Source organism: Elaeis guineensis, chromosome 15 (assembly GCF_000442705.2).
Source record: "Elaeis guineensis isolate ETL-2024a chromosome 15, EG11, whole genome shotgun sequence".
In the NCBI taxonomy this organism is placed as follows: domain Eukaryota; kingdom Viridiplantae; phylum Streptophyta; class Magnoliopsida; order Arecales; family Arecaceae; genus Elaeis; species Elaeis guineensis.
Window position 1 is genome coordinate 59,612,435 of NC_026007.2, and position 60,948 is coordinate 59,673,382.

The 60,948-nt window shown below is 42.9% G+C and overlaps 3 protein-coding genes and 1 non-coding gene across 9 annotated transcripts in view; all 4 read right to left on the reverse strand.

Moving 5' to 3' along the window:
* The window catches only part of LOC105058081 (protein root UVB sensitive 3), an 8,078-nt gene extending 4,504 nt beyond the window's left edge, over positions 1-3,574 (reverse strand). Inside the window, exons 1-7 of one of the 3 annotated variants that reach the window (XM_010940866.4) lie at positions 3,342-3,574; positions 3,180-3,237; positions 2,591-2,650; positions 2,469-2,507; positions 2,306-2,368; positions 1,003-1,059; positions 761-824 (exon numbers count right to left, since the gene is read on the reverse strand). In XM_010940866.4, the coding sequence (XP_010939168.1) occupies positions 761-824; positions 1,003-1,059; positions 2,306-2,368; positions 2,469-2,507; positions 2,591-2,650; positions 3,180-3,237; positions 3,342-3,499 (499 nt within the window). In that variant the 5' untranslated portion in view covers positions 3,500-3,574. Of the gene's footprint in view, positions 1-760; positions 825-1,002; positions 1,060-2,305; positions 2,369-2,468; positions 2,508-2,590; positions 2,651-3,175; positions 3,238-3,341 lie in introns of all 3 variants that reach the window. The other 2 variants (XM_073249433.1, XM_073249432.1) reach the window with 2 other exon arrangements.
* A 32,423-nt stretch (positions 3,575-35,997) lies between these two features.
* TRNAN-GUU (transfer RNA asparagine (anticodon GUU)) lies at positions 35,998-36,071 on the reverse strand. Its single transcript has one exon. It is a non-coding gene; the product is annotated as a tRNA-Asn (tRNA).
* Positions 36,072-39,542: 3,471 nt separating this feature from the next.
* LOC105058082 (respiratory burst oxidase homolog protein F) lies at positions 39,543-46,166 on the reverse strand. Of its 4 annotated transcripts, XM_010940871.4 has the most exons (15): positions 46,012-46,166; positions 44,935-45,087; positions 44,458-44,584; positions 44,264-44,312; positions 44,038-44,148; positions 43,563-43,934; positions 42,609-42,995; positions 41,944-42,039; positions 41,726-41,841; positions 41,456-41,558; positions 41,026-41,208; positions 40,806-40,937; positions 40,545-40,673; positions 40,185-40,263; positions 39,543-39,864 (listed from the first exon to the last, which is right to left on the reverse strand). In XM_010940871.4, the coding sequence occupies exons 2-15, from the start codon at positions 45,068-45,070 to the stop codon at positions 39,755-39,757; spliced, it is 2,130 nt and encodes a 709-aa protein (XP_010939173.1). In that variant the 5' UTR covers positions 45,071-45,087; positions 46,012-46,166; the 3' UTR covers positions 39,543-39,754. The 4 variants fall into 4 exon arrangements, with proteins under 4 accessions (XP_010939173.1, XP_073105743.1, XP_010939170.1 ...); XM_073249642.1 differs by lacking the exon at positions 46,012-46,166 and having other exon boundaries at positions 43,563-43,928; positions 44,935-45,969; XM_010940868.4 differs by lacking the exon at positions 46,012-46,166 and having other exon boundaries at positions 44,935-45,969.
* Positions 46,167-49,602: 3,436 nt separating this feature from the next.
* On the reverse strand, positions 49,603-53,054 carry LOC105058084 (probable small nuclear ribonucleoprotein G). The gene is made up of 4 exons (XM_010940873.4): positions 52,931-53,054; positions 52,774-52,796; positions 50,062-50,183; positions 49,603-49,809 (listed from the first exon to the last, which is right to left on the reverse strand). The coding sequence occupies exons 1-4, from the start codon at positions 52,963-52,965 to the stop codon at positions 49,750-49,752; spliced, it is 240 nt and encodes a 79-aa protein (XP_010939175.1). The 5' UTR covers positions 52,966-53,054; the 3' UTR covers positions 49,603-49,749.
* Positions 53,055-60,948: the final 7,894 nt, after the last annotated feature.

Here is a 60,948-nt window from a genome sequence, read left to right on the forward strand (position 1 = left end):
AAAGTATAATATGAAGTTTTAGTATGTGAACACATTGAAATGCATAGATATCCAGACATCCCTTCCCAGGAAAACACCCAGCACCAACCCCACCCCCACCCCCATAAAAATGATGATTAAGAGGGCCACTGCCCGGCAAGTTTACCCATCAACAGGGATGTTGGAAGGGATATTCTGGAACAAATGAAATGGCTGCTTTCAAGACTTGAACTTATGCACTTGCACTTGAAAGCTGGAGCCTTTTTTCCTCACTATATATCATGGCTAATTCATAACTATTATTGTTCACAGAAACTGTTTCATTTTAAAGTTTTCAGGGAAATCTAAGCAAATCCAGATTAAACCAATGTCTATTGCACAAAACCAAACCAAACCAAAACCATCCATGAAAAACCAAAAATATTTTGATGCTCTATTCTGTTTCAGTAGGCCAAGAATCTAAAACACTTTGGGCTAAACGTCCATTTAAGGCTGTGATTCTAAGCATCCAGTGCATCTTCTAAAAATTGATGGTCAACAAATTACAAGACAAAGCCCATTAGAAGATCCATGGAACCCTAAAGGAACATATCATGGCCCACTCATGTACCCCATATAAAATTGCCACTTGGTGCCATATGCTTGTAGGCATTAAGTAAACCCAAACTGAAGTTTAAATTTGTCCACTACAGAATGTAAATTATTAAATGCACTTTACTAAAGACAAATAGTTTATCTTCAAAGTAGTATACTAAACCAAGACAGGAAGTAGGAACATTACCAAGATCGTTCATAAAATCTGCAACTAAACGCCACATCTTGGCATTGCTGTCCAGATTAGAACCCTGGGGGGAAGTCATACAAACAAATAAGTTGCATTAAATGCAAGGAAGTGATGGAAAAGCCAGTACTGTCTGAGGAGTTACATCAAGCACAGTTACTGTAACAGAAAAGATCAAAGGAGAACTACTAAAAAACTACCAAGTTTGATTCAAGATCTGAAGGTGAATAGAACTTGAATACCTGGTAAAAAGTAAATAAGATACCTCCAAGCATTCCAGTCAAATCCCTCAAAAACCACTGTCAAATTCTTGCAGTTAATGATTAATTGTTAGCAAAAATAAATAGAGAAGCATATACAGTTGTGTTAGTATGTTAGTATCTTTCTCAAACTCAATATTTGACATATTTTGCAAAACAAGTGAGCAGAGCAACCAGAAAACTGATATATGTGTATCTATATGCATACAGGTAAACAGAACTCTGCTGTTTGAATCCAGAATAGGTCTGTTAATTTCATGTATAAGCTAAAGGTGGCAAAAGCTGAAACCCACACATCATGGACATGGTCTAAAAAGGCCTCCTAGAGATCGATAAAAACTCCTAATTTTAGTTGAAGACTATTTAAGGTTGTTCCTAAGATAGCCTGAACTTCCAAACTTATCTTCTGTTCAGACTTTGCATCACTAACAAATTTGAAGCATCATGGCCACTGACCACATAAAGCCATTCACCATCACCCCCTTCCAAAAGAAAGAGGTTTCAGGGATTCAAGTCAACCAATTACACACCTGTAGCAGATGTCTTAATAAGAAGGCTGACTTATTAACTGGTAATCTCCATAAACTACTTCTAAAGACTTCTAAGCAGAAATTACACAAAAACAAATGTAAAAATGACACCAAAAAAGATGAAATCCTCAAATACCTTGACTTAAATCATCGCTAAATTATGCTCCCCTCTACCAGCACTACTTACCAAGACATTGGGCACAAGAAGGACAGGCCTTTCATTCCCCAACTTAAATTTAGGTCTGCTAGCACTTGCTCTTTGATCAGAAGGTTCTTCCCCAGCTTTTATAACCATAGTCCAAAATTCTTCCTTTTCTTTTTTTTTGACTTTCTTTTAGCTTGGAGCCATATTCTTAAATTTGCAGATGTTATCGACAGGCCAACAGCTACAAGACTGGTCTACTACTTTGGTGCAAGATAGAACCAAGAGTATTTAAGTTCCATTGATTAAACCTTTTACAAGTCCCCGTGAAGTTTTTGACTAAATAATCACATGATCTAACTTTGTTCTCATTTTCCCCATGAAGCTAACCTTGCAGGTGCAAACTTATGGCATAGCACAAGGAATATGCAGTAGTATTGTCAAGTACTTGGAGTGACATATAACTTCAGCACTTCACCATCTACAAGTTCATATTGAAAAATATTGTTCGAGATAGAAGCTTCAGAACTGAAAGTCGAATTCCAGAACCAAAAGTTGAATTCCAAGAATGTCACAAAATAAAGCCATTATCACCTGAATGAAGTCAGTATACCTGAAAAGTTGCACCAATGACAGTAGCAGATTTTTCACCAACTCCTATAGCCCCCAAGAGAGCCTAATGCCAGTTCAGAAAACCAAAATCAAAACATACAAGAAGCTAGAACTACATGCTTTTGCAAGTGATCAAGGAGCAAAAAAATGGAGTGTAATCTTACTTGAGTAGAGAGCATGGAACGTATGTACGTTGAGAGCCCCTGAAGCAAAAAGAAAAATATAATGGCTTATTGCAAAATGCATAGTTATCATGCTGAATAATTAACCAAGCATCCGAAACTACCTGCAAAGTATCCCACATTTGGAAGGGAACATAATCCGGAGTCACACTGCCTGGGAAACCCTGTCATAATAAAAGTTACAACCTTGCTCCACAAAGTGAATCACAAAATTCTACCCGCCAGTGCCACTCTAACCTAATCATCTGAAGTTCTTTTCTCCCCCTTAATTGACATCATTTGTATCAAGGGGAGTATTTTACTGATAAGTTTCCTTACTTTCCAAACTCCAGCAAATTTCTTTTTTTCTTTTTATTCATCTTTATTTCTAATTCTTCATGAAATCAAATCAAATCCCACTATCGTAAAAATACAGTAGTTAACCACCAATGACATGAAACTCCATATGGCGTCATATACTTAAAGATCAGCGATCACAGGCAACGTAAATACCAACATGAACTGAAAAAGTTATCAACTTTAAAGGCGACTCTGCACTAGGCGTCGATATAAGCACCATTTGGAAAAACATAGGAGAGAAGGATCAATCCGGACCCAAATTTCTTCAATTTCAAAAGAAAAGCAGTCACAAAGAGAAACAAAAAAATAATAATGGAGAAAACTTTGAGAGGCAACAGGGGATCTAGTACTTGCCTCCGGAACAAAGGCCTCAAGAATCTTCCTCCAGAGTTGGTGCCATCGACTTCCGTATCTGAAACAAAGGCTCTCTCTCGGATTAGAGAAAAAGGAAGAGCGGATGCTATCAGCAGGAGATGATCGAGTAGAAGGAGGGATTGGAGACTTTAAAGTTGAAACCTTTCGAGGGCGTGAGAGGAGCGGTCAACGGTGATGACTGCGGTTCGATAGAGCTTTGCGGAGGACGAGCCCCGCCATTCCTCCAGCGTGATCGATGGAGTAGGAGGAGAGGAGGAAGAGATCGCTTCGTCTTTGCCTTCGATCCCCCTGCTCTCCATGGAAGCGGGAACGATGCCGCTGGAATTCTCTGAGACCGGAGTCGAGGCAAGGCGACGGAAACCAAGTGGACAGAACCAGGGAGGCAAGAGAGGTAACTCGCAACGAGATGATCATGGGCCTGACGGCCCGCCAGACCTATCCAGCCCAGACCAAAAAGATGTCTGTAGGATGGATCTAGGCCGAAAAGAGAAATTCTTTGTGCACCACGAACAGTGTAAAAAATCCGACGTGGAACATACTATCTTATCTGATTGATCATATAATTATTATTTTTTAATACATATTTAGTATCTGTAGATCGATTTTTTTATTTAAAAATTTTGTATGATGAAAATACTCCTGTCCTTTGGAAAAAATTATGACATCCTGTAACGTATTATGATCCAGAATATCATAATATGGCCCAGGATATCATAATATGAAAAAAGTATTTTTGTCCAATCACTTTTCAATACACATTTAATGCATGCAGATTTATCTTTTCGTTTGAAAATTTTGAATAATGAAAATATCTCTGTTCTTTAGAAAAAATTATGACATCCCGTGCATATTATGACATCTTGCATTATATTATAACATCCTGTGGATAAAAATTATAACTTTTTGGATACAAGATATCATAATTTTACCAAAGAATAGGGGTATTTTCATCAAACAAAATTTTTAAACAAAAAAATAGATCTGCAGGCATTAAATGGCGTAAGAAAGTGGTGGCTATATGGACCAATCAGATAAGATGGTGCGCTCCATATCAGATTTTCTACATTGCCCATGGTGCACAAAGAATTTGTTAGGCTAAAAAAAGTTCAATCTAAAAATTAGATAGGGCCTGAAATTAAAAATTAACTCGGCCAATCAAGAGATGTTCATGGGTATCCTACCTAATGGGTGCCTGCCCCTACCCACCGGGTAGGGCCGGTTTTTTTTTTGAAAAATCTACCACGGATCGAGTTAGGGTCTTAATTTTGAAAACCTGTAGTGGATAGAGTCAGATTGTAGATTTATCGCTAAATCCTACTCTATCCGACCCATTATATATATATATATATATATATATATATATATATATATATATATATATATATATATATATATTACTAAAATATTCCTTATAAATATACGTGTGTATCAAATCTGTTAGGGGCCTAGGATTTCTTTTTCTATAGTATATATCTGTTTGTATTGTACAAATTAGTAGTTGAAACAAATTTTAGAACTTGCTTGATTTAAAATAAGTATGAAACTTGATAAATTTAAAACAGATTTGACTTGGTGGTATTTGCATCGTGCACTTACTTTGATGAGTTGTGGATAGGGTATGGTACTACCCACCATGCCCTACCCACCATCAGTATAGATAAAGTAAGGATTTAAAATCCTTACTCGTCATGGTGGGTAGAATCAGATGGTAGATGATAGATAAGAAGATAAATAGGATATAGATTTAGCAAAACTTATATTCTACCCTATCCATTGACATCTCTAGATCGATCCCCACTTGAGAGAATTATATAAAAGAGTATATTACAAAATTTTTTCTGAGTTTAGCATAAATTATACGCACATCCCACAATTTGAAAAACCCTCACTAACCCCTTGGGTTTATTTTTATATAACACTTCAAACCATAACTTAATAGGATATTAGTCAAACTGTTTATCTTAAATTAGGCATAAATGCCACATAAAAAAATTAAAAAATTACCAAAACAATTTTAGGTGATATAACAATCATCTAAGGACATATAAAAATTGTGCATCCTCACATCACTTAAGAACAACTTCAACTTTTCACATAAGATAAATAGTATCACTAACACCGTTAATTTGACTGAATATAAGTATAATAAATATTATTGCAGCCAATATTCTATCGCCTATCACCGATGAAAAGCATCTGCAAAATAAAGTCTTCACATACTGGAATTATATTCGACGGAGACCCTCCGATGCTTAAGTTAGCGGGGAGTTGGTAAACAGCAAATAATGAGTAATTGAAATGGCAGGGTATTAGTCCAAAATTTTTTTTTATCTGTGCTGTTCATTTACCTCCCTTTTATAGATGATTCTGATGTAACTGTTGAGCATGTGATCTCACTTTTTATAGTGCTAAATTATCTAGCCATAATCATGGAGTTAATGGGTTGTTTATGTCCACTAATGACTGTGACACGTAATCGATAATCGTTTATAATAGTTAGGTGTGTTAAAAAGATAGACCGACTATATGTCGGTAATAGTGGTAAGTCAGTAGTCCTGGAGATCCGAATGAGTATCGATCGATAATTCTGATATGTCGATGGTCTTCGATTGGATGTTAATCAAGTTGTCTATTGTTGGTTGATAAAAGCCTACTGTCGGTCGATCAACTAATTGTGAGTTAGCGTAATGTGTTCACTCGACTGTTGTAGAGTCAGAATCGAGGGCCGGTTGAATTGTCCCAACAGTTGCCTCCCACTCTCAAGTCCAAGATGGTCCGATGCGTATATTATAACGTGGTCTGTCATGTTGGATGAAGGAAGTCATCACGTATTGCATCGAGCCCTGATTCAGCCTTTATAATTTTTGGAATATGAGAGATCTCCGATCGTTTTATTATTTCGATAGCTGCGAAATCATTATTGAGCTATCATTTCGATAAGATAATTCGACGCCCAAGACATTCGGACGATTTGATTCTGACTAGTAGATCTTGGCTATGTGTCCAAACACCATTAGGTCGGAACTGCTCATGCGGATAACTGTGAGATGGTGCGATCAGGAGTAGGTACGTCGAACCGTCCGATCAATGATCGATCTGAATATTGCCATGTGTCATCATCTGATGAGATTCAGATTTGATCGATTTCATCTGGACCGTTGAAGGATCCTATATATATGGGGTCATTTTCAGTCGGACTTTTACTTTGCATTTGTCACCATCCTCTGCTGTAGAAGGTTCTGTCGAAAAGCTGCCCTAGTGCTAGGAGCTCCAGGGTACCCCTTTTCTGCTTCAGGTCAAATTTTCTTATCTCCATCTTTGGGTTCTTCTTCTCCCTTTAGGTTTTTGCTTTAGGATTTTCTTCTCTAGTTTTCCATCTTTTTGGCTAGGGCTTCTTCTTTCCGAGATAGTCGGTCAGAGAATCCGACCGACAACTCTCCTTTAAATCCGAAAATGGAGGCTTCTTTCTTATCCGGGCTCAATGTTGAATGGCTTCAGGAGCAGTATCGTATCCCGAAGCAGTATCAGCTCTTTGCTCCTGGTGCGGACGGTCGGGTTAACTCTCCTCCTTTGGGCTAGATCGCATTTTATGTTGAAGACCTTCAGGCCGGTCTTCGATTCTCGATTCTGGAGTTCATCCGAAATCTTCTTGACTATTACGGTCTCTATCCTGCTCAGCTGGCTCCGAACTCAATTCAGCTGATCATCAGTTTTGCTTTACTATATCGGCTCATACCGACTGAGCCTCGTCCTTCTCTCTTTCAAACTTTCTTTGTCCTTCGTCTTCATCTTAAGGTCAAGGGTTGGTGGTTCTTCAATCCGAAAAAAGATCTTTCTTTCACACCGATCTTCTATCATTCATTCATGGATGGAAGAACCAATTCTTTTTTATTTCTTCTTCTTCTCCCTGGGGTTTTCTTTCATGCTGGGGTGATCTAAGGACTGGCCCCAATGAGAATAGTTGGGTGGAGGTTGATGATCGGAAAGATTTTCACCAACTGAAGGACATGGCAGTTCCAATGCAGCGAGAGCTGATGACCGAACAAGCTCTCTACGATACCGGACTTAATTCAGTCACTTCTTTAGGTATAACATAGTCGACTGTTTACTTTTTGCTTTTATTTATTTCTGAACTGTACTGACTTCTTGTTCTGATTACAGCCATGCAACTATCGTCTACCGACATTCATCAGCACACTGCCAAGAAAAAGATAGTATCCGAAGCTGGCCCTTCTCGACCGCCAAAGAAGAGTTGGGTCGCCACTCCATCTACACCGACGAGGGAATCCGACATTCCATCGGAATCAATTTTCAAATCTATTTTGGCGTTATCAGCCCCAACAACGCTTCCTGAAGTGCTGTCTGCTGAAGATAGAATGGCGGGAGAGGACAGAGCTGCAGCAGCACCATCGGCAACTCTATCAGCAGAGGTTCAGACTAGGACGAAGGTCACGGTTGAACTAGAATAGTCTACGACTGCACCAACCATTCCGACATTGGAACATTCTCGGGTGCAATCGAGCCCCGACTTTCCTGCATTTTCAAGCGTGGGGTTGTCAATAAAAGAGCAGGGGAAGGCGCCGGTGACTTTGGCAGATGATAGATCGTCGGCAAGCCATCTCATTCTTTTTGACATCAGAATTCTCGAGGGTGAATCGGCCTTGGCCAATCCAGCATTGGCCAAGCGGCTCATCCAAGCTGCTCTTCTCCCGACTGATCGGGAGAACAAAAAGAATCGGACAGTAGCCGAGATATTTTCTTCCTTTTACCCGATGATACTTGGGGTAAGTTTTTCGACACCTCTTTTCTTTTTTTTTTATCTGACTTGATTTATCTTCTACTTTCAGTGGGTGCATGATATGCATGATCTGGAGGTCGGCTATCAGAAGATTGCCGACTTCTGTTGGTCATGGATAGATAAGGTGGCGGCCGTCACTGCTAAAAAGAATACTGTCGTTGAGCAACTTCAGATGGCGACTGAATGGGAGAAGAATCTTCAGGAGGTGATCTCCTGAATGACGGCAGAACTTCAATCCTCCAAGTTTGAACTTGAGTCAGCTTATCAGAGCGTCTCGTCCCTCGAGTCGTGAATAAAGAGCAAGAAGTACTCCATCCATCGGATACGAAAAGAGAGGGATAGGTGCATTGATGAACTTGAAGTCGAACGTGAAAGGCATCAGGCCATCCTGAAAAGGTTGGCACTGATCGATACTAAGTCGGCCTCCACGAGAGCTGATGCAGAGTTGGCAAAAGCGGAAGTAGAGTCGGCAAGGGAAGCTTTGAACCAAGCCATCGAGAACTTTAAGAACTCAGAAGAGTTCCAAGAAGAAATCCTCGAAGATGGATTCGTCTCTTACTGCATCGAGTATGAGGATGGTCGAGATGCGATCGAAAAGTTGTACTCGAATCTGGACTTGAGCAGCATCATTCCTCCTGCCCCAGAAGATGAAGCTGCTCAAGAAGGGGCTGCACTGATTGAAGATGAAGCACCGACTGCATCAAAAGCTGTTTCAGTTGTCGAAGCTGCGCCGAAGCAAGGAGACGAAGATAACAACCGATGATTGGTATAATATTTTCACTTTCTTTTTATAATCAGAGACTTTTATAATTGAACTTCGATCCAATTTTGTAATTTTTTTTTCATGAATGAAATTTTTTTTTTTTTTAAATACAGATTCTTTCTTTCCTTGTATATACTTTTATTGTCATAGAATTATAGTCGGACAGCTGAATATCGATCGGTAAGTCGAACATTCGGTAGTAATTATAGAATCGTCCGTTAGTCGAATATTAATTGACATACTTATCTTTTAAGTATTAGGATAAATGGTAATAAGCTGAATATCTTTTGACCGACTGCGATCGAGTCAGTATGTCTAGTTATTTGATAAATGGTGGCAAATCGAATATCCTTCGACTGATCGTAGTCAAGTCGGTATAGTTTCAATTCGACCTAGATTGTATTGGCATAGCATTCCGCTTAGTTAACACTAAGTCGACATAAATAGTCATTTGACTAGAGTCGGTTTTTATAGTGAAAAGCTGAAATATAGTAGGTACCAAGATACAGTCATTTTATGTCAGTTTTTACAGTAAAAATTGATATATAGTCGATGTGTCAATTTTTATAGTGAAAAATCAAAATATAGTCGATAGGAATTGATCGTCCATCTATCAATTTATTATCACTTTGTAGTTGATCGAAATTTTTATGATTCTAAAATTCAATGTTTCATTTTGAGAACTATACACATGAACAACTTTATTGATAATACATCTTTAAATTGTTAGCATTCCACGTTCGCGGAATAGTTGTTCCCTCAAGGGTTTCTAGCCGATATGCATCCAGTCTAAGTGTCTCGATTATTCTGTAAGATCTTTTTCAATTTTGAGATAATTTTATCTAATCCAGAGGTTTTGAAACTTCTATTTTGCTTAGGACCAGATCTTCTGGATAGAAGACCTTCGGCTTAACTTTTGAATTATAATATCGGACTATTCTTTATCGATATGCTGTCATCCGAACTTGAGCTTACTGTCGAACTTCTGAAAGTAAGTCTAGATCGACTCTCTGACATTCTGAATTGCTCGGCTCACTGTATTGCTCCACTCTTGCTGATGATAATTCGATCTCAAGTGAGATCATCGCTTCAGTTCCACAAGCCAGATTGAATGGCGATTCTTCCGTTGGTATGTGAGGAGTCGTTCGATATACCTATAAAATCGGATATAGCTCTTCCACCCAGAGGCCTTTAGCTTCATTCAGTCTGATTTTGAGTCCATGTAAGATATTCGGTTTGTCACTTTCACTTCATCGTTGGATTGTGAATGGTCGACTGACATAAGTTTGTACGTAATGTAAAATTTCGCACAAAACTCTTTGAAGTTTTAGTTATCGAATTGTCGACCATTGTCGGTGATGATAGGATGTGTAGATCGAATCTGCATATGATTGATTTCTGAATGAAGTCTTCCATCTTACTTTCAGTGATTTGTGTCGGAGGTTTAACTTCCACTCATTTGATGAAGTAATCGATGGCGACCACTATAAACTTTCTCTGACCCAATGATGGAGGAAAAAGACCAAGTATGTCAATTTTTTATTGTGCGAAGGGCTATGGTGCAACAATTGATGTCAACTGACTAGCCGGCTGATGTTATATATTTACATATTTCACACCTTCGGATAAGTTCAGCTGTATCTTTCTTCATAGTGGGCCAATAATATCTTTGTCATAAGACTTTGTAAGTTAAAGATTTGCCCTCCGAGTGATTTTCATAAATTTCTTCGTGAACCTCTCTGAGTGTATAGTTGGCATCTGTCGATCCGAAATATTTTAGTAAGGAAAGAGAGAATGACCTCTTATATAGTTGACCATTCATCAAAATCTATTACGAGACCATCCATCTGAGTCATTTGGCTTCTGAGAGATCCACAGGTAAAGTTCCATCAGTCAAGTACTAAATAATCGGATCCATCCAACTTGGTTTGTTATTGATCTATAGCACTTTTTCGATTTTATCAATACTTGGCTGTTTAAGACATTCGACAAATATTTGACCCAGCAAGTTAAAAAAAATGATTGCGAGTTGCAAAAGTGAGTCGGCTCGAGCATTTTCTGCTCTTGAGATGTAAAAGATCTCTAAATACTTTAAGGTGGACGTAAGATCTTTCACCTTCTGAAGATACTTCATCATAACAGGGTCTCGAGCTTTAAATTCATCCTTGACTTGTCGGATAATCAATTGTGAGTCGATGAAGACCTTCAGGTTGTCGATGTCAAGCTCTTTGGCAATCTTCAAACTAGCTAAGAATACTTCATATTCGGCTTGGTTATTCGAAGCTTTAAAATTAAATTGAAGGGCATATTCAGTTATAATCCCATCAAAATTGATGAGGATGAGACCAGCTCCACTGCCTTATGTATTAGATACTCCATAAATATGTAGCACCTATACCGATGTTAAGTCGGGCCCGAAAGTTGTAGCTTCTTTTATTTTGTCATTAGCTTCCTCCTCAGGATTATTATCAAATATAGTACATTCGACGACGAAGTCAGTCAAAACTTGCACCTTCATTGATAGACATGTGCAATATTGGATATCAAACTCGTTGAGTTTTATTATCCACTTTGTCATTCGAGATTCCCCATTGTGACATGAAAAATTCGTTAAACTTTTCAGTAGTTACTCCGAATATGCACTTAGTCGAATTCAACTTCATCTGATGTCGTCGAAGCATACTGAAAGCTTCTTTCAGATCCCGAACATAATCAGTAGTTTGAGAACTTTTCACCAGCATGTCATCCACATAAATTTTTATATTTTGCCTAATCTGTGTCTTGAAGATTTTGTTGACTAACCATTGGTAAGTTGCATTAGTATTTTTTAAACCAAAAGGCATTACTTTATAACAGTAGATGCCTTTGTCGGTTATGAAGGCTATGTGCTCCTCGTCTTCAAATATCACCCGAATCTGATTGTAGCCTGCAAAGGCATCCATGAAACTTAAGAGTCAGTGCTTCGAAGTCGCATCAACTAGTTGATTAATTTTTGACAAGAAAAAATTATCTTTCAGACAAGCTTCATTTAGATTTGTATAGTCGATGCAGATTCTTCATTTTTCATTGGCTTTTCTCACCATCACTACATTGACGAGCCCATCGGGATAAGTAGCTTGTCTAATGAAGCCAGCTATGAAGAGCTTGTCGACTTAATGGTCGATGACCTTCTATTTTTCATGAGCAAAAGATCTTTTCTTTTATCTCACTGGTATAATCTTTGGATCAATATTTTATCGGTGGGTTATTATCTCTAGAGAAATGCCTGGTATATCAGTAGCCGATCAAACAAAAAATATCGACGTTTGCTCTGAGTAGATTTATTAGTTGCTGCCACTTCGAATCAGACAGCTACGATCCAATTTGGACTATCTTCTCAGGATCTTCTTCTTTTAGTGGAACGAAAATTAGTTGTTCGGCTGGTTCACCCCTCTCTTTATTTTCTCTTTGGTCTAATTTAGCGACGGACAAAGAGTCTTCAGGTTGATTATTTTGTGTGAAAACTAGGAAGCAGTATCGAACAAGTTGTTGATCTCCACGTATTTCTCCGACTCTATTTTTTGTCAGAAATCAGACTAATAGATGATAAGTTAAGACTACAGCTCTCAAAGTATTAAGTCCAGATCATTCGAGTATGGCATTATAAGTCGAGAAAACTCGAACAACCGTGAATGCCATGAGAACAGTACTCTATTATGGTTCAGTTCGTATGGTTAATGAGAGAATGATTTCTCCTTCCACAGTAATCGTATCTCTAGTGAAGCCAACTAATGACATCGAGACTCTCCTGAATCGATCAGTCAGTAGTCGCATTCGAAAAAAAATCAAGTAAAACAAAATATCCATCGAGCTTTGATTATCCACTAAAATTTTTTTATATCATAATTTGCTATCATTGTCGAGACAACGACAACATCATCATGGAGAATTTGTATTCTCCGAACATCATCTTTCGAAAAGGTAATTACATTGTCGAGTCATCATTTCTTCACCGACTCTTCTTCAGAAGTTGCCCCCCAGTTCTTCTGTTGCTCGGAGATCATGTTGATTACTCCCATCGTTGGTCAATTATTGAGTGTCTCCTCAGTTTGTGGCTGAGGTTGTTGGTCGATGGGAGGTTGAGTCGGACGATCTTGTCGGAACTTTCCAAGATAGCCTCATCGAATCAGGACTTCTATTTCATCTCTGAGTTGATACACTATTCGGTATCGTGACCGTAATCACGATGGAACCGATAGTATTTCTTCCTATCTCGGCTCCTCGATGGTGCTTTCATTAGTGGGGGGTGTCGTAAGTACTCCTCTCCTTCAATCTCCATCAGGATCTGTGCATGGGGAGCAGAAAGAGGAGTATAGAAGTCATACCTGCTATAGTTATTCGACTTCAGACTTCGTCGTTGAGGTTGGAGCTTCACTTTTTTTTTGTTTCTTCTTCTGACCTTTTCCATCTATGTGGTGTCGGTCAGAAACAGCTTCATCCACATGAATGTACTTGTACGCACGCTCTAAAAGTTTAGCATAGGTCCGAGAGAGAGTCTTGTCCAGAGAGTAGGTAAATCTCGATCCTCTCAGACCCCTCTTCATGATCGATATGGCCATATCTTCATTGAGATCCCTGACCTCAAGTGTGGCTGCATTGAAATGAGCCATAAAGTCCCTCAACGTCTCTGTCTCATCTTGCTTGATGGAGAGAGACTGTCTGATGTTCGTGATGGCTTTCGACTAGTACTGAAGTGGGCCACGAAAGAATGCTCAAACTGCTCGAAAGAGTTAATGCTTTCTAACTGAAGTCTGAAATATCAGGCTCGAGCAGCCTTCTGAAGAGTTACCAAGAAATCAATACATAAGAGGATGTCGGTTGCCCCATGGATCATCATGAGAGCCTTATAGCTCTCCAGATGGTCGATCGGATAGGTGGAGCCATCGTATGGCTCCATCTGTGGCATCTTGAATCGAGAAGGAATCAGTTCATTCAGAATGCGTTGAGAGAGAGACTGGGCAATGTGAAAGTCGTAGTCGCTGGAGGACTTCCGATCTTCCACCTGAAGTCGAACGAATCAGCGATCGATCTCTTTGAACTTGCATTCATAGTCATCAAGCTGTCGTTGCTAGAAAACTCCAGGGGTAGAACCCCCTGAAGAGCTTGAAGAGGGAGAAGCAGAAGGAGTCCGTAATCGTTTTTCCTTCCTGATACTGTGTTCACGAGAAGGAGAGGGAGAACGCCACGAATGATGGATGGCATGGTGGGAGTGCCAAGAATGTGGCTGTCCATCGCAATGAGAATGCCAAGACGATCACCGCTCTGGAGATGAGGAGGGCGAGGCCGTGGTGGATGGCGACTGTGCCTAGAAGGCACTGACTGAGCCACCGATTGCTCTACCGACGGTGCTGCTGCTACTGGGTTTGCTGCTGCTAGAGACTTTGGACTGCCTCCATCAAAATTTTTATTTGCTGTATGAGTGCAGCAATCTGTGCATTTGTGGTGACCATAGGACGTGAAGAATTGGGCTCTGCCACACTGGAGGTGGGAGAAGAATATCTTCCCGATGGGAAGACTACCTCATCGATCCAGTCGAGTGTTGAGCTCTGATTTTCGACATGGTTGATCATAGTTGCCCCCTATCTAGCGCGTCAATCTATTGCGATCAATCTTCTATCACCTGTCGTCGGTAAAGAGCACCTGCAAAACAAAATCCTCATAGACCAAAATTGTGTCCAGCGGAGACCCTCCGATGCTTAAGTCAGCGGAGAGTTAGTGAACAACAGATAATGAGTAATTGAAATGGTAGGGTATTAGTCCAAAAAATTATCTTACCCGTACTGTTCATTTACCTTCCTTTTATAGATGATTTTAATGTAACTGTTGAGCACGTGGTCCCGCTTTTTATGACACTAAATTATTGAGCCATAATCATGGAGTTAATGGGTTGTTTATGCCCACTAATAACTATGACACGTAATTGATAACCGTTTATAATGGTCAGATGTGTTGAGAAGATAGGCCTACTATATGTCGGTAATAGTAGTAAATCGGTAGTCCTGGAGATCCGAATGAACATCGGTCAGTAATTCTGATATACCGATGGTCTTCGATCGGAGGTTAACTAAGTTGTCCATTGTTGGTTGATAATAGCCGACTGTCGGTCGGTCAATCGATTGTAAGTCGGCATAATGTGTTCACTCGGCCGATGTAGAGTCAGAATCAGGGGTCGGTTGAATTGTTTCAACAAATATAAATTTTAAAAAAATATATAATTTATTTTATATTTTATATATAAATTATTTTAGCTCATTATATATTATACTAATAAAATTTTATATTAGTAATATATTAATATCAGGACTAATATTGATCTTTTAGAATTGGGTCGAGCCTGCATAAAAAAATAGAGAACCAAAGTCCGGCCCAAACTAGGCTTAAGTATTTCTCCTAGGGTTAAATATGCGTACTTCTATTGTAGAGGCCCGCCTGGCTCGGCATTTGATCTGCTCTACCTGCAACTTGATGATGTGGGTCACATATCATGCACATAAAAGAAATCCAGCTCTCGAAAACTCGGAGTGAAAGTTGCCGACTTCTGGGTGAGTCATGACCGCCTTTATGTTTTTTTTTTTGGCTTATTTATGCAAGTTGACGAAAATACTCCTTTAATGCTAGCGCATGTATATATTGTTGTTTGACATAAAAGATTTAATATTAGTGTTGGGATATACCGACAGACGACCCCGACTGACGACCGACGGATGACTCCGACTCCGACGGACGACTCCGACGGACGACCCCGACCGACGATCGACGGACGACTCCGACGGACGACCCCGACGGACGACTCCGACGGATGACCCCGACGGACGACTCCGACGGACGACCTCGACCGACGGCTGCTGACAATATCCGACCGAAGGTGTGTCGGTCGAACCGAAAGTGTGTCGGCCGAATCGACCCATGCTGTTCCCGACCGACCGAGCGGTCGAACCTATATTACCGACTCACTGTCGGGGGTGGCAGCCGACGTCCGACTTAAGCAAGACACCAGACCAGCCGACGGTGCCACCGGATCATCACCCGACGTCCCGGCAGCCGAATACCGATGTATGATCGGCCAGCCCTCCCAAATATCGTACGATCGCTATGGGCTGCTGTCCTGTCAAGGACGTGCTGTGTGACCACCCTGAAATATTGTCCTGCCAAGGACATGGGTTAATTCTGACAACCCGCAGCGATTTGACAGCTCACGGTGACTCTGACAGCATCCGACGATTTGACAACTCCTCCCATTGTCTGTGCCATTAATGACGGCGCCATGCCGCGCTTTACTATAAAATGGAGAAGACAACAGTGCTGGAAGAGGTCCCTTCGAAAAACTCTTGGGCTTGCCCCCTCTCTCGTTGAGCTCCTTATTTTCTTTTCACTGTTGCCTAGTTTCCTCTCTGACTTGACCGTCGGAGGGTCCCCGCCGGAGCCGCCTCCGGTCAGTGCGGATTTTCTTTTGCAGGCGCTCATTCCCGACGACCAGGCGACGAGGGGATTGGCCGCAACAGATTGGTGCGCCAGGTAGGGGGCACCAACGCTCATAGTGACGAGTTAGTGCTTCATTGACAGCACCAGGGATTGTAACCCCCACAGAATTCAAGATGACAAAGACAAGAGCTCAGTGATCGAGGGTCACCGGATCGGCAAGGCACTCTTCCCGCCAGGAAGAGGCCTCTCCTCCACCCTCCACGGTGGAACCTAGCTCTCCGCACCCTGCGGTGACTGCGGAGGCGCAGATCGTGGCGATCGTGCGGCAGATGACCGTGCTGACGGACGCGGTCAAAAGCCTTCAGCAACAACCGGTCCGACTGCCGCCATCACCGATCGGACAACCGACGGTGCGTCCGATGCCCTCCAGGAGCAGCCGCCGACAACCGCATCAGTCTCCATCACCTCCGCAGGAGCACTTGCCCCAGCGCTCCTATCGAGAGGAGGAGGGGCGACCGCGGTGCGACACCCATCGGTCCCGACGACATTCTCCCTCCCAGCTAGAACGAGCAAGGAAGGAGAAGCGACCACGAACGCCGTCCGCCTCTCTCTCAGACTCTTCCGGAGATTCCACTCCTAGGGTCTCCTAGCACCGACGGACCGACGACTACGAATGCAGGTTCGAAGAAATCGACCGTCGGCTCGCACAGCTGCAGGTGGACGGACAGAAGTCTTCAAACGACGTCAATTTTCAGACCGTCCAACCTCTTTCCCGACTCATCCTCGACGAACCGATCTTCAGTCGGTTCAAGATGCCGCATGTGGAGCCTTACGACGGCTCCACCGATCCAATCGACCACCTGGAGAGCTACAAGGCTCTCATGACGATTCAAGGGGCAACCGACGCTCTCCTTTGCATCGGCTTTCCCGCCGCGCTCCGCAAAGCTGTCAGGGCCTGGTACTCCGACCTCCGTTCGGGAAGTATCCACTCCTTCGGACAGCTCGAACATTCCTTCGTGGTCCATTTCAGCACCAGTCGGAAGCCGTCACGAACCTCGGACAGTCTTTTTTCCCTCAAGCAGAGAAAAAATGAGACTATACGATACTTTGTGATGCGATTCAATGCGGCCACGCTTGAGGTTCGGGACCTCAACGAAGACATGGCTATCTCGGCCATGAAGAGGGGGCTAAGGGGGTCCCGTTTCACATACTCTTTGGACAAGACCCTCCCCCAAACATACGCCGAACTGCTGGAGCGCGCGTACAAGTACATGCGCGCGGACGAAGGAGCTTCCGACCGGTGCCTGACTTAAGGCACGGGCCGAAAGGAAAAATGGAAGAAAGGTCGGGCCCATGCTGAACCCAGCAGGCCCTCCACCGATAGACGGGTCTTGCCCCGACGATGGAGTCCGAGACCGATGCATCGCAGGTATGACTCCTACACCCCTCTCCCCACTCCTCGTGCGCAGATCCTGATAGAGATCGAAGGAGCGAAGAATCTACGACGACCTCGGCCTCTGAAGGCAAAAGGCTCCGACCAACACGGCCGATCGTCGATCGTCGAATCAATGGCTCGATCGTCGATCACCGAACCAACACGATCGATCGTCGATCATCGAATCAATGGCTCGATCATCGATCGCCGAACCGATGGCCTCGGCCTCTGAAGGCAAAAGGCTCCGACCAACACGACCGATCATCGATCGTCGAATCAATGGCTCGATCATCGATCGCCGAACCGATGGCCTCGGCCTCTGAAGGCAAAAGGCCCTGACCAACATGGCTCGATCATCGATCGCTGAATCAACGACTCGATCACCGATCGCCGAACCGACGGCCTCAGCCTCTGAAGGCAAAAGGCCCCGACCAACATGGCTCGATCATCGATCGCCGAATCAATGGCTCGATCATCGATCGTCGAATCAACGGCTCGATCATCGATCATCGAACCGATGGCCTCGGCCTCTGAAGGCAAAAGGCCCCGACCAATATGGCTCGACCATCGATCGTCGAATCAACGGCTCGATCATCGATCGTCGAACCGACGGTCTCGGCCTCTGAAGGCAAAAAGCCCCGACCAATATGGCTCGATTGTCGATCGCCAAATCTACGACTCCGTCGTCGGCCTGATCGTCGAATCACCGAACCAACGGCTCAATCTATGTCTCGATCGTCGAGGACACATCGGATTCTACGACGGAGATCGAAGGGGCGGAATATCTACAACGGCCCCCACCTCTGAAGGCAAAGGGTTTCGACTAATGCGGCTGGCTAACTTGCCGACTTAGCTTCGACTAAGAAGGGCAAAACACCAAGACGACCGCAGTCGCATTCGCGACATACCGATCTGGTCACGATCGATCGAAGGATATTCGGCTTGCCACCGTTTATCATACATCCCGACGCATACGTCCGACCAAGGATCGGACAATGGATATTCGACTTGCCATCGTTATCCTATCCAAATACATCGGACGCTACTCGACTATCAGATTCTGTGGAATGATCGTGTCGACGAGCAACGTTCGGAGGTTGGCCGACCTCCGACCCTACGTGCATGCTCGACCTACAGTCAGGACGATCGATATTGGATCGTTCGTTGATGTGATCGCCAGAGTCGGGGCAAGACGAGATGGAAAACCACTCCTTTCGTTCGAAGCCGTCGCCCACATGTTCACGCGAGCCAACACGACATCGGACTCAGGAGTGGGGGGGGCAACTGTTGGGATATACCGACGGATGACCCCGACGGACGACCCTGACTGACGACCGACGGATGACTCCGACTCCGACGGACAACTCCGACGGACGACCCCGATCGACGACCGATGGATGACTTCGACGGACGACTCCGAAGGACGACCCCGACGGACGACTCCGACAGACGACCCCGACCGACGGCTGCCGACAATATCCGACCGAAGGTGTGTCGGCCGAACCGAAGGTGTGTCGGCCGAACCGACCCATGCTGTTCCCGACCGATCGAGCGGCGGAACCCATATTACCGACTCACTGTCGGGGATGGCAGCCGACGTCTGACTTAAGAAAGACACCAGACCCACCGACGGTGCCACCGGATCATCACCCGACGTCCCGACAGTCGAATACCGATGTATGATCGGTCAGCCCTCCCAAATATCATACGACCGCTATGGGCTGCTGTCATGTCAAAGACATGCTGTGTGACCACCCTGAAACATTGTCCTGCCAAGGACATGGGTTGATTCTGACAATCCGCGGTGATTTGACAGCTTACGGCGACTCTGACAGCATCCGGCGATTTGATAACTCCTCCCATTGTCTGTGCCATTAATGACGGCGCCATGCCGCGCTCTACTATAAAACGGGGAAGGCAACAGTGCTAGAAGAGGTCCCTTCGAAAAACTCTTGGGCTTGCTCCCTCTCTCCCTATCCCTCTCTCGTTGAGCTCCTTGTTTTCTTTTCACTGTTGCCTAGTTTCCTCTCTGACTTGACCGTCGGAGGGTCCCCGCCGGAGCCGCCTCTGGTCAGTGCGGACTTTTTTTTACAGGCGCTCGTTTCCGGCGACCAGGCGACGAGGGGATTGGCCGTAATAATTAGCTTTTATTTTAAGGATCATATTCACACCCTCAGGCATTCAAATTTCAAAGTCCTTATACTTCAGTTCAAAATGGAGATCAACGAGGAGGATCTGTATGCATTTGAGGATTCAAAGATCTTTTCAATATTTGTTAATACTAAGTTTTCTCAGCTCACAGAATTATCGTATGAAATCACTCATTATGATTGCTTCATTCAGTAGAATGATATCAAAGTCTAATGACTTACATTTACATTGACCTTATTTTCATCATTTTATTAAAAAGGAATTATCATTGACTTCCTCGCGATGAAATGGATCTCAAAATATTTCCAATAAATAAATGAGCCGGGTTTATCCAAAAAAAACCATGAGTCAAGACATCTTATAATTCACCAGCAATTGTAAGTTTTCTTCAAGAACTACTCACAATTATTTAAACAGATATTCATGAGTTAAAAATTAATGATGCTGTAATATTTATGGAGAGTTTTTTCTTTATTTTTAATTTAGTTTTCTTTTATTTTCTAATTATCTGGATCTTTACAAACTTTTGATGACCTTTTTGATTTTTTCAAACTCTTAATCTTTTATTACTAATAGAGAGGAGTAATTACCTAGAAGTGGACAGAATCCCTAGGTGCTGTTTAGTAAGAGATGATATTTTACATCACAGCAGTGTGTGAGTTAGGTGATGTGATTATCTTATTTAATATTGAAAAATCCCATTCAGTGATGAAGGATCTAGTGATAAATTTGATAATAACATCACTATATTGTAAAGTGATGCTATCACCACACATATCCCAGATGATATCACATCACCGGATATTAATGATATGCTGAAGTCATTTTAGGACAAAAATATCCCTAATCAATATATTGGGAAGAAAAGAAAAATCCTTCTGTCTCTTTCTTTTCTTTGATCTTTTATCATCAATCACACCCCATATTAAAGATGTCTATGTTATCTTGATTGATAGATATGGTAAATTGGTATAGATGTCTTTTATTTATCTACTAGATTCTTATTTTATTTTTATTAATAGATTTAGTTAAATGATTTGGATGTTTTTTATTTATTTATTGGATGCCTATTTTTTTTCTATAGGTAGGTATGGTTAATTGGCATGGATGGATTATGCTAAACCCTTCATTTTTTTTTCCTCATTTTGTTTTGATGGGCTAAATTATTCCTCATTTTCTTTTCCTAATTTTAGTTTTGATGCCTATTTTATCTTGATCAAAATTGACTAAGCCTAGCTAAGCCCGATTGTATATAATGTTATTGTAATATCATTTTAATAACCTAATCAAAATAAATACCTATAATAATTATAATATTATTATTATTACTACTACTATATATTTTTATAAGGAGTTGTGAATACAGAATGTTTAATCAAGTTATAAAATAATTATCACATACTAATATGTAAGGATATTTATGATATTTTATATATTATTACTATCACTACTTGCTGATATATCAAACACATTGAAGCTCTATTCTTAGTAATATTTCAATGATATACCAAACATAATGATTATATATCATCCTAATATTTGCATATTACCCCAATGCTCATACCACTCCAATGATCACATCACTTCAGTGATCACATCATTCGTGATATACCAAATAGCATCTTAGGATATTCAATGAAGAGCTTTTTGGGCAATGATAATTGTAGCTCTAGGAAGGGAGGGAAGGTGATTCTTTCTCTCCCCAAGCTGCACCAACTCTTCCAACACCACCAATCCGCAATGTTTTCTGAATAAGAAAATATTGATCAAATTATTTTTAAATTTCTCATTGCTTTATTTTGATTTGATTTGAATCAATGGTTCATAAATCTTGATCGCTGCATTTTTTTGATTGATCTATGAAATTCTGAGTTGGTTGAAAAATAGAAATGGATGGCTAGCTTGGATCTATCCATAACCTCAAAATGGACGGAGCAAGTTGACCTTTTCCCCTCAGAATCCATACATATTCAGATTTAAAGGGAATGAGGAACCAATAGACGTTTCATCTTTTAGTTATTTTATTCTTTTGAATCGGCTGAAATTAGTCATTCCATTTCCAAATATAGTGATCGATTTGTTGGGATATACCGACCGACCCCTTTCACGCCGACTCATCCTCCGGCCTGCCTGACCGATGCTCGATTTTACTGACCGCACCAACTGACGACTGTCGACACTGTCCGACTGAAGGTATGTCGGTCGGGTGGATCCATTTTATTCCCGACTAGCCGAATGGCGAAGCCCGACTCTACCGACTCACTGTCAGGTGGGAGTGGTGGCCGATGTCCGATTCTCACAATGCGCCAGACCAGCCGACGGTGTCCCTGGATCTTCACCCGACATCCCGCAATCAAATGCCGATGTATGGTTGGTCAGCTCCCCCAAACACCGTATGACTGTTATGGGCTGCTGTCCTGACAAGGATGTGCGGCGTGGCCACCTTGGAGACATTGTCCCACCCTGGACATGGGTCAACCCCAGTGATTTGATAGCCCCACAGCGATTTGACAGCCCCATGATGATTCTGACAGCCTCCGACGATTTGACAACTCTCCAATTGTCTGCACCATTAATGACAGGACCACGCTGCGCCTTACTATAAAACGGAGAAGGCAACAGTGCTGGAGAGGTTCTTTCGAAACCCCTGGACTCACTCTCTCTCTCTCTCACTGAGTTTTCCTGATTCTTTCCTACTGTTGCCTAGTCTCCTCTCTAACTTGACCGTCGGAGGGTCCCCGTCAGAGGCATCTCCGGTCAGTGTGGACTTCTCTTGCAGGTGCTCGTTCCCGATGACCAGGCGACGAGGGGATTGGCCGCAACAGGTTTGGCGTGCCAGGTAAGGGGGATCACGACCTCCACAGAGTTTGAAAATCCTTTCGAAATGACAAGAACCAGGGCTCAGCGATCGAGGGCCATCGGATCGGCGAGGCACTCTTCCCGTCGGAAAGAGGCCTCTCTTCCACCCTCCGTGGTGGAGCACAGCTCTCCGCATCCTGTGGTGACCACGGAGGTGCAAATCACGATGATTGTGCGGCAGATGACTGTGCTGACGGATGCAGTCAAGAGCCTTCAACAACAACCAACCCGATTGCCGCACTCACCGGTGGGGCAACCGACGACACACCCGATGCCCTTCAGGAGCAGCCACCGATGCCCGCATCGGTCTCCATCTCCTCCTCAGGAGCAGCCGTCATAGCACTCCCACCGAGAGGAGGAGAGGTGGCCACAACATGATACCCATCGGTCCCGATGACCCTCTCCTTCCCAGCTGGAGCGAGCGAGGAAGAAGAAGCGACCGCAGACACCGTCCACCTCTCTCTTGGATTCATCGGGAGACTCGACCCCTGGGGTCTCCCAACACTGACGGATCAACGATTACGAACGCAGGTTCGAAAAAATTGATCGTCGGCTTGCCCAGCTTCAGGTGGACGGACAGAAGTCCTCGAATGACGTCGACTTCCAGATCGTCCAATCTCTCTCCCGACTCATCCTCGACGAGCCGATTCCTAGTCGGTTCAAGATGCCCCATGTGGAGCCCTACGATGGCTCCACCGATCCAGTTGACCATCTGGAGAGCTACAAGACTCTCATGACGATCCAAAGGGCAACCGATGCCCTCCTCTGCATCGACTTTCCTGCCACACTTCGCAAAGCTGCCAGGGCCTGGTACTCCGACCTTCGCTCAGGGAGTATTCACTCCTTCGGACAGCTCGAGCACTCTTTCATGGCCCATTTCAGCACTAGCCAGAAGCCCCTGCGAACTTCGGACAGCCTCTTCTCGCTCAAGCAGGGAGAAAATGAGACGCTCCGATACTTCGTGACGTGATTCAATACGGCCACGCTTAAAGTTTGGGACCTCAACGAAGATATGGCTATCTCAGCCATGAAGAGGGAGCTGAGGGGGTTCCGATTTATGTATTCTTTGGACAAGACTCTCCCCCGGATGTACGCCGAACTGCTGGAGCGCGCGTATAAATACATGCACGTAGACGAAGGAGCCTCCGACCGGCGCCTGACCGAGACCAGGGGCCCGAAGGAGAAGCGAAGGAAAGGTCAGGCTCTTGCCGAGCTTAGCGGGCCCCCAACTGACAAACAAGCCTCGCCCCGGTGACAGAGCCCGAGATCACCCCAGTGACAGAGCTCGAGATTGCCCCGACAACGGAGTCTGAGGCCGATGTGTCGCAGGTATGACTCCTATACTCCTCTCACTGCTCCTCGTGTGCAGATTTTGATGGAGATCGAAGGAGAAGAATATCTGCGATGGCCCCCACCTTTGAAGGCAAAGGACCTCGATCGACGAAAATACTGTTGATTTCATCGGGGCCACAACCACAACACCGAACAATGCATTCAACTCAAGGATAAAATCGAGGTCCTCATACGCCGAGGGTACCTCAAAAAATTTTGAAGGAGCCCACCGACACAATCCATCCCCGACCAACGACCCCAGCCGACTGAAGAAGCAGCGAACAACCAGCCCACAATCGGGGTCATCAACATGATCTCCAAACGACTGGATCGGGGGATGACTGCTGAAGAGGAGTCGGCGAAGAAGCCGCGTCAAGATGATGTAATTACTTTTACAAATAAAGATGCTCGGAGAATCCAAACTCCCCATGAAGATGCTGTTGTTGTCTCGACAACAATAGCAAACTATGATGTAAGAAGGATCCTTATTGATAACGAAAGTTCGACTAATGTTTTGTTTTACTCGACCTTCTCCCGAATGCGACTGTCGGCCGATCGGCTCGAGAAAGTCTCCACGCTCCTGGTGGGTTTCGTCGGGGAAGCCATCACGGTGGAAGAAAAAGTTACTCTTTCCGTGACAGCTAGAACCGAACCACGATAAAGCACCGTCCACCTAACCTTTGCAGTCATCCAAGTACCTTTAGCCTACAACACCATACTTGGAAGATCCGGACTAAACACCCTCAGAGCAATAGTCTCGACCTACCACTTGCTGGTTTGGTTCCCGACCAAGAACGAAGTTGGGGAGATGCACGGGGATCAACAGCTCACCCGCCAATACTTCCAAATCTCTGCCCGAAGTAACGAAGCAAAGGACTCTCTGACAGCCGATAAGTTGGACCAGCGAGAAGAGGAAGAATGGGACGAACCGATCGAGCAGCTGGTTTCCGTCCCAATAGCGGAGAATCCCAAATGAGTGGTCTGAGTCGGATCCCAATTATCCGACCCTGAGCAACGGCAGCTAGTAGAGCTGCTGAAGGCCAATGCTGACGTATTTGCTTGGTCGGTAGCGGATATGTCTGGCATCCCTCCGGAGACGATGACTCACCGACTCAACATCGACCCTAAAATGAGGCCGGTGAGGCAAAAGAAGCGATCTTTTGCTCTTGAAAGGCAGAAGGCCATCGACGAAGAAGTGGACAAGCTACTCGAAGCGGGCTTCATCAGAGAAACCACGTTCCCCGATTAGCTCATCAATGTTGTCATGATGAAAAAAGCCAACGGAAGGTGGAGGATCTGCATCGACTATACTGACCTAAATCATGCCTGCCCGAAGGACAGCTTCCCACTTTCGAAAATCGACCAGCTGGTAGATGCGATGTCCGGCCATCGACTGCTCAGCTTCATGGATGCCTTCGTCGGATACAATCAGATCTGGATGGTGCCCGAAGACGAAGAGCACACAGCCTTCGTGACCGCCAAGGACTTTTACTGCTACAGAGTAATGCCCTTCAGACTGAAAAATATCAGAGCCACCTACCAATGACTCATCAATAAGGTCTTCAAAGACCAAATCGGATGCAACATGGAGGTGTACGTGGACGACATGCTGGTGAAGAGCGCGCAGGCTTCGGATCATGTTCAAGATCTTGAAAAAAATTTTTGCACCCTTCGACGACATCGGATGAGGTTGAATCCGACTAAGTGCGCCTTTGGGGTGACTTCGGGGAAGTTTCTCGGGTTTCTCGTTTCTCAACGAGGAATTGAGGCTAACCCTGAGAAGATAAAGGCAATCATCGACATGCGGCACCCGGACACCAAAAAGGAGGTACAGCAGCTAACGGAAGGATCATCGCGCTCAGTCGATTCATCTCTCGGTCGGCAGAGAGATGCCTCCCGTTCTTCAAGACCCTGAGGCAGGCGAAGGACTTCTCTTGGTCGGACGAGTGCCGGCAGGCCTTCGAGGATCTAAAAGGGTACCTGGCCTCCCCGCCGTTGCTTGTAAAGCCAGAAGTCGGAGAAACCCTGTACCTCTACTTGGCAACCTCCCCAGAGGCGGTTAGCTCAGTACTCGTCCGGGAGAACGAGAGCCAAATTCACCAACCCATATACTACACCAGCAAAGTGCTCCATGGAGCTGAAGCTCGGTACTCAAAGACGGAGAAAATGATATTCGCCTTGATCGTGTCTGCACAACGACTCCGTCCGTATTTTCAAGCGCACGCTATTGTGGTCCTCACCGACCAGCCCCTGAGGATGATTTTGCATCACCCTGACACATCGGGACGACTGGCGAAATGGGCGATGAGGCTGAGTGAGTTCAACATTCAGTACCGACCGCGACCTGCCCTGAAAGCCCAGGTCTTGGTCGACATTATTGCGGAGTGCCCGACAGCCGACCAAGGATCGGAAGGCAGGAGCTCCGGAGAAGTTGCAATCTCTGAACCTGACCCCGGGTCTACCTGGGTGTTGCACATCGACGGAGCTTCCAACACTCGAGGGAGCAGGGCCGGGTTCCTGCTCACCAACTCAGAGGGAGTGGTCACCAAGTACGCCCTCCGGTTCGACTTCAAAGCCTCCAATAATCAAGCTGAGTATGAAGCACTCCTCACTGGCTTGAGAGTAGTGAAGGAGCTCGGGATCGACAGCCTCAGAGTCTTCTCCGACTCCCAGCTGATCGTGGGACAAGTCAAAGGCAAATTCGAGGCGCGAGACCCGACCATGGCAAAATATTTTCGAAAGGTGAGAGACCTCGTGGCATACCTGAAGTATTTCGAGATCTCTCACATCCCCAGGTCGGAGAACGCTTGGGCTGATGCACTCTTCAGGCTTGCAACATCGGCCTACGATGCCTTGGGTCGGACATTTGTGGAAAGCCTCGAGCAGCCGAGCATCGATAGTACCGAGGAGGTGCTGCAACTGGTGATCGAGCCAAGCTGGATGGATCTGATCGTTCGATATCTGACCGATGGAACCAGCCCTGAAGACCCCGCAGAAGCCAAGCGACTCCGGTGGGCGGCCTCCCAGTATGTAATGATGGACGGCTGACTTTACAAAAGGTCATTCTCCCTTCCCCTGCTGAGGTGCCTGAGACCGACTGACGCAGACTACGCGCTCAGAGAGGTGCACGAAGAGATCTGCGAAAATTACTTGGGGGGCAAATCCTTGACCTACAAAGTCCTACGGCAGGGTTACTACTAGCCCACCATGAGAAAGGATGCGGTCGAGTTGGTTCGGAGGTGTGAACCATGCCAGAGGTATGCCAATATACAACACCGACCCGCCAACCAGATCACTCCCATTGTCTCCCCGTGGCCTTTCGCCCAGTGGGAAATCGACATACTCGGTCTTTTTCCTTCGGTGTCTGGCCAAAGGAAGTTCATAGTCGTCGCAATCGACTACTTCACTAAGTGGGTGGAAGCCGAACCTCTGGCACAAATCACTGAGTGGAAGATGGAAGACTTCATCCAGAAGTCCAACATCTTTAGGTTTGGGCTACCACACACTATTATCACCGACAATGGACGATAATTCGATAATCGAGACTTCCGAAAGTTCTATGCGAGATTTCATATCACGCACAGACTGACCTTGATCGAGCACCCACAATCCAACGGTGAGGTCGAAGTGACCAACCGAACCATTCTGCAAGGACTAAAGACCCGACTGAACGAAGCCAAAGACCTCTGGGTCGAGGAGTTGAATTCTGTCCTGTGGGCGTATCGAACGACACCCCGTGTTCCGATCGGAGAATCTTCTTTCAGCTTGGCCTATGGGATGGAGGCGATGATCCCGCTTGAGATCGGACTACCATCGACTAGAGTCGAGCAGTACCGCGAGCCGGGTAACTCCGAGTGTCGGAGAGCCGACTTGGACCTCCTACCCAAACTCCGATGTAAGGCTCAACTCCATATGGCTTCCTACCGATAGAGAGTGGCCCGATACTATAACGCCAAGGTTAAACCGAAACTCTTCAGGCCTGGGGACCTGGTCTTAAGAAAGGCAGAAGTTTCAAAGCCCCTGGACCAAGGGAAATTGGCTCCAAACTGGGAAGGGCCCTATAAGATAGTGGACATCTACGGGCCGGGAGCCTACCGACTGGAGACTCTAGAAGGAATGGCCATTCTCCAAACTTGAAATGCTGACAATCTGAGATTGTACTACCAGTAAACTCTGTGTGTCCTTGTTCGGAATACAAACTCAGCTTCAAAACTTCGAAGTCTAGAATCTCAGCTCTCCAACTGTGTGTTGGCGCTCGCTAGTAGTACGAGCCCCGACGCCATGACTTGGGCCCAACATTCCATTGAAAATTTGTGGCTCAATCACCGACGACACGTCGGACTCTTACGACGACCGATATATCTATGTTGGTGGAAAGCCGACGATGGCGATGAAAGAACCCCCCTAAGTTGAAGCCATGCCCCTCCCGCAGCCAGCTCCCGAGCAAGGTGACTGGCTAACTTGCCGACTTGGCTCCAGCCAGGAAAGGCCAAATGCCAACGCGACCAACATCGCGTTCGCGACATACCGATCAGGTCACGACCGATCGAAGGGTATTCGACTTACCACCGTTTATCGTACGTCATGACGCACACGCCCGACAAAGGATCGGGCAATGGATGACCGATTTGTCATCAACCAAATGCGCCGGACACCATTTAACTGTCAGACTCTACAAGATGATCGGGTCGAAGAGCCACGTCTGAAGGACGGACGACACCCGACGAACATGCCCAACTCAGGTTTGGGCAACGGGTGCTCGACTTAAACTCTCGACTGTCGGGTCATACGACAGTCGGGAGACCGACCTAAAATCGGAGCTCGCTCTGCCTTTACCATGGCGCGTGCTACCGACTATCTGGGCTAGTTGCCCGGGATCTAACCGAATGTCCTAGCTAGGTACGTCAGATCTATGACCTATACACTCGAGAGCATTTCGGCGAAACATATAAGACACATCTCAGGATATGTAAAGAAAAAGAGAAAGTGGAAAAGTTTTCAATTTTATTCAAACATAAACTGAATTTACAAAATTGGACCGAAGCCCAATTACAAGTACATTAAATAAAAGCAAAACAAAGATGCTCCGACTACTCGTCGGAGTCGGCTTCCTCTATCGGGAGAAGTCCGGGGGTGGTCGGCGTGTCCACTTGAGCCAAAGTAGCATCGGGGGTCGGAGCAGCCTCGCCTTCGGCAACCCGATCCGGGACAGCTTCCTCCACAGCAGTCTGATCTCCCGACAATGGATCGACCACTTCTTCCGTGACTTGGTCCTCCAATCCTGGGGGAACGATGCTACTGAGATCGAGCTCTGGGTACAGGCCCTGGATCGCTTTCCGGGCATCCTCGTACCCCACTCGGTACGAGAGGAAAACGCTCTCCAAGAGTTCCTCCCGATATTCGTCGGAGCCGTGGAAGTCTTCCACGGCCCGACCTATAGCCTCCTTCGCCGACTCTGCCTTCGCCCTCACTATGTCCGTGTCGGCTTGAGCGGAGGACAAATTTTCCTCGACCTTGGTGATGTTGCCCAAACTTACCCGGAGCTGCTCGCGTTCAGCTTTGAGTTCGCCGACGTAGTCATCCCGCTCGCGGTGCAGCTGGCGAACAGTGCGGGACTTTCGTTTGGCTTCCGCGCGAGCCGACTGCAGCTCGGCCCCCGAGGCAGCCAGGGCACCGATAAGGCGAGAGACCTCCTCGGTAAGGTGGGAGATCTCCTCTTCGAGTCGGGCCTCACGATCGACCGACTGCTTCAGCTGATCGACCATCATTGCCTTCTCGGCCTCTGCAGTCACGGCCTTATTTTTTCAGGCCGCCTGAAGATCACCGAACCTCCGATATCCGGCCTCCAGCTCGGATATGTTGTAAATCAGTTGCAAACAATAGACCGACCGTCAGAAGACCGAACTGATAGAAAGTGACGACGAAAATAAAAAGTAAAGGGGAGAGGCTTACTCGGATCATGGTCGGGTAGAATGAAGAAAGCATGTCGGATACCCGCTGATTCTTCATGACCTCATGATCGATCGGAAGGATGACCGCCTGGCATAACCTCTTGGCCAAGTCATGGTTGGCCAGGGCCGACGCTCCTTCGGGAAGCGGGGCATCGGACGACGCACCGCGACCGGCCGACCTCCTGTCGTCACCTGGCGCCATCGGGGCCTTCCCTTGTTTAGACACCCAGGCCCTGATGTCAGAAAGAGAAGGGAGGCTCGAGCCCGACTGGGTCCCTCCCGAGGCCGCAGCGGCCGTCGACGCAAGTTGTTCGAGCTCGCGCATCTCTGCCCGAACCTCGCCAGCCGGCTGTGCGGCCGGCACATCTTCGAACGCTTCCTCAACCGCCCGTCCCTCGGATGGGGCTGCTCCCTCAGTCGCTTGTTCCTCGGATGGGGCTTCAGTGGACATCGTCGGCATCGACAGTGCGATGATTGGCTCTCGGTCCGATGCTCATTCAGGGCCGAGCTGTGCCCCCATCGCCGCAGGCTCGCTCGATGAAGTTACCTGAGGCCTCTTGGGAGGCCGCGATGGTTCGGCTCCGTGCGTTGGCCTTTTCAGTGCCGCGTGTTGCCGAACGTCGGCTTCCGTCAGCCTCACCCTCGGCGGCATGCCTGCAATTTCAACAGAGGATCAGCACCAGCAAAAAAAAAAAGAGAAAGAAAAACAGACCTAGACGAGGAACCGAGCTTAGTCCGACATCATACAGAGCTTGCTCGGTAACAAGCTCCTTCTGCTTCGGCATCGAGATATCCTTCAAACGGTGGAAATCCTCTCGGTCCCCATCCTCCACCCGACTATTCTCATTCGACTGAGTTCGGGGGTCCCCCCAACGGGAAGGAAACTCCCAAGGGAGTGGAGAAGAAACAAAGAAGAACTGGTTCTTCCATCTATGGATCGATGATGGAAGACCAGTGATGAAGGAAAGACCCTTCTGAGGGTTGAAAAACTACCACCCTCGGGTTTTAGGGTGGGGTCGGAGAACAAAAAATGCTCGAAAGAGCGAAATATTGGGATTGGTCGGCAAAAGCCGACACAACAAAATAAAACTGACTATCAGCCGGACTGAGTTCAGCGCCAGCTACGCCGGACAAAGTTCGTAGTAGTCCAGCACATTCCGGACAAACTTCAGAACCGAAAAGCGAAGACCAACCCGAAGATCCTCAATGTAGAAAGCCACCTGGGCCGGGGGTGGGTTGTTAACTCGACCATCGGCCCCAGGGGCGAACAGCCAAAACTGCTCTGGGATGCTGTACTGCTCCCAGAGCCGATCGACGTTCGGCTCTGAAAGTGAAGAGACCTCCACCTCCGGGGTCGATCGAGAATCGTTCCCCGACCGACTTCCTCGTGGGGAGGTTCTAGTCATGATGCTAGAATCGAGGTCGAAGGATGAAGAAGATAAAGGAGGAAGAAAATTCCAAGGAAGCAAAGAGAAAATGGGAAGACAAATATGAAGGCTCTTGGAAAACTTTCTAAGGAAGGAGACAGGGATAGCTACCTGAGACAAGGGACCACTCGGCCAGAGTCTCGGCAACAAGGCTATGAAAAGTAGAGTTTTGGATGCAGGTGACCCTGTATATATAGTGCCCCTCGACGGTCAGGATGAGGGCATGTCCAACGAGGGTCTCCCAGATCGTGACACGTGACGACATCTGGACCTTCCCTCGGTCTGACGATTCGATGCACCTGCCCCAGATTAAGCCACGTCGCCTCCATCCGCCTGAACGGGTTTGGCCCAATGGCCCCCTGCCACGTGGCGGAAGAACCGTGACGGTTTGCATTTTCGAGGAGACGGCGGAAATGGTGGTTTCTGTTCCCGATGGGACGCCCGACATCGATAGGACGCCTGACACCCCATGAGACGTCTGGCGTCGGACCGATCATTGGCACGTTCGTCAGGATCGGAGCATAATACGATGGATATCCACTCCTTTCGCCCGAAGCCGTCGCCCACGTGAAGACGCTGGCCAGCACGACATCCGACTCAGGAGTGGGGGGGGCAACTGTTGGGATATACCGACCGACCCCTTTTACGTCGACTCACCTTCGGGCCTGCCTGACCAACGTCCGACTTTACCGACCGTACCAACCGACGACTGTTGACACTGTCCGACCGAAGATATGTCGGTCAGGCGGATCCATTCTGTTCCCGACTAGCCGAATGGCGGAGCCCGAATCTACCGACTCACTGTCAGGCGGGGGTAGTGGCCGATGTTCGATCCCCGCAATGCGCCAGACCAGCCGACAGTGTCCCTGGGTCTTCACCCGACGTCCCGCAACCAAGTGCCGACGTATGGTCGGTCGGCTCCCCCAAACGCCGTACGACTGTTATGGGCTGTTGTCCTGACAAGGACGTGCGGCGTGGCCGTCCTGAGGACATCGTCCCACCCTGGACATGGGTCAACCCTAGTGATTTGACAGCCCCACGGTGATTTGACAGTCCCATGACGATTCTGACAGTCTCCGACGATTTGACAACTCTCCAATTGTCTGCGCCATTAATGACAGGACCACATCGTGCCCTACTATAAAACGGAGAAGGCAACAGTGCTGGAGAGGTTCTTTCGAAACCCCTGGACTCACTCTCTCTCTCTCGCTGAGTTCTCCTGATTCTTTCCTACTGTTGCCTAGTCTCCTCTCTGACTTGACCGTCGGAGGGTCTCCGCCGGAGGCATCTCCGATCAGTGTAGACTTTTCTTGCAGGTGCTCGTTCCCGGCGACCAGGTGACGAGGGGATTGGCCGCAACACGGTTTAAGAGGCATGAACAAGCATATAGCATTAATCCATTTCAATATTTATCGAGAAATTTGAACTTTTATCATGAAAACTGAATCTCAGGATGATTGCATTCCAAGATTTTTTGTCAACATAATTTGAGATTCACATATCGAGAAGAGGGGGATGATTTTTTTTTTTTCAGTTAGATTAAATTGGCAATCATTGTAAGTCTAGCAAAGAGAGAATTTAGGTTTTTTTTTCTTAAGATTGCTGTAACCTTTCCATCATTTGTAACAATTGAATTTCACCAAAAAGGATACCTTGAAGGTATCATAAGATATATTGGTCCATCATAAGTATCTAATATTTATTCAGCAAGTTACAAATGTAGAATTAAATATACTGCCATGTGGACCCTCACACACTCTTCCTATTTTAACCCTAATATTTTTGCCATGATGGTTAGCCTATGGTTACACACTCTTCTCGTTTAAATCTTAGATTTATTTTGATACCACGTGGGATAAACTATGACCTTATCTAAAAGGACTAACTAGAAAATATTACTTTGATTACCTGATCCTGTTGTAGAGGTTATTTATCATTCGACCCAATCTTTCCTCATTGGATGGCAACCAAGCATTTATTGATGGTCCAACGAGACCACCTTGGATGTCATGAAGAGAACCAAGAACCAAGATGAGGCACTACTATGTCATCGGCTACTGTTTGATCTTTGGATCAGATATTTACCGATCTTAAGATCGAGATCTAATCAGTAACAAGGAACTAAACCCAATGACTTACACGGGCACCGATACACCCAAGGTAGAGCCTCGATTTTGTTCCGATCTTAGGTCGTCAGTCTATTTGGCCACATGGACGATTCCTGAAATTTTCTAGCAATTTTCAAAATATGAGCACGACTGCGATCAACATCTATAACTAACAATCTCAATTCGCAAGCACAATCCACTACTGACGTTCATGACTAACAACTCTGATATGCAGGCATGACCTGTTGTCGACGCCCATGTAACTACATAGGTATGACCTGCTACTAACATATATAACTAATAACACTGATTCATAGATTAATGGGCAGATTCCAATGGCTCGTCAGATAGTGGGCTAATAGGCCCTAACGGCCTATTAAATTCTGATGGAATAGCCTACGGTTCTATCTCTATATAAAAAAATAATAAAGAGATCTTAAAATAAGATTCGACTCCAGAATGAAAATCTTGCTCCTATTCTCTTTTTTTTTTTTTTTTTTTGATTGTTTCCTGAACTTCAATTGACCTAAACATCAGAGAATCTCTACCGAACTTATTCTAGTACATAGACTTTCTTTACAAATCTATTGATGATTGTGAGTAGTCCGAATCTTTTAAAGCATCTGATCGATCTTCAGACATAAAGCCATCGAAGTTTAGCAACAATAGATCTCATATAAATATATAAAATTTATTCATTTAATTGATACGAGATAAAATATATCTCTGAATGGATCGTCGTATTGTTTGTGCTCCATCCGTCGCTTTCATAAATGTTCACTCACTTGTTAAGATTTACTCTGGCATTTACTCTTGGTTCGGATGGAATAACATTTCTTCACGGGGCTTGCACACAACCATCAATTGATTTCATGTTACTCTATCCTCTTTGGCATATACTATTCTTCATTCTGTGCAATCGCTTGTCCTTGCTACAGATTGCTCCCACCCATGATTTGCTATGGCATGCTAGAGAAAAAAATGTAGCGAAGAATTTCAATGTTCATTTCATGTTTGTCTCTTTTAGATTGTTTTTAACCATGCTTCACATCCCCATCCGGTAGGTCTTGGAACATGAACCATTGTCAGCTAGTGTTAAGTAAATCCAAGTTTCTTAATTATGTGTACCTTAATTCCACCAGGATTTTGAACGCCGGTGGAATAATGGAGCGTCCTACTGTCCCCCCAGCGTCGGCAGACAGTAAGTCCAGAATGGACCACGATGGGACAGGTTATCCACCGCCCAAAGTATCGAGATGGAGGGCATCCTATTTAACCTTTTATTAAAAACTGATGATCTGATATATTTTTATTTTATAGGTACGATAATTTTTGCTTGAAACCATGGCAAAGTTCAAATTTTTATATAGCATCAAGATCATAAATCAAGATTGTTTTCACCATTTTTTTTTGTTACGTTATTGAATTTATATTTTATCATAATGTTGATATCATATGAGTCAAGGGTTTAAATTTTGCCACGAGAGCGGCACTAGGTTGGTATGATTCTGGAACAAGATGAGATGGATTTAGATGCATCAAAATGATAATTAATAAAAATAAAAAATAAAAAAAATAAAAATAAAAAATTGATATACTAAGATGCTAGTTCATTGATACAATTATTTCTATCCATCTTAATTCAAAATAAAATATATTTTAAGATTAGAAGTAGGTTGGATTTTCCTGTGATCCGATACAACTTATTTATTGGGTCTCATGGGGTTGAATCGGATCTCAAGATTGGACCCATTCAACATTCCAAATTGGGTCTGGATTTGTTAAACTTTGATCAAATCCATCTAATCCAATCGGCCCCGATATGTCCATTCCTAAATATGCCTGATGCACAAAATATTGGATCCGATTCTTATATTTGAATGATTCAGTGGGGCTAAAATTTCCTGTGGACAACCTGATTTTCTTTTAGGTGATATCTGGGTCTAACATCAAGACCCAAATATCAAACTAAGTCAGGTTGGGATTAAGCACATCCTAGTTTGGACTAATCTATTTCTAGCCCTAATATACCCTAAGACTTGGTTCTCTCTTCAATCTAGTATGGTACTGCTAGGGCAGCTTGAGTTTTTCATCCATGAGCACTGTTATAGAGGAGACAAAAACATCATTTAAGAACTTGTTTAGATATTTCCACTGGAATCCTGGAATATCAAGCATGGCCCACATTAATGAGGTCCAATCCCGCAGCAGGAAAAAAAAAAAAAAAAAAAAAAAAAAAGAAGAAGACGACGACGACGACATCCACAAGCCCGGTTTTTCCTTAAAGCGAAAAAAAATCAAAAAAAAAGAAAAAAAAATAAAGCTTTCGTCGTTTTTATTGTAAAAAGTGAACGCTAGAAGGAGGGCTCGAACCAATCCCGCAGCAGGAAAAAAAAAAAAAAGAAGGAGAAGAAGAAGACGACATCCACAAGCCCTGTTTTTCCTTAAAGCGAAAAAAAATCAAAAAAGAAAAAATAATAAAGCTTTTGTCGTTTTTATTGTAAAAAGTGAACGCTAGAAGGAGGGCTCGAACCTCCGACCTTATGGTTAACAGCCATACGCTCTAACCAACTGAGCTATTCCAGCTTGCAAAGTTGATTTATCTAAACTCATATATCAAGATATATAGAAGAAAACCTCCCATTTTCTAACTTCATCATCATACGACACATCTTAAGGGAAACAAAGTGAATTTGTAAAATATGCTCCAAAATTTTAAATTTCAAACTAAAAAAAATGGCATGCATTTATGGCTATTGGAATGTAGATAGCTCATTTAATTGTGATCTGGATGAAACATAGGTCATTCATTGGGCATAACTTTTCTTTGCTTAAAGAAAAATATAATCATACTCAAACTGAGTTACATGGTTCATGGACACAACCAATAGTTGGTGGCATATCTTATATAGGTTCAACCAACTTTATGAATCTATAACGTTCATGCATTTGAAAATTAGAGGTGCCATTCGTAGAAGTTACATAAATATTTGGTTATCTGTTATTGTTAGTTGTTGTAACTTACAATACAAATTTGCTACTGTACTAAGCCTTGTATACCTAAATTCATATATAATCAAGTGGAAAAAATAAGCTCAAATCTAACCCATTTATTTTATATAGATTCATATTGAACCCACTTATCCAACTACCCTTCACTTGTCAAGTATGTATCTTAGTAAAAACAAGACAGGCTCGAAAATGGGAAGTCTAGGGTCAAGCTTTTAAATAAAGTGAAAAAAGTCAAGGGAAGAAATTTTATTCAATTTTAATTATTAATTGCATGTCTTTCTTAATTATTTGAACAAACCTTGATTAAGCTATAATCCACTAACTGATACCCATCCAATCATTGGGTTAAAAGGTCAAATCCATACCCCATCTATTTATAATCGAGTTGGTCTCCACTAAGCAAATCCACCCAATCATGACAAGTTTTAACTCAACCTCATCTATTTTAGTTGCTTTAGATGGATTAGCTGGTCCGATAAAAAATTGCTAGTTCATCACCCCTACCTTACACCTCAAATTTTATGTAAGCATGCTTTTTCTATATATATAAAGCACATAAAAATAGAGCAAGAAAAGAAGAAACTTATTTGTCCTTCCCTTTTTTCGGCTAAGTTAGAGATTCTTAGATTTATGATAGTCTCTTGCTCTTTGTTACAAAATTAAAGTTCAGCTAGTCATCTAAGAAAAGACATTAGATTTGATGTGCGTGCATATGTGAGGCATGATTTCATACATATATGTATTTGTATGCATGCATGCTTGTGGGAACCCAATCAATTTATTAGGATTATTCATCATATTTATTAGGAAAAAGGAAAGACATTGCAACCTAGAGTATAATTATTTTTTAAGAAAAGATTAAGTAGAGGACTACTCCATTTTTACCTAGGTGTTGTGGATACAAAATATGAAAACAGTCTCTCCACAAGGGATGGGCTGTGAAGTATTTGACCTTTTTAGATCCTGCAGCAGCAGAAGCCCTGTGCATTGGAACATTTCTCTCTCTCTCTCTTCTTCTTCTTCTTATTGAGAATATTAAAGAAGTAAGTTGTTAGAATTTGACGCCTCGAGATTCAGCCCACATTGAGCCCACAGCGAGGTTCGCGGCGAAAAATGGAGTCCAACGAGATCAAGATCACCTGAATCGGAGCTCGGATGGAGGAGATACGAGCTTTTGAAGTCGGCACGAGAATCGAGGCGGCGGAGGACCGCCGGCGACCGGCGGCGGGCGGCAGCTGCGCGGCCGCAGGCGGCGGCGCGCGGGACGCGCGTCCCAGGCCCGCGCGGGACGCGCGACCCAGGCCCGCGCGGGACGCGCGACCCAGGCCTGCTGGCCCCTTGCCCCGGTCCACCGTGGACCGGGTGGTCCACGGAGCGGTCTGTGGACCGCGTGGGCATTTCCCACGCGTTTCTCACGGTCCACGGCACTATTCCGTGGACCGGAGTGCGATCCAACGGCCCAGAGGGCTCTCGGTCTTGATCCGACGGTCCAAGGGATTTTTTGGCTTTGTTTAGAACTCCTAATCCCTCTCTAATCAAGGTTTAAGCTATGTTTAAGCCTTAAAAAGGCCTGTGACGAAACAGAGGGTTGTGGATTCGGTTTCTCATCGTACAGCCGTACGAACCAGAGGAGAGAGAGGGGCTAAGGTGCTGTGAGAGAAGGAGCAGGAGGCTCCTGGACAGCGGTCGCCAGGCTCTTCAGGGGTTCAGGGGGGGTCTTCAAGAGAGAGAGAGCTTTTGTGAGGGAAACTTCAGGTGAGAGAGAATTGAGTGTACAAGGGTTGAGGGTGAGGTCTCCTCTTGTAAAATTTTCTTTTCATAGTGAAGTTTGCATGTCCCGTGGAGGCGAGCCCTTTTGTGGCTGATCCACGTATTTTGATTGTTTTTTCTTCTATTTTGTTTCTTCTTTCTTCCTGCTGCATCGCGTGGTACTGAAAGGATCTTGGGAGGTGGTGTCCTGGCCAGACGTCCACCCAACATAAGTTGCTAAAATAAAGGTACAAAGTCAAATAAATTATATAACACAATAACAACAAAAAGAAACAAAGCAAGGAAATCTGAGCGCCTACATTATTCGAAGCCAAACAAGTTAAACAATGGCTTGATCTTTAGAGAAACAGTAGTAGGATATTGAGGAAAGTCCAATTTTTAGGTAGGAAATTAATACAAGCTCCATCATTTCTTCGTTATCTGATTGATTATTGAAAAGCTTTTAGGAGATATTTGATTGGAGGAAGTGGAGGTCTGAAATCGGAATCGGAATGAGTGACTCCCATTCCAACCGTTTGATTGGGAAGAGTTCCATTCTGATTTCGATTCTGGGACGGAATGCGAATGGCTCAATCTATATAGAATTCAATCTCTACTCTCTTCTATGGATTCAATTTTTCATTCCAATTTCGATTCCGATCATGAACCAAATGCTTCGAAGGATTTGCCTATTTCGATTCTGATTCCAAGCCATTCCGATTTTCATTTTCATTCTGATTTCAGTTACGAACCAAACACCCTCTTAGGGGGTGTTTGGTTCGTAACTAAAATCAAAATGGGAATAGGAATCAGAATGGCTTGGAATCAGAATCGTAATGGCCAAATCCTCTGAAGCGTTTGGTTCATGACCAGAATTAGAATCGAAATCGGAATTGAAATGAAAATTTGAATCCATAGAGGAGAATAGGGATTGAGTTCTATATACATTGAGCCATTCTCATTTCATCCTGAAATCGAAATTAGAATGGGACTCCTCCCAACCAAATGGTTGGAATGGGAGTCACCCATTCCGATTCTGATTCCAGACCTCCATTCCCCCCAACCAAACACCCCCTTACTTCCTCTGCAGCCACAAGGGCCAGCTGATGATAGCAGCTAACCTGTGGCAGATTTTTAGTTACAATTATTTTCATTATGTATCTTACAATGCTTAAAGATCTTTTTTTTTTTTTTTTTTATTTAATGTAGTGAAGTTGCTACTACTGCTCCTATAACAACAATAGTGGGGGTAATCACCACCACAACCACAATGACAACAAAAATGATAAACAATATTCTGATTAATTATTACCATTATTATTGAATAAAACTGTACTTATTACAATTGCTTCTTGGATCACAAGATCTATGTAGTGTAACATTGGGTTAGGAAGGTTCCTCTGTGATTGTAAGATGAGTCCTTGAACCAGTCCAACATCTACCTAAGATAGGTCCCTCACCAATAACAGAGAAAAAAATTCTAGGGCATAATCCTCATAGTTGTACATTTAGTAGTGTTCCTTGTGGAATACAAATCTAGTCGAGGTTTGGGCAGTCATCTTGTGACACAATCTCTCCAAATCTCTTCCCAAATTTTCTGGTCCACAATAGAAAACCCCTGCAACAAAATTCACCAAACCATAAGCAAGTGAGCAAAACCAATCCTACCTCCAAGACCAATAAACCGCTGCATCAACTTCATAGTTTGTTGGTTTAGGACTGGCTACCAACTCTATTGTCTTAAGCTGCTGGATTAGGACTGACTTTCCCTTCTAGTATTTTAAGCTACTTCTCAAGTCTAGATTCTAAGATGGTCACCAAGACCATTAAGAAATTCTTCCAGTAAAATAACCATGTAAACTGACCAACAGCTATAATTCCCAACTTTGCTTCCTAATTATGGTTAAATAACTTGAACTATCATTTATGGTTTCTTACCAATCCTCTCCCCTCCATGTCTGGTAGCCAAACCAGAGAAGACTTTGAACCAGTTTGGCCTAGCAAATTGCGTCCAAACCTGAAAGATCAAAAGACATAATGAGCCAAAGCTATAATTTTGAACAAATTCTAAAACTCTTTGCACATGGTATCTTTCGTTAGTTCATTAACAACAACTAATATGTACTGATACCAAAGCTGAGCTTGTGATCTAGGTTTCCGGCCCTCGAACATTTGTGCTATTTCAAACTTTCTAGGATGGTGATAAAGTGGTGAGCTTCCTTAAGAGCACATCACATCTTATATATTTCTTTTTGCATTGGCTTAGTGATACATCAGAGAGGCACAATGAGAACTCACTGGAGTCTTTGAGATAATATCTACGCCACTCTTCATGAAATGAAGGGCTTGGATTGCACTTATCAGTGCCGATCTCTTGTCCCCTTCATGAAAAATGCTGGTCAAATAGTTGTGCATTTCTATTACTCCCTACAAGTCCAAGGAAAAAAAATTCATAAGTACAATAAGAATATTAATTCATTCGGTAAGAGGATCTTAGAATAAATGGTGAACAACTATAGAGTAAAAGAAATATGGCAACTGAGTGATCTGCCAGCTTACTTTCTTCCTGTTTAAAATTGAAACCTCCTTCATGATGTCCCTAAACCACTCAAATGAGCCCTGCTCTCGTGTTACCCAATAGAAATAAGCTTTTGTAGGGCCCTTAACATCATGAGCCATGATATCTTTTACCTATTTAAAAGACCAGAATAATGTTGATTAAGATAAAAAACACAGGCTCCCCAGTATCACAATTGAAGGGAAAAAATGGAGGCCCTACAGTATCTAGTTGTGGCCCTTGTTGACCATTAGCAATGTCCTTGAGGATGCTGATGAATGGTGTTGCCCCAATGCCCAGTCCGATGAGCAGGATGTTGTCATACTTGCAGTGATCCTGAGAGGCTGCACCATAAGGGCCATCAATGCATATTTTTGGGAAATTGGCCTTGCCAGAGGCTAATGCCTGAAAACACACAGCAAAATCTGTTTTAAATCTATAAGAAGAATATTTTCCAACGCCTGATAAGAATCAAATACCATGAGTTGGGAGATCAAAAGACAGTGTAAAATTTATTTTCTCTATTTGAGATTCTTTTTGTATCGAGAATTGTTTGGTGGTTGTAAGTTAGACTTTACAACAACTTCTCTGCTAACATTTCCATTTTACTATACCTGGTTTGTACTTTGATAAAAAGGAAAATTATTTATACCTCTTGAAAAAGGCTGTAAATTTGATAACTCCAATCTCCAAGTGATCTAATATGCAAGCTTAAATGGTCATCATCCGGCGCAGATGTAAGTGAGAATGGATGCCTGTAATGCATGCAAGAAACATTGGTTTTTGAGCAAACAAAATCTTAAGGGAAGAAAAGGAAGCAATTATTCCAGTATTCCCATTTAAAAGAGCAGAAATGCATAAAAATACTAATTTTTCCACATTCCTTAGAATAATCTAGGCAACAATAGTATATTTGTTCTACCATTCAAATGTAGAAATCTGAGGGCATTGAACAAATATGTACATCCCGCTGCAATATTGGAAACCTGTAGGCTTTTGCAGTTTCAGCGACAGAACTTCACCAGAATAAATTGTGGCCTGTTGCCAAACAAAAAACAAAAATCAAGTATAAAAACACATTGTACTATGATTATGCAGCTGTTAAGGGGCTTATTATCTTTTACTGAATAAATTACATACCTTGAGAATTTGGACATCATAAATTCCTGAGCGGATTATCCGGAATACCCTCTCCCCAGCATATATCAGGACCGGTATCACGAGGTACATCCAAGTCTGTGCATAAAAGAAGAAAATGAGGAAGAAACTACATGTGAAGAAGAGTTCAGTTTGCCACAAGAATAAATAAATAAATAAATAGATCTTATAGTGAGACGAACTTAAGAACGGCAATTCTATGAAAGGTATCATGCATGTATCCTTGAGTTGGCTGATTTGGAGTGAGAACTAAACAAATTAGAAGAATATTTGGCATTATGAGGTGTGATATATGATAAAAAACACTTGGGGAACAAGCTCTGCAGATGATTAGAACAAATACTTCTATTGGTTAATGTAATCATAGTTACAAGTTATTTTGGTTTGGCAAAAAAATTTCCAATTCAATAGAAGTATGGAAAATTCAGAGGACAAAAATGAAAAGAGTCAACAGAAAGCTTGTAGAAATTTTTATAGAGAAATTACGTATTGGAGAGATTAAAATTTGTATGCAATGTTACTGAGGTTTTACATGGAACTTACTGCCAATAATCTTTCATTCTGAGACCAACTACTGCCACTAATCTATTCTAAGCTATAGCTGTAAATTATGAATGCTACCTTTAGGAAGAAGTATGATGGCATACCGTTTTCTCAGTTACATCCTTGGTGAGGAAGAGGAACATGGAATGAATGATGAGCAGCACATAGACCAGGACAAGCAGGTGATGTGAGTACCAGAAGGCATTGAAGCCTGCAAACCGTCTAATTGGCCATGGCAACGATGCATGCTGCCTTCTCGATGGCCTTGTGGCAAGAAGGAATGCTATAATCATCAGGACCACCATTGCTATCCCTGTAGCACCCTCAGTAGTCCCCAGTATCTCCAAGTATGATGGCTGCCGGTAATGGAAGCCTTTTGCGATTGTTCGCTGGAATACCGATCTTTTAGCATTGACAATCCTTGGGAAGTCGCATGCAAGGTGCGTGCCAGCATGGAGGATCACTCCAATCACAATCCCACCTGCGATCAGCTACACTAAAGAAAGGAAATTACTGTCAGAAGTCCCAGCATGAAATCAATAGAATCAGTATTTATCTTTGCTGACTTTCTTGAATAAAAGGGATTTAACTTTCATGATATTTATATTTTTGATCCTTTGGAATTTGCTGCTGCATCCTTGTACTAGTATTTCAACTGATGTTTTTAGAACCTTTATTTCTTATTTTCCCATGATATTTTGATCCTTGTACGAGTATTGTCAAAATTAACTTTAGTGTTATCAACTGAATACTAAACTTTTTTTTTTTTTTTTTGAGAAAAATGGGGATTACCTACTAAAAAAAGGTTTCTAAAGGGTGTTCTATATTTTACAAAATAGAGTGAATAGGTTGATCAAATAGGACTTGAGAGGGGGTATTATAAAACAAGGTCATTCAGTGTTGCCAATTCAGAAAGGGGATTCAGAAAACAAGGTTTTATAGTTTTACCATTATCAAATGATACATAAATCGTCGGCTTGTAGAGTTATAAAGTGTACATTTTTTGTGAAAAAAAAAAAAGAAAAAGAGGAAAGATTACTAGGTGTGCCAAGATATACCTTGTGGAAATTGATAGTATCATTGAAGGGGATGGTCGAATTGATCCAGCGGCGCTTACGGAGCCATGTCATGGTGTTACGAGATATTGGGAGGAGGACGAGTGCCATATTAAGCTTCAATGTCTCAGCAGCACCCTTCGCAGTACACAAGCAGTATCCCATAACCTCGAAGGCTGAGCGATGGCGGTACTGGAGGAATTTCCACACAAAGAGAGCAAGGCAAGCAGCTAGCCAGAGCAAGACCACCCATACTTGTCTCCAATGGGCCCGGAAAAGGACGGTGATTAGTGATTGCTTCGGATGGCTCAGATAGCTTGCCGGCGTCCCCGGCATCGGGGATGTTTTGGATAAATTGTCTCCTGTGCTCTGTAGCTATATTTAAGATATTAGAGTCAGAATTATGTGTGGACGCAGGAAGGCATGGGTAGGGGCATTTTGGTTATTCAATAGAAGTATGAGGGTTTAAGGGGAGCACCTCAACGGCTCCTTGGTCTGCGTCAAGCTCTTCTTTTATCAGGCGCGCGCACTCGCAGGCTTCGTCTTGGGATAAAGAGAGCCTATTCAAGGATGCGGCATACAATATAGCCTGGAATTGAACAAAATTACCAAACTGCCACTGGGCCACAATTTACCACACAGCTTTGTATAGATTCAGCAGTATATTTTCACAAAGATCTTGGAAGAAATGTAGAATTATGAACCTGCTTAATCTCCTCCTCTGTGATCCTGCCGTGGAAATTTCTCCCACTCCTGAGAAATTGTGTTCTGAGATTAGTCGTGAATCTTGTTTGGTTATTAGCATATAGTTTTGAGAGTTATGAGAATATGTCAAGCAGTCTCCAATTTAGTAAAAGTTTTTAACAAGTTGTTAAAATTGGAGCTCATGAAACTTTACGCTTCCAAGGCGATTCTGATCTTAGGAGGCCTGAAACCAGAATCAGAGGCTTGGTGGAGCTCAGGACTTGTGTGCAGGTCATTTTCAGCAGTTTTCGGTGAAGACCTTTCTACAACTCCATGTATGTCTGTGGAGAAAAAGTTAAAAAACAAGGAAACTAATTAGAATGTACTCAAACAATATCAGAATTTTAATCATCACTTAAATGAAAAATCTGTTCCAGGATAATTGAAGTCCAATCTTCATAAGCAATAAAATACATTCAAGCATAGAAAATTATGAACCATCACATTTGCTGATAAACATGTATAGATTTATAAGATATTAAAATCCTTTGAGCTAGTAGCATGGTAAGCTAATGCAACATGATTGTTAGCAAAAATCTGAGCAATCCTAACACATAATATATTTTAGGGCTTATTATCGTATGTGCGTTAATCCAATGCATAATCTTTTCCTCACTCACATGAGACATACCGATGCATGGCGAATAATCTGACTGGTCAAACTGCTTTTCTACCTCCTTCCATCCCAGCTGTCCATCCTCATTTTGATCGATGAATTCCATCTCAATTGGAGGGATAGGCAACAGCCTAGTTCGGCCAGTCTCCATTGTAGGATCACTTGGAACTGCAGTAGTAACATCCATTTGAGGAGATGCAAAAGAAGATAGCTGGTGATGAGGAGTGTTTTGAGGATTCTGTGGGCTGTTCTTAAAGAGAAACCTGATGTCCATTAGTGGTGAACTTTGGGTTGGAGATGCAAAAGAAGAGAGCTGGTGATGAGGAGTGTTTTGAGGATTCTGCGGGCTGTTCTTAAAGAGGAACCTGATGTCCATTAGTGGTGAACTTTGGGCTGGAGATGCAAAAGAAGATAGCTGGTGATGAGGAGTGTTTTGAGGATTCTGTGGGCTGTTCCTAAAGAGGAATCTGATGTCCATTAATGGTGAGCTTTGGATTGGAGAGCAAAAGTTATGTGCAGAAGAGAAGCAAGCATAATTTGGGTCACTGTCGGAGTGGACATGGATTTCTATAGCTGGGATGTTCTCCTGATAAAACCTTGGTGAACTCAAGGTAGAAGAAGGACAGGTTTCAAGGGTCCTTCGGAACTGTGGAGAAGCATTCAGGGAGTGGACTGAAACTTCCATCCTTCCACAGTTTTCGGTACTCTTGAACACAGTAGTAATCGTAGCAGCAGCAATAGCAGAAGAAGAGAACAGTGGATTTTCCTATTTGACAAAGACTGGATGAGGATAATTCCCTTGGAACACAACCACTGCTATGCTCCACAACAACCTGGTACCCTGAAATAAGAATAGCTCAAGCAATATATAGATGTGGCTTTCCATTGATAGGCACTCTTATATCTTGATTTAGCTCAGAAAGGAAAACAGAGCAATGATGAGAAAATGATGAGCTGTTTGCCAAAGCTTCTGCATAGGTCTTTTGGGGACTTGACTTTAGGAGTTGAGGAGGAGAAAATGCATGTAAAGAGAGAAGTAATGCATGGAAAAGCATGTGAGGTTTTCACACATACTACAAGCTTTGAACCTACCTAGAACTTCCAGAATTCCTCTCTCCTTTGCATGTAGAGAGAGAAAGTGAGAGAGGTGATGACCTCATCCTTTCAATTTTTAATTAGTGTGCAAGGGAGAGCATAGAGGTGGATAGGTTGGGATTGGTGATGAAATCCTTCTACCAAGCTGTATGAGTGGAGATATGATTGAGTTGGTGGCTCTGGAGACTAGAAGAGAGAGTGGGAAATAGAGGAGGTGTTAGGGGTGGGCTTGACTAAAGTGCTTCAGTTGGTCCTTATTGTTGAATTATTTGGTTTGGTTGATTGGTGGTTGTTGACACCATTTTGTCTTCTTCATTTATTCATGGACCAGATCTCATGATATTTAGGTCCAGCATGCAAGGGGGACCTCCATTTAATGGGTTTTTTGGTCTTCGGCCAATCATATACCATTCACTGGTGCATCAAGATTTGCACGAGTTCATCTGATCTTCCAAAGAGACTAGGCCAAGCGAGTCCAAATTTGTCAAGGCACGACAGATAAGGATGGTAACTGCTTAACCAACGCTAGACCGACAATAATTTTGTGGTTTAGTTGGAGTTTAGCTGGCTTGAGTGGTAACAGAGCTCCAATTTGTCCAAGCCTTAAGATTCATTGAACACAGATCCAAATACTTCCCAAAAAAAAAAACCTGGACCTTAATTTTCTACAGAAGTACAATATTATGGTAGAGAATTTTTTTAGTCACCGCATCATGTAATTCTTTTAGACGTTTTCACAACATTCTACAAAAGTTGGCAACCAGAATACTTTTTACATAAAAAAGAAGGGATGAAAATTCCATCTTGACTTCGGGAATAAAAAAATTCTAAAGGACTCCTTTTCAATCAGATTTTATCCTCGATTTGTAACTTTGAAGAGAACGTAGTACAGGTGCAACTTGGCTTGGCTTAACCTCAACCTCCCAATCCAACCTGCTCATCCGGTAGACTTGCATTAAGGGCTTATAAATTAGGGTTGGGCGATGGCTCCAAAATCCCAATCTAATCCCAAGTAAAGTTGTGATAGAATTAACCTTTATCTCAACCTAAACCCAATCTTAATCGAACCCAAACCCGACCCGACCCAACTTCCACTATAATAAAAAGTATATTTAGTGTTGCAAAATATCATTATTAAAATCTCTAAAAACTATCACTAAATCCTTTAGAAACGAACCATCACATATATAGTCATGGTACCAAAGAGATGGATTAGAAAAAATTGTATGACCAATGCTAGAAAGCTAATTACAGCTAATTGTTTATTTTTAATAACAATGTGTCGATCTTCTAGCAATAGTCATGATCGTAACTAGATTTCAATTTTAGCAATAGTAATAATTTATTCAAGCATTAGCAACATTATAATTGTAATTAGTTGTTTGCTTTTAGCTATAGCTATTAAACTTAGACTGCATTGGCTGGCTGGATCAGAAGACGATTGAACAGGGCCCTTATCCAATCCAGTTTTACAGTAGGATGCTTATGCAATTATTCAATAAACTTTTAAAAAAACTAGTCAACTGGGACTCCTTGATCTAGAATAAATATCCAAGACCTCCCAAACACACAACTGACATAAAACTAAATACATGCACACAAACTCTTACATACCCCCCTCATTTAAGCTTTAGCATAGAAAAGAATCTTAAATCTAATCAAATCCAATCATACACACCATAATTGGTGCATGATCAAATCTTTAAAAAAATGTATTCCATAGTGCTCTCTAATCCATACAAGCTATATGCCACGTTTATTAATATTATTCACAATAACCTAATATCATTCGCAATAACCTACAACCTTACCCAAAAAATTATTTAGATCCTTGACTCTATATATATATATATACACACACACATCCAAAGTCTCCTATAATTGATCCAACTGGCATACATAATACTTCTTTTAGCCTTTTTTTTTTTTTTTTTTTTTTTTGCGCTATGATTTTTCAAACTCCTTGCCCTTTGATATATGTTAACGAACATCCTGCTATTTTAGTGTTTGTCAGTGGATTCCTTGGATCCGTACTTTCTCTACAGTAGAGTCAAAAAAATAATAATAATCACAGAATAACAAGTATCTAAAAATCATAAGATTAGGAATAGCAGTCGGGTCGGATCGGATATAAAAGAGTCGGATCAGACACGGATTGACTCAAAAAAATTTTGAATTTGAACCCGGTCAAATTTCAAAATCCAAATCCGACCTACTCAGTAAACAGGTCACCCGACTCGACCTGTTTACAACCCATTTATAATAATTTATTAAAAAAAAATCAATCAGACCAACCCGGCAACTTGTTTAAAAAAAAAATTAAAAATTAAAAATCTGAAGGGCTCTGCCTCTGCCCTGTCGGATCTCTGCCCGATCGCCCTCCTCCTGCTCCGCTCAACCACCGACGCCGCGCTGTCGACCGCCTCCATCTCCGCCCGACCACCGTATTGTCGACGGTCGATCACCTCTGGCTTCACCTCCAGTGCCGCCTCTTTACTAACCAGCCTAGTCATGCTCATCGCCTCCAGGCTCCAGTAGTGCGAAGAAGAAGGAAAGGGAGGGATGAGAATAAGAGATCACTGCCCCTCCGCCCCCAACGTCGTCGGTCTTTCTCCCTCGATCCGCAAACCCCGACCCCCCCCTCTCCCCAAATGGTGCCTTATCGCGTGCGGGCCCGAACCCCGCATGCCTGTTGGTCCTTCACCCGCGACCAAACCCTCTTGGTGCCCACAACTCATCCGTCGCCCCCCCGTCTACGGTCACCCCCCACACCCCTCTCTGACCACCTGCGGCTCCTCCACCCTTAACCCATGCACTGCCCCTCCCCCCCCCTCCCCCCCCCCCCCCCCCCCCCAACCCTAGCGATCTTTCCCATGCTTATACTGCCACCCCCCATTGCCCCCCTCCCCCTCCCTCCTTGCTTCTTCTCTACCGCAAGCCCTACCCCCCACCCCACCCCACCCATCCATGCTCGTGCCGCCCCACCCTGCAGCCTTCCCTCCTCTCTCTCCCACCGCCCATCGATGGTAAAAAATGTATGTTGCGCACTGTATCTTGTAGACCCACATGATAGGAACCTAGGCCTGTTACTCAAAACTCAATTCATAAACAACTCAAAATATAAATGGATTAAATAGATTAACTATCTAAAATTTAAATCTGATTTGATTATTAAATAAATTAAATAAATTAATTTATTTATAATTTAAATTTATTTAATTTAAATTTAAATTTATTTTAAATGGATCGAATGTAGATTAAATTGATGGGATGGATCAACTTTTGCTACCCCCATATAAGATCATCGCAAGGCTAGTGTGATCTAAATTTATAAATACCCGTTTAAGTACATTTTGCAATTATGTCTTACCTGAGGTAAAAGATTCTTCTAAATCACTAACCAGAGCAAAGCAAATTTTTTATCGCACAAGCGATCTGTGCTCGGCACAAAGCGAAAGTTACTAGACACAGACGACTTTCCAAGACACCCGTATTTACAGAACTATCCGTTAGAGCCTCTAACACTGCTAACTCTCATCAATTATGCACTTCACAAGCATCAAGTGATGGAAATCAAGTCCAATCATCTTTCCATAATGGTGAATAAAATTTGTTATTTTTGCATAAAGTATCAAGGAAAAAAAAAAAAGAGAGAGAGACCAGAACAGTCTACATAAAACCATATATTTCACAGCCTTTTGGTCCAAACATGATTCCACGAGCAATGGACAGTTATCAAGTTCTGCCAACTGGCTCGAGAGCTTCAATCATGACTACACTGTTCCCCCTGATGACCTGTAGAAAATTTAATATTGTTCATATCATCAAATCATTTTAGCAATTTAAAGGAGTTAGCACCTCCAAGCAAAAGCTACTTAGCTTCAAAAGGGACTTGTGGTAACCTTGAATCTGTTACCATGTGCCTCCTTCGAGGTTAAGTTGCATGCTTTCCCATGGAGGCATCCAGAAAAGATATGACAATAATAACTATTTTAAGAAAAGGCCTCCTATTCAATTAAAATAATAAAGATCTGCAAAGAAACTTACCACCATTCCAATATCATTCTTCTCATTGCCGATAACCTCTACAGTATTGTCAACCACCAGATTCATAAATTGGTCAAATCCACGAAGAGTACCAACTACAACCCGGTTAGCGTTCAGCTTGACTGCAAAAATGATTTCAACACACATACATTAGCACAAACTTTTAGTAAATAAAGCAGAGATTGAAGGAACAGTGCGAATGACGCGGTCAATCTTCAGGTCAATTTTTTGGAATATTAATAAGTTCAAGCATAGTCATGTGAACAGCCAGAGAGGAATCACATTTTACCTAAACTCTTCATGCAAATACCAGACAAGGGCAGTGTAGATGAAGAACAAAATTAGAAAGGCAAAAAAAAAAAAAAAAAATCAAATTGAGTGGCAGTCTCCCTGAGAAATTTGACTATATAACTTGAACAGAGGAACAACTACAATTACATTATATGAAAATTTAGGAGGAACAAAATAAGCAAAAAGAAGCAAGAGAATAATCTCGCGAAGCACATGGAAAACAATAATGTTCAAAGAGTAGGAAGTTTCTACGATAAAGAGCAAATCAAAGTCATTGCAAAACCTGATGAAATACGACAGATAACATGCAGCACCATAACTGCATGTTTACATGAAAATCAAACATAATATATCTGCTTACACTCTACTTGAGTACCACAAATCTGAGGTTAAGGAAAAGACAAATTGACAATGAGGTTTGAACATGCTAAGTTGCTACCTAGGCTGGCAGATATCCAGTCCCTTTCTCATTTCCTTTGACTTGCTTACACCACAACCAAGCAAAGAATACAATATCTTTCTAGAGGACCAAGGTATTATTATTAACACATTGTATACTAAGCAACAGGTTTGATAAGAAAGTGATAAACGACACCACATAATCAATCAATTCTATTTTTTCTGCTCTAGTGTCTTACAATTTCCCAAGGCCTATAATCTTATTCAACACCAAATTGTAGACACAACTAACATACAGGAGGAACCAAAACCAAAGAAGAGAGGCATAAATGGAATTGCACTGGCTCATAACCAACAAGCATTTGAGTCAGTTTTTTGTGGGTTTCAATGGGCACAAAATAACAGAAAAAGGATGCAATGCACACTTGGACCAGTCATTTACACACAGCAAGCACACATAAAAAAGGTATCCTGATGTCGATCTTTAATATCTTGCAGGTGAAGCAACATAGGCATAAATAACAAGCACTGTCCCAACTCCCACTCATCCTGCATTGACCTTGAGATAGTCCTGACACTTGTTCCACTACTGCTAGATCCTGCTCATATTTGAGATCAAGAAATATACTAATTCTTAGCTTTCTTCTACCACATGCATCAAAAGAGGCAGCCGGGGAAAGAAAAAAATGGCACTTAAACAAAATTAACAATCACTAGACAATTCTCTAAACCTTCCACTCATAATCCACAGGGAAAGGTTTATGCATGGAACAAAATCTATAACAAAAATAAAAATAAAAAGTTCACTCAGAAGTAAATATTCCAGTTATAACATTAAATGAAGGCAAACAAAAATGCCCTATCAGAGTAACTATGACAAAAGCGTCATTTGGAAACAAATACATAGCTTTCAAGAGGTATTCCTCATTTAGGGCCACTATTTCCAATATTCAACTTTGAAAAAAAAGAAAAAGAAATTAAACAATACTAAATGTAGTGTTGAGTGGATATCACTTGTAGAACCATAAGCACATTGTGGATCAATTACCAAAGAACAATTCTGGCGCAACCATATTCCAAGGGGGAAAAAAATTCTTATATTGAACAAGATCTGTTAAAAAATTAAAATTTGATTCATGCCGAAAGCAGCACCAACTTTTAACACTAAATAAGAACAAAGAAAAAAGCCCTGTGAGACAAACTATAGCTAAAACTTCTCCATAGCTTTCAAGAGGTATTCCTCATTTAGGGCCAACATTTAAAAAACAGTAAATCAAAAACGATACCACACATTGTACTGAGTGCAAGTTACCCATTGGATCATGAGCATGATAACATGATCATATGGTTGCTAATATATGCAAATGACAAGCTGACAAGGTTCTCGCCTCGCCTTTTTCTCTTAAAAACTGCCCAAGGTACTACATACAAGTCATATATCCTTAACTGGATAACGTGTACCAACACAGCTTACAAACCAATCTTCATCTTTTTCCTTTGAAGATTTTCGACCATAGTCCCAGCCATCGTTGCTGGTTCATATACCAAAGCATTCAAAATGGTTAACAATGGGTTGACTATTTACCGTTTATCGCAAGGCCTTCCCCTCAAGCACATCCTGCATAGGAAATTAGGGCAGATCAACCCTTTTCAGTTCATATGGCAATTCAAGTTCTCTTTTTCCCCCTATATTTTTCTACACAAACCCATGGTGGTCAAAAGCCATATATCAAACGTACGTTAAAATACGAAGAATCCAATCATTCCAAAGTAAAAATAAGAATAAAAAATCTATATCTCCCTCATTAAAAAAAAAAAAATCTTCCAACAACATACTGATCATAGAGATTTAACCTACATCAGCCATTTTCTCTTCTTTATAAATCCGTGTCAGTTTGGAGGCCCATAATCCTATAAGAGACATAGCGCAATAAAAAGAAAGATAAATCGAAGTAATCATACAATTAGAAGATGGAAAAATGGAAAAAAAAAAATTAAGCATTAAAGCACTAAATGACTTACTCTGAAGCTTCTTGTCCATGTACCTGTCATCCAGTTCGAGAATCAAACAGAAAAGACAAAAAAGAAAGGGGCAAAAAAAAAAAGAATGAGTACATTCAAATCAATTCCAGGGAAAAATGGACAAATAGATCGAAGGGAGAGGGAAAGAATAACTCACTTCTTAAGATCCGGAGGCTGGCCGGATCTACTCATGGTCGCGGGATTCGAGAGAGAAAAGAATTCGATCAAATTGACTAGGGATTCAAATTACCTCCGACCTATTCCCGCTCGAAAACCCAGCTAAGGCCGACACCACTGAGGTCCCTCGGTTTATATAGGAGCGATGCCATCGGGAAACGTACTCAAGTCCGGCCCGGTTCATATCTGAACCGGTTTGGCTCCCTTTCGATCTTGCGGATCGATTGCCGGACTAAGTTTCTAGGTGGAGGAGCCCGTTTAGCTCGCTTGCGCTCTCCCCTTCCCTCTTCCTCTCCCTATCAAAATTCATACATTTATCTGTATCTACGTGTGTATGTTGGATATAAAATAATTTCAGCCGAAGTTCGTAAGAGGCTAATCCTCTCAGGACTTTTCCAGCTTCCGACCTTGCACGGTGTCTTTCGAAATTTTTCCGACCGTCCGAGCTTCCACAGTACCATCCGAACTTTTCCAGCAGTCGACCTTCTACGGTGTCCTCTGGACTCCTCCAACGGACGAACTTCCACAGTACCATCCAGACTCCTCTAGCAGTCGATCTTCCACGGTGTCCTCCAGACTCCTCCAACGGACGAGCTCCTGTCATACCCTTCGGACTTCTCCAATAATGAGCTCCTTCAGTCGTCTATCGGACTGCTCCAAATGCTCTTTGGACTTCACTATCAGTCAATTTTCTACAGTGATCGACTACTCTCGGAATCTTTCCCAGACTTCCTCTTGTCACGATCAACTTTACTCCGAGCTTCTTCCGAACTTCGTCAAGGTCCGGGCTTCTTCAGCAGCAGGACTTCTACAGTAACCAGATTCCATCCAAGTTTCTACAGTGGTCGACCGCCTTCCGAATTTTATCCGAGCTTCTACGATAAGTGATCTCCATCCGGACTTCCACGGCAACCGGTCTCCATCCAAACTTCTACAACAGACGGGCTCCATCTCAGCTACAACTGAGTAGTACTGGATGCCAAGGAAGGAGTTTGAATCTTCTGGGGTCTCCACTATTATGACCTCCTTGTGATCGGCCCGTGTGGTGGTGGTCATGGACCACAAGACAGGAAAGAAGCCCTTGCATGGTCCTTGTTGGGATATACCGACTGACCCCCGTACGCTGACTTATCCTCGGATCGGTCCGACCAACGCCCGACTCTACCCACCGGACAGACGGACGACTCCGACAATGACTGCTGATAATATCCGATCGAAGATATGCTGGCCAAACAGGCCGATACTATTTTCAACCGACCGAACGATCGAACCCATATCACCGACTCACTGTCGGGGGTGGCAAACGACATCCGACTTCCACAAGGCACCAGATCAGCCGACGATATTTTCGAGTCATCATCCGACATCCCGACAGTCGAATACCGACATATGGTTGGTCAGTCCGTCCAAACGCCGTACAACCGCTATGAGCTGTTGTCCCGTCAAGGACATGCAGTGCGGTCACCCTGGGGCATTGTCCTGCCAAGGACATGGGTCAATTCTGATGACCTGACAACCCATGCCGATTTGACAGCCCCCGACGATTTGATAACTCTCCAGTTATCTGCACCATTAATGGCGGGACCATACCGCATTCTACTATAAAACAGGGTAAGGCAACAGTTTCGGCAAGATTTTCGAAAGTTTTCTCAAGCTTTCTCAAACTCTGCTAAAATCCTATTCGAGTGCTCCATTTCTGTTGAGGCAGAGTACTGACTTGAGCGTCGGAGGGTCTTGCCGGAGTACCCCCAACTTCGATTTAGACTTTCCTTGCAGGTTCCGACGGCGGCTGCGATCCCCTCGACTCCAGCTTTTTCGATATCGATAGAATTCTGCACCAACAATATATATATATATATATATATATATATATATATCAAGTAAGAGGAGTAGCTTAGTGTAAGAGATAAGAGAACATAATAATAATCTTTGGATTCACATCAACGATTCAGATGAGCACCATGGTTGTCTAAACTGTCCAAATACTCTTAGAATTTATCTATTTCTTTTTTTTATAATTTTTTTAATGCACGCGCTACACTCATCTGAATCGATAATATAGATCTAAGAATTATTATTATGTCTTCTTACTCTCACATTTGATACACTTCCTATATATATATATATATATATATAGTCCACTTAACTAACTTGAAACTGCTTCGATATTCTTGTTCGGTTGAAAAGGGCTTTCAATTAAAAATGCCTCATTTACTTTGTCATTTCCCTTCCACAAAATAGAATCTCTCCTGCTTTAAACTTCCAGTAAATTATTAATAATGCATCTCAAGGAATGCCAACTCAGAATCGGATCCTATATCGATCGATTGACGATACGAAGATGTATCGAATCGGTACATCTTCGTATCAGACTATATCAGATCGGAACAAACACGAAAATGAAAGATGAATTGGAGAGAAAAAGAGAGAGAAAGAGAGAAAGGGAGGAAAAAAAGAGAAGCCGGTAGAGACATTGGCAGTGGGCACCAGAGAGCCACAGAGACCATCAAAAGGCTGCTGAAGCCTCCCAGGCTCCATCGGAGAAAATAGAAAGAGGGAGAGATAGAGAGAGGGAAAGAGAGAGGAGAGGAGGGAGGGGAAGGCCGTCGAAGGGCCGTGGGTGGCCGCTATGGCTGTTGGATGGTCCAAAATATTCCTATGTCTGTCGCAGGTTCAAAATAAGATATTCAAATAGCGGCGATCGTGGGGGTATTTTGAGCCATCCAATGGCCTCCCTGTTGTCTTCCCCTCCTTCATCTCCCCTCCCTTCCTCTCTCTCTATCTCCCTCTCTTGTCACATCTCGTGGAGGATCGTGGAGATTTGGAGGCTCAACGGCCCTCCGATGGCCTCAACAAGCTATTGCCGACCTTTTCATTTTCTTTCTTCTTCTTTTCTCTCTATCTCTCTCTTCCTCTCTTTCCTTCTTTCTAGCTCCGTCTTTGCTAATGTTCCTAATCAAATATCCGAACCATACTAGTTAGCCATCGGTACGATTCGACACGTTCCAAATGGGATGGTTTGAGGCTATTTGGCAAACCATGATGCATCCTTTACAATCAGCAAATTCACTGAATTCCATCACTATTGTCAGTTCTGACTTTCACTTTTCTGCAAATAGGATTTGTCATGCCTACCTTAGGGCTAGAACTAGGCTTGGGTTGGGCTGACTTTGGGTTGGGCTTAGAGCTCGGTCCGAAATAGTTCAAGTAGGGTTGGGCTAAATATAGGGCCCATTTGTCTTTCGGATCAGGCTCGGATATAACTTTGACCCGATTTAGGCCAGTCTAGATCCAAACCTGAATTTTAGTCCGATCAATAGTCTGAATATCTGGCCCAAGCTAAGTTCTCTTTCCAAATTGGTTTAGTTTGAATAGTTAGCCTGAGTTACCCTGAGCCTAATCGATTAGTAAGTCAGCGTTTGCTAATTGGTTTAATCAATTAGCCTGAATATCGATATAAGGGTCCAAGGAACCTTCGATGTTCCATCTTCCCAAATTCCCCCATTGAAGAGCCCTAGCCCCTGTTCGTGTCCATCCGCCATCGCCGTCTTCCATCTTCCTCCATCATTGATGCCAATCTTTTGTCTTTCCCCATCGGCTATCGCCAGTCTGAGCTAGTTTCCCCTATCACATCGGGTCTCACCTCAATCCCTTCGAATGCAGGTGAGCCTCCATCCAACCATGAAGAACACCGCCACCGCTGCCACCACCACCTCCACCCAAACCCATCTTGCCAACCTCGAATGCCTCCTCCAAAAGCAGTCCCCTTCTCCTCCCATCTTCACCCCCAACCTAGGCAAAGACCCCCACCCCCTGACTCCACCTCAGGCGGTGGCAGCGGCATTGTCAGTACCCTCAACGTGCCCTCCCTCTTCTCCTCCTCCCGCAAGCAGTCAAAGGAGATGTCCCGTGGACCCTCACTCGTCTCCATTGCCTTCTCTATGACTCCCCCTGTGACCCTATCATCTCCCGCAAGCGCCACTACCACACCGCCGCCGACTAGCCTGGCCTCCTTAAACCCCTCGATAAGAACCTTCACCACGAGCTCCTCCATTACAGTGATCTCATCCAGGCCGCCTACCACGCCTTTCACTCCCATCCCGAAGCTTTGTCTGATGCCCCCTGCCACATCGCCTTCCCCGACCGCTCTTACCACATTACTTATTTTCTTTTCGCCACCACCTCCATTGAGCTCCCCCACTGTCTCGACTGCTTCACTACCCCCTGAATGATCCAGCGCTCTAGTTGGATTGGCTACATCGCCATCTACGATCGTGACCACGAAATCCAACGCATGGATCACTATGACATCGTCATTGCCCTTCATGGCACCGCCACCTGCCTCGATTGGACTGAAAATTTTCATGCCGATCGGTGGATAACGGCAATGACAATGAAGAGAGAGAAACAGAGACAGAGGGAGGAGGTTTGGGTCGGCTCGAACTTGAGCTTGGGTCAGTCCGATCGGATTTAGGTTGGGCTCAGACTTGGACCAGGCTCAAATCTTAAAATTTAAAATATTTTCAGGCCTAAGCTTGGTCCGAAGTTCAAAATTTTTTTTTAAATTGAGCTCGAATAGGGGTGTGATCCAGTCCAACCCGATCTATTTCCAATCCTAGCCTACCTAGACCTAGGATTATTTATAATATCCACAAATATCATGGAGCTATATATCAAATCCAAAAGCATGCTTCTGCGATGCTTGCTTATGAGAAGTTTTTTAAATACGCATAAGCATCTAACCATCCCTCCCGTGCCACACCAAATCCTATAAGTGGCAAACTTGAGCACTTGCATGGTGGTAACACTCTTTTGTTTGCATGCAAGGGCCAAGATTCAAATCTCAAGTAGAATTATCTCTCAAGAAAATTTGATCTTGATTTAAATCTTAATTCTATAGGTGCTAGGTTTGGCCAATTTGGGAACCTAGGCTAAGTTCTAATAGGCATGGCAACAAGCTAGATATGGGTCGGATAAGCTATACCCACTTTCAAATCGATGCGCATCAGATGTACCAAAAAAGAAAAATAGGACGAAGCAGATAGAGTTAAATGAAACATGTTGGGATAGATAAAGTTGCATTTTTTCATATACATAATTAAATAAAAATATAAAAAAATCAAGATTTTATATAATATTAAATAAAATAAGTATTCCATCATTTTAAAATATAATAAATTAAATTTTAGATAAATTATAAAAATATCTTCTTAATTTTAAATCAATTTTACTTACATCCTTCTACTTTAAAAAATATCAAACTAATCATTATAGTTATCGAAATATTTCATCATAGTCATGATGTTTACTTAACTATCGATGGTGTTAGCTTACCATTAAAATGGATAAAATTGCCCCTTCTTCATATAGATGGTTTGAAATAATTTCAACTGTATCCCTCCCAATTTAGAGAATTCTTCCTTTTGGCTCCCTTGCTCTGTCCTCCTTTCTTCGGTGAATTTTTGGCAACCATCGACCATCCCACACTCTACACCATCGCCAAAGTCATTTTCAAGGAGGCATGCAAGTATTTCAGAGTCACCCTCTGATCTCTGAGAGTCCGAAGTGAAAGTGTTTCAACATGTCGGTCGGTTGCAGGCCCATTAATCTCATGAGGGAATTTTTATTCATTGTGCTGCTATGTTTGCAAATGTGCCTTTAACTCTCCATTTAGGCCTTGGGCTGCTAGTCTTGTTGGTGATTTACCATCATTTTCTTCTAATTGTAAGATGTGGAAACCCCATTCCCATGGAGTGGTTAATATAAACTTTGACTCAGCAGTCAATATGCAAAGAGCGAACACTGGGTTCATGATCAGAGAATATAGGACAATTATTGGTAGCAAGAGGGAATAGGATTCCTAATTTCTGTGTGCCAATGGCAGAATTAAAACCTGGGCTGCACTTTCTCATGCTGTCAATTATATTCAAATGGAAAAGATCCAGTTGGAGGGAGATTCATTATCTGTAGTTAATTGGATTCGATAGTTTTTTTTTTAAATTATATAAATACTCGCTCAAATTTAGATCAGTTACATTTACACCCTCTGTACTTTAAAAAATATCAAATAGATTCTTGAAGTTTTTGAAACATTTCAATGAGATCCTACTGTCCATCTCCATTAACGGAAAGGTATCATATAACTGTTACACGATACCTTACTTTTAGTAAATGATAAAAGTATCCTTAAAATCAGTTACCGATGAGATGTAACTTTTGATGCCAATAATCTTGAATCACATGAGTTAAACACATAATCTCTTATTTTTAAAGTACATCACCTATGTCAAAATAATCCTAATCAAGCAGAGGAGGAGAAAAAGAAATCCCATTCGAGTAAAGAGGAAAGAAGAAATCCCATTCGAGCAGAGAGAAAAGGGGGTGGTGTGTAGGGAGAAAGACATTATGGAGACTTTCGAATTAAGTTCTTCCAGTAATATGTCCTCTCGTGCGGCCGATTTTTACTATTGTGGAATCAGATTACCGTCGAGGACCTCGTGGACCACTGCAAACTCTGGCCGACATTTTTTTGGATGTGGGATATATGCGGTATGTTCATATTTGCTCATTTTTGATGGCTTATTCTATTTGTGGCTTTAATCTCTAAACCACCTTTTATATTTTAGATAAATAAGAGCTGTGGTTATTTCTATTGGCATGATCCACATTCAAATCTAAGGAATAAGGATATTATTAATCGACTATTGCAACGGAACAAGAAGCTTGAGACCGAAATTTCAAGTTACAAAAGAAAGATAAAATGGGCCATTTTCTTAATGCTAGCACGCTTTGTTTATGTGTGTTTGTATGTTAATGCATCTATATTTTAAATATACTAAGTAAGCTGGTTTTTTTATAGATTTTCATGTTTGAGCTTCGTCCCACAAATTGATGTTATCCCGTGGGATATTTCAAGGTGAAGTTGTAATATTTAAGAATGTTATATCATGAGAACCTATTCCATTTGAAATAGATATGCATTATTTGTAATTTTAAACTATTAATTATGATGTCATTATAAAATAATGGGATGATCAAAATGGTGTCATTGTAAAATGATCAAAGTGGAACACATGTTGTAGACTAAGTGATAGCATAAACTTTCAGCGAGGAATGTATTTGTTGAAGTAAGAATGGGATGAGAGGCTTGTAAAAGGATCGCTATGGGTTATTTTCTAAAATAAGAATAGCATGCATTTTTTTTTTGTCAAAAATTATAACATTGCGCAGATATCCCTTAAACTTTTGAATTGCAATATTTACACCCCCTGTAGTTTAGAAGCATAATACATACACCCCCTATAGTTTATATATCTGACAGTTACACCCCCTATACTATTATCATATGGCACAGACACCTCCTATTTAATAAAAAAGGTGAATATAGATACCTAGGCCGATGGGGTTGTGGAACCTGATACAAGATGTTTTCCGTACATCTATAAATTCATCCATATATCTATAGATTCTGTATCACAAACCAAAAAAATCGCAGACCAAAAGTTCATCCAAATCAAATATTTTTTATGCATCTATAAATTCATCCAAAATTCATCTTAACAAACCAAATGAAATCCAAACAACCATCCAAAATTTATCTAAATGCTAGAATCATAAACTAATTATAATCCATCCTATTTCACAATATGTAATATGATACATTGCCATAAAATGAGATAAACAGAAAGTGATACATTGCTCAAAAATCATTTCCATACATGTAAATTCAAAACATAGAATTCCCAACTACCATCCAAAACAAATTATAGTGCTGGCTAAGAAGAAGCTACTGGTTGGGAGGCTGGCTGAGAGGAAGCTGCTGGCTGGGAAGAAGCAGCTGGCTAGGAGGTTGGCCGGGAGAAAGCTGCTACTTAAGAGGCTGGCTGGAAGGAGGTAGGCAAGGCAGCAGTTGGGTGGGATGATGTAGCCTGGAGCCTGCTGTTGTTTGTGATGGAGTAGTCATCTTCATAAAAATAAGTATGGTTAGTAAGCATTAAA

Bases quoted from the DNA above. Each gene is read 5' to 3' on its own strand.
- LOC105058082 (XM_010940868.4), bottom strand. From the start codon at position 45,604: ATGGAAGTTTCAGTCCACTCCCTGAATGCTTCTCCACAGTTCCGAAGG. The intron at 44,585-44,934 runs GTATGTCTCATG...TTTTCTCCACAG, and splicing joins AGATTATTCGCCATGCATCG to ACATACATGGAGTTGTAGAA. The intron at 43,935-44,037 runs GTGCTCCCCTTA...TCTTAAATATAG, and splicing joins CAGACCAAGGAGCCGTTGAG to CTACAGAGCACAGGAGACAA.
- LOC105058084 (XM_010940873.4), bottom strand. From the start codon at position 52,965: ATGAGTAGATCCGGCCAGCCTCCGGATCTTAAGAA. The intron at 52,797-52,930 runs GTGAGTTATTCT...ACTGGATGACAG, and splicing joins CAGCCTCCGGATCTTAAGAA to GTACATGGACAAGAAGCTTC. The intron at 50,184-52,773 runs GTAAGTCATTTA...TCATTTTTGCAG, and splicing joins CATGGACAAGAAGCTTCAGA to TCAAGCTGAACGCTAACCGG.